Source organism: Micrasema longulum, unplaced genomic scaffold (genome assembly GCF_059751315.1).
Source record: "Micrasema longulum isolate JH-2025_06_02 unplaced genomic scaffold, ASM5975131v1 h1tg000083l, whole genome shotgun sequence".
In the NCBI taxonomy this organism is placed as follows: domain Eukaryota; kingdom Metazoa; phylum Arthropoda; class Insecta; order Trichoptera; family Brachycentridae; genus Micrasema; species Micrasema longulum.
The window spans coordinates 690,188-762,276 of record NW_028277289.1 but is presented as its reverse complement, the minus strand read 5'-3'; the positions used below and the strand labels follow the sequence as shown (position 1 = coordinate 762,276).

The window sequence follows — 72,089 nt, the reverse complement described above, 5'->3', positions numbered from 1 at the left end:
ATCAGGTTATCTAAGATTAAACTCAGTTTACCACACAGGGACTCGAGAGAGTTTTTTCACACAGTATGTTGAAGGTTTATTTTGAACATTCAAACGCACTAGACATTACCATTTTAACATAATTTTTTCGAATTTGTAATTAAAATGAATATCATTTTACTTCGTAGAGAACCATGATTCTATGAGCATAGAAAAAAAGACATCAGACAATTCAAACATTTCTAGGGTATGTGTGTACTTACTCTTTATTTAGTTTACGTGCAAGATGAAAAATTATTGATTTATTTCAAAATTAAAATAAACTTGTATAAAATTGAAAAATAATGAATAAACATAATCAGTCTGCCAGCAATACTAGTAAAATAAAGAATGAAGATTGAAATAATTTACATTGTAGACGTAAAATGTCAGTACCTATTGCAAAATTGATCAATGTCTTTCTCTTGTTTGAGTTATAGAATGACTTTAGAGTATGCAAAATTCAATAAATTAAATGGCATTGTTTTTGTATCTTACCAAAATATTTATTGATGTCGGTCGTGCGAATATGTGAAATAATAAAGTGTATCCTTTTCGATTGTCCCGGTATCCATTAGCATAATCATGAAATGATCTTATTGCCAAACTAATACTTTATTATAATTTAATGTTGTCCCACAGATCTCCATTTGTTTATTTCCAGTTGCCTAATTTTAATATTGTTACTGCGTCATTTACTTTTTGATACAGTCTATGTATCTATTTTTAAATTAATAAACTAAATACTAATATGAAATAATAATTAATGTAATAAAAAGATAATTACAACAGTTTCTATTTCCGAATACTTGCTCAAGACAAATACAGACATTTTTGATGGTAGAAGATAGCGAAAATTATACATATTATATTACAACAGAGATGAAAAACATTTAAGAGAAGGTAATATAGAAGTCCAGGCATCTACAGGGCTTATGACCTGTCAATGGCTGGTTTAAGTGGCCACTTTACACACTGTGTAAGATTTCAAAGGTTTCAGCTCTTTAACTTCACAAACATCAACATATGAAAGAACTGAAGGAATATAGATGTTCAAATATAGGCAGAATGGTGAATGTTACACAGTGTGTAAAGTGGCCACTTAAACTAGCCATTGACAGATCATAAGCCCTGTAGATGCCTGGACTTCTATATTACCTTCTCTTAAATGTTCTTCATCTCTATTGTAATATGTTAATATAAACAGCTCTCCAGGGAGTTGAATCCAGTCCTTGTCTACAAAAATTTGGACAAACTCAAAATATTGTTGATAAATTACCTGGTCCATGAAGAAGTAAAGAAATTGAAAAAAATATATTTTCAGGCTTTGCCTAGTATGTAGGTGAACTAATTCAATTTGATGAATCTCACCCGCATAAATAAAGGTTTCAGCTCTTTAACTTCACAAACATATGAAAGAACTGAAGGAATATAGATGTTCAAATATAGGCAGAATGGTGAATGTTACACAGTGTGTAAAGTAGCCACTTAAACCAGCCAATGACAGGTCATAAGCCCTGTAAATGCCTAGACTTCCATATTCCCTTCTCAGAATTTTTTTCCTTCTCTGTTGAAATAAATTTAAATATGAACAACTCCCTACAGAGGAAATCCAGCCAGTCTGCAAGCATTTGGACACAATCAAACATTGTTATAAATGTAATTTTCCTAAAAACAGACTGGCTTTTGTGCTTGTAGAGTGACTTACGCTGTTATAGTAATTAAGTGATTTGGAGTTATAGGATTTCGAATAAACATGAAAAAAAATCTAAATAAAAAGAAAAACAGAAAATCATTATTCAGTAATACTAATTAAATAAGAATGCTGTTTTTACTCGGGTTCAAAATTTTAATTTTCTTGGAATTTCTTTAGTGATTTATTAGTTTGAATAGTTTTTAGTTTATTGGGGTGAATATTACATTTTTTTATTCCTTTGAAAAAAAAACTATTTTAACTGTGACTTGCGTGGAATTTAGAAATTTAGATATTATTTTAGCGTTTGAGTGAATTATTCATCTCAATTAGTTTATTTTTCTTCTTTGTAAATTTGTGTAATACAATTTATTTCGTAAATAGTGTCTACCGTATGAACTTTAAATAATTTAAATAGATTTTTCTTAAATAATGTTGAGGATTTCTTTAAAATTCATCATCATTCCCTTTTTTAAATATATATTTGGACCCTTGTATTTAGTAACCTTACGTGTCATGTACAAGGCTAAGGTACTCGGAAAAAATAGTTTTTGTTTGTCTTTGAAATGGGGTATCGCTGGGATCGCTGATTTTGGTTTATTACCTTTATGAGTCCAATCACCATTGTTGCAAAGTTCAAGAACAATGGCGCGTGATAACTACTTTTAACTACAGTGTGGATATCTGTTAAGGATATTCCATCTTTCCTGCATTTTGCTTCAAGATTATGGCGTTGTAAACTGAAAAATGGGCACTGAAATAACAGATGTTCGATACTCTGTGAAGAAATATCATCGCATGGACGATAATCATCATTTCCTTTCCGCACTTGATGGTGCATAGGGCACTGCATTCCTACACCAATCGCAACCATTTCACAAATCATTTTTTGTCACATGGAGGTAAGATGATCAGTCTTACGCTTTGGGTACCAGTCCAGGTAGGTACTATGAAATATTATATATAGGTACTATGAAATATAAACCATGTCGGGAATCGAACCCAAGACCTCTTGCATGGTAGGCTAACGCGCTGACCATTACACTACGAGGCCGACTTATCTGAGACGTACAAAATATATTCTTAAAAGTTTGTTTAAAACTATTAAGTAAGAATTTACTTGTTGGAGACCAACATATTGATCCGTACAAAGGTAAATTATCAAAGTAATTTTAAAGAAACCCTCTCCATGGATCTTCATTTGGTTTTTTTATATCTTTAGAAATCCCATCGAATGATAAAATGACAACACTCAATGTAATTTTCTCCAAAATAGTAAAAACTGACTTATGTCACTTTTCGAATCGCATATCAATAAAATTACCTCCAAAGCATTGAGCATGTTAGGTTTCATAATTCGAACGAGTAAACACTTTGATAATCCAAAGGCCCTGATTTCATTATATTATACGTTTGTCAGAAGCCATTTGGAATACGCATCTCAGATATGGAATCCCCAGTATGTCATATATTTGTATATAACAAGAATAGAAAATATTCAACACAAATTTATAAAGGACCTAAAATACATAACCGGTATTTCTTATGTATCAATTCTCACTGCCTCCACATACCATGGAATCACTTCTCTACAATACCGCGGAGTATGTGCGGACTGACTACTGCTTCACAAAATTATGACAGAAATAGTTGACTATACAGAACAACTTAGTTTAATAACAATACATGTGCCAGCCATGATTCGTAGACGGTACCACCTGTTTCATGTAACATCGTATGTTCAAAATGCTTTTTTTCGTAGGACTTTTTCAGTGTACAATACAAAATTTAAAGATGTAGATTACACAAACATCACTCTGTCAGATTTAAAATTTACACTAAAAATGCATTATGTAACTTAGTAGACATTCTAGTTATAAAAATGTAAATCTCCCTTCCCCTCCTTATCCTCTCTTCAAGCATCCTTGTCCTAATCCCACCCAATTTACAATAACTGTTCTAAAAAAAAAAAAAATTCTTTGATTTTTGAAAAATCTTTACGAGTACACGAGAATAACATCTTTATATGTATTTATTGAATTTGTAATATATTTTCTTTACTAACTTTGTATACTTTGTGGAAATCTATTATTAGTTCTGAGTTTATACACTATATTTTTTTGTTTACTTTAAATATGTCGGCCTCGTATTGTAATAGTCAGCGCGTTAGCCTGCCATGCAAAAGGTCTCGGGTTCGATTCCCGATATGGTTGATGTGAAATATTTATTTGAAAGGGTGTTTTCACACTAGAATATTTCATTGTCCCTGGACTGGTACCTGAAGCGTAAGACTGATCATCTTACCTTCATGTAACAAAAAAAAATGATCAAGATACGCTGCGATTGGTCTACCAATGCAGTGTCCTATGCACTATTAGGTGCAGAAAGGGAACGATAATGATGATGATGATAAATATGCATGTAGAACTGTTGATTTCCCAAATAAAAAAAAAAAAAAAAAAAAAATATGAATAATGAATAAAGTTTTCGTGATTATTAAAAACATTTCAAAGGCGATAATATATTTGAGGATTTTCTAAAATATGTGCATCTAAATATGCCCGTAATATTTTTATCATCCACTCTAGCAAGCGGTATCTATCTATGTATACGGAGTACATTTACCTACGATATTATAATGATGTAAGGACCCCACAGAGATATAATGAACCCATCCCAAACGTTCCCATAATTCATTACCAATATTCCCGATAGTCCGTTTTATTGAAATAACATGTGTAAGCTATAAATAAAAATTATTAAGACTGTAGATAACATCATCTTTTCACTTATTATGTTATAATTTAGATATTAGGTACAACAAGATAAACTAGCATTTATTGGTTTTTAGGCTAACTTTTATAAATATTTATGATAGTTTAATTTGCAATAAAATAAAAATGTAATTGATAACTTTAGCATGTAATATAATATTATAATTAACTCTAATTTTGTTTACTCTATGAAATTGTATTGTATGTTTCCCGAATAAAATAAATAAATAAAAAATATGAAGGAGGAATATATAATACGGTATTTAAACAATATAAATCCAACAAAGTATATAATATTATCTGGTCTCCATATTATGATGTTTACATCGAGAATATTGAATCAGTTCAACATCGATTTTTAAGAAAGATAGGCTGGAGGTTGGGCTTATCCAGAGACCTATATACGTATAATGAGTCAGAAACTACCTTGAATATATCTTCTCTTCTAGACCGTCGAAATAAATCCGACCTTCTAGTCTTATTTAAAATTCTCAACTCACTCCTGAACTAATGAACTCAATAAAATTAAATATCCCAACTAGAAACCTCAGACAAAACTTACTCTTTCATACCGATAACCATAGAACCAACTATGGTTTTCATTTCCCTATGCCCAGAATTCTTAGGTCTGCCAACTAGTCATGATTTTTTTAATAACAAGTTATCTTTTTTCAAACGATCACTGAATCAAATTCAATTACAATCACCTCTCTCCTGCTTCCACTCCCACAAAGTCTACTATAAACCATTGAGTCTTTCTAATTTTGTTATAATAATTTCTTGTCTCGATGTCCCTTACGTTTGTCAATGCTTCTTTCTTTTTTATTTAAATGTTTTAAACTATTATTTTATTGTAATATTTAAACCTTATAAATTGTATACATGGACAATGTCCGTTAATAAATAAATAAATAAATAAATGTATAAATGTGTCTATAAAAATGGCCAATGGGCGTATATATAAATAAATAATAGGTTGATACGTAATTTTAATTTATTCCTGTACAATTATTGTATTGGCACACATTTATAGCCAAATAAATGCACATTTACAGTTATTTGCACAAATTCCATTTATTGGTTTCAAAAAGTTTTGTGGTGAAAATGAATATTATTGTAGCAACAAAAACATTCGATCCAAAAAAATTCGATATGCCTCCAACGAAATATTTTGTTTATTTTTTGCTCTCGTTTATCAAACCTTCGATGATATTTTAGTAGCAACTAATATCAATCATTCGAACAATATAAATAAATTGTACAAAAACTCCGACCATTTGTATTCTGAACGTGATTAAATATGGCACACAATGAAATCGAAATAGTATAAAAAGTGGACTCGTAAAAAACAAAAAGGTCGAAGAACAAACATCGTTAGTAAATTAGAAATGACACATAAATAACATACCTAACACAGTGGAAGGGTAATGGCGCTGTATATTAATATACACAATGGAGAACACTGCCTAAAGTGACAGAAAACATTCAAATAAACAACAAAAAAATATTATTTTGGTAGAGTCCATTGGTCGTCAAACTTTTGTTAAATTATTTAACAAACAATACACGAAAAACCTTTAGAAATCTATTCTCCGTTTAGCGCAAACTGACATGCATTCCATACAAAAATCTCAAAAGTTAAAAAAATTAAATATCAAAGGTATTCATAATATTAGACACAATTCACATTTACTTATATTGAATCTTCTAAAGGTATACTGTGGTGTGGGCAATACGAATTACACGACATACTTAGAGATGCGCGATATTTCCACAATATTTTTTTACACGATTTATTTATGCATTTCGTTTTTAAGCGGTAGAAAAGGTTTCTGATATGCGCTTCGCGTCACCTATATTGGTCTCCGTTCTCTGTCCAGGTGCGCGTCACCCGATATTGGGGGATCAAGATGTTGCACCCTGGCGCGCGCGGAGCAGCCTCCCGCTATATATAATGAACATTTCCAGAACCTTACTACCTACTGACGCACGCACGCGCTATGCACCACCCAGAAACACATTATTTCACTTCCCTCCCCCGAAAACCGAATGTGAATGGGTTTGGTGCTTTGGAGCATTGATATCTCCCATAAGAAATTGTTTCAAACACACACAGGTACCTATGATTCGAAATACTTTAAAGTGGATATAATATTTTTTTCTTTATGGTTAAAAATACAATTGAAATAATATAAGATTGTATCATTATTATTTAAATAATATGTTTATTTATATAGCCATTTTACAAGTCTAAACGTAAGTTTATTAAATAAGATTAAGTTTTTTTTTTAAATGTATTCGGATTATTAGTTTAGAGAATTTTTTTCAAAGGCAATCATTTCCGTGACTATATGCTGTGAAATTTATAGTTATTTTTTCAACAAAATAAGATTACTTTCAACGATTCAACCATCTTACATGGACGCTCTTTGGGTTCTTCCTTAACGCTAGTCTATAGAGACGGAATATAGATTAAGTTTATTCTAGTTGCTTTATATGTTACAACAAATAACAGCATTATTATTTAACGGTTTTTTTTCAATTTAAACTTTTTTTTAAGACAATAAGTTAAGTAAAAACATAACAAAAAGCCCAGAGCTCAGGGGCGTAGTAGCATTCACTCCTCACACATTTACTTTACAAACTATGTAGGTGAATTCTTTGAAATGCTCTCACCAAACCTGTATATTTTTTAAATGTAAAATATTTCTCACCATTTTCCAAAGGCATGGAACTATTTAATTAAAATCTACGAGTATTAGCATCGCTTTATTATCTGTTAAATATTTGTGCAATATACTAATTTCCTATGGCTTTATCTGCGATATATTACGCGGCAAAAACAAAGCCGGTAAATAAGAGTCATAGTAAATAAGAATCCAGCCAGTCTGCAAACATTTCAACATAGTGAAAATATTGTTGAATCAATTAGCTGGTAAAAGAAGATGTATAAAAATTGGAAAATTGTTTTCATGCGTTGCCTCGAAGGTGAATTGATTTAGCCAGATGACTCTTACCCACATGATAAAGGTTTCAGCTTTTTACTTCACAAAAGTCAACAGACGGTAGAGTTGAGGAAATGTCAATATTTAAACATCGCAGAATGGTGAATGTTACACAGAGTGCAAAGTGGTCACTTACATCAGCCAAAGACAGATCAAAAGCCCTGTGAATTTCTAGACTTCCAAATTCCCTTCTTAAAAATGTTTTTCCTCCATTGCAACAAATTTAAAAGGCATAATTCATCCATAATCATGAATTATTCCTTTTTTGCACCTAATAGTGCATAGGACGCAGCATTGGTACACAAAACCCAGAGTATCTTGATAATTTTTTGAAATATGAAGGTGAGATGATCAGTCTTACGCTTCAGGTGCCAATCCAGGGACTATGAATTATTCTAGTGTAAAAACACATTTTAAAATAAATATTTCATGACAACTATGTCGGGAATCGAACCCGAAACCTCTTGCATGGTAGGCAAACGCGCTAACAACTGCACCACGAGGCCGACAGAGTAAGGTTTATAAAAATCAAACTATTTAGTTATGAATTTTAGCTTATGTTTTAATGCCATAGAAAATTTTAGTTTATTAATTTTGAATGGACTACATATAATTAAATAATAAGACTTCTCATGTTTATTGTCAACTGTATATTTATACAACTAGTAAAATATGTGTTCACATCATTAGACCATCGATGTTTTATTACTAAAAAAAAGAAAAATGTAAAAAGTTGACCCGGACATCCTTTTAATTTCTTTGACTGTGTTATAATATTTCTTCAGCCGAGTATTATTCAAATAGGTATGTAGCAAATGTAATAACATATTTATTACGTTTTTAGATGGATCCCGTAGTCATTAGAAATTATATTACCAAGCGTAAAAAGCAGAAAATCAAGACAATAAGAAAAGCAATTTGACTGAATTCAACTAAATTCATTGGGAACAGACTCTGTTACATCTTGTAGTAACAGCAGCCGATAAAAAGTCTCGGCCAGGTGTTCGTGTATCGGGTTACCGATTATATCATAAAATATGGCAGCCATTACACAAATATATTCATAGTTATTACTCGTTTCGGATACAATATGTCGAATTGTTTTCCTTGTATTAAACTGTCTCCGTTGCGCTAGATGGAATTAAATACAATACACCTGTTGACTCTCCGGTAGAGAACCTATACTGCTACCGTCATGGGAAAAAACCAACACAGCTTTTACTGAGTAAAATAACATACAGTTAATATTTTTTTGACAAGTTTTGCTTTAGCTTTTATTAACAGCCAGATACTACTTTGCATTCGATCAGCTTTTAAACATTGGACTTTCTTTTGTAGATTATATTTATAAAAATAATGTTTTTTTTAAATATTTTTTTATATATAGTTAGACTCCTGTATTTAGTAGCCTTGTGTGTCATGTACAAGGCTAAGGTACTCGAAAAAAATTGTTTTTGTTTGTCTTGGAAATGGGATGTTCGATCACTGATTTTGGTTTATTACCTTTGTGAGCCCAATCACCATTGTTGCAAAGTTCAACAACATTGGCGCGTGATAACTACTTTTAACTACAGTGTGGATATCTGTTAAGGATATTCCATATTTCCTGCATTCTGCTTCAAGATTATGGCGTTGTTAACTGAAAAATGGGCCCTGAAATAACAGATGTTCGATTCTCTAAAGAAATATCATCGCATGGACAATAGTCATCTTTACTAAATATAAACCTTTAAAGATAACTTTTCATAGCTCCGTGTCCGGTAAAAATTTGGGTCGTTTTGAAAGTACTTTGGTGATGATGACGGAAGTTTGCTGCATCAGCCAGCGATGGGAAAAACATTTTAGTGATTTTACCCGTAGAAGAAGCGCGGTAATGATCCTCCTAGCGCTGCTGCGTATTTTGTTTTATACAGCGTTTAGCAAAGCCTTAGGAAAATTCTGAGAAGAAAGGTGCCGCTCTTTTACAAGTTGCAAAAAAATAATATCACAGCGGCATTAAAACAAAAAAAAAGTTTCCATTTGAAGCACTAACTTTGTGGTTATTCATTATAATAAAATAAATAAAACAACTTTGTTTTTAACCACTAATTTTTATTTTTCACCGACCGGTTTCAAAGCAAACAACCTTGTTACGTAAAACTTAGTTACGTAAACCTTGACAAAGAAACTTGTTTGCTTTGAAACCGGTCGGTGAAAAATAAAAATTAGTGGTTAAAAACAAAGTTGTTTTATTTATTTTATTAAGTTGTTTCATTTTTAATTGTCTCCAAATTAATTTACATAATTATGAACTGCTAACGTATAGGTACTCGTATCTAAAACCTTAAATATAGGCCAGATTACTGATGTTTTCTACATATTGACTTAATTGTAAAATTAAATTCGAACAGAAGGATTTTTTAAACTTCTGTAGGGTTAAACGCTGAAATTAGCATAAAAATGTATTTACTGGAGAACATCTGTGTTTCTCAGAGAATAAAAACGAAGCATTTCCAATAAATGTAATTATTTATTTGTCTTACATTTTAAACATGACATCATACAAGGTGTATGAGTCATTTTTTACTTTGTTATATCATTTTATTGTTTATTATTTATTTAAAATACACCAAATCATCTTAAAAGTCACGTATCAGGGTTCCTGTACTGGGTGAGAAAAAATCTAATATAAAAACAAAAAAAGATTAATGCAAATGGCAAAAATATTGACAGTAGATACGATATGTTTATAAGCTAGTTTTAAAGTATGTTAATCTTAATAGATAAGTACTGAATACCTTAAGGGATTTTATAAAAATCATAACAAATAAACGGCATGTTTTCCTTTAAAGTTGTGACTATGTCAATGAATATTTATTTCTTTATATATAAATGCCCTTAGGGCCTTTACATCATAATACAAAAAATGACTATACAAAAAAAAACACAAAAGTAAAAATTTAATTATTCGTTGAATTTGCAATCATTGCTTCTTCTCCAGGACACACGACTTGATCATCAGCGGCGAGGTATAAAATAAATCTATATCTTTACCGTATTGATTTTCTAAACGCTGCATGGCAGTAATTGGAAAATTTTATGAATGATTGCTGCTATTATGAAATATTTGTATATAACCACTTACCGAATTTTCTATGTCTGCCGGTTTCAAGACGTACCCGTCTCTTCGTCAGGACACCAATTAAACTAACATGCAAAACCCACTATACCCCTTCGCCATAGTTGTTGCACAAAAATAAACACGACATGTATTTTAATAAGCACATGCACTGATTAGAACAAACATGAAAATATTATAAATTGTTTGAGAAATAGTTGAAAAAAGTAGAGGGGATGGAGAGAAGGGGTGAGTTTATAGGTTTAATAGGGTGACTATTACAGTGGAACATCGAAAAAAGGACTATATTGAAAGTTTGTTATATTATTGATCGAGCGAACATTATTTTTTTAATTATTATTGTAAAGACACCTCATATGTTCTTTAACACGAATGTCAAAACTTCTTTATTTTTCCAACGTAAACTGAAGGACAACAATAGCATTTTAATTGGTAAACACTTGAATTATTCAGTAAACTATTTTTATCTTTATTATTAAGCAATAATTTACCAATATTGTTATTTTTATTGAAAACAGGTTTGATATTATTTGGTAAATATTTGGGTACATTTGTGGATATTGTATTTACATAAAAAATTCTTCTCCATTCATTATTATTATTATAATTACTGTTGACAGGATATAAAAATTGTTTGATTGATTTTTTATTAAGTTTTCTATTTAAATGGGTATTTATTAAATCAATTGTATTTCCATATTCCCTCCTCAGACATGTTTTCCCTCTCTGTTGAAACAAATTTAAAAATGAACAACTACCTAGGGAGGAAATCTAGCCAGTTTGCAAGCATTTGGACATAATCAAACAATTGTATATCCATTATTAATAGCAATTTTTTATATTTAATTAATTTTCGAAGTTAAGTTTAGAAAGAGGAACATTCATTAAACGATGCAACATTGAATTAAATGCGGAATGTTTTTGGGAAGAAGGGTAATTGGGTGAGTTATCAATGACGATATCCGTGTATTATAGTTTTTGGAAAATGTTAAATTCGGATGTTGAAAATAAAATATTCGAGGTCATCCAAGTTCCGCATTGATATTTCATTAATACAATATAATCTGTGTTTTATTATTTCTTTCAGATTATTATTAACTCGTTTAAATAATAAAATTTACTTTCATTTCTACGTCATTTAACATGTTTGTAAAGTTTTAATAAATTATTTCAAAAACGTTTGAAGAATATTTCTCACACGGTACTTAACGACGCATTGTCTAACAATCGAAGACTATTCTAACATTCGACATCGGTGTAATATCTGCATAAGTATTTATCTACCTAGGCGTCCGTTCGTCTGGTCTGATGATAGGACTTTATACAATTTATGATAATATTTTATTTTATTGGAAATCGTGCTAGTTGTGCCCACGCCTACTCCTAGAACGTCAATGAAAATTATCGAAATGCCAGATTTCTAAATAAATGCAAACGAATTTATTATTAATCTATTCAAACAATTTATCTAATCCGCCTTACCGACAAAGTCAAGAGTATTTTATTTAAAGAATATTATTTCATTATTAGTATTATTTTAGAACTTATTAGAACTCTTATTAGAACTTTTGAATTACTTATATTATAACTTCTTAAACATATTTTTATCAACCTAATTCTTTAACCCCGGTACTCGTATAACTGCTATGTATTTTTGTTTTTTAATTTTATAATGTATTATGTTTTATATAAGCAAATTTGTATTGTAAACTCCCTATGGGCGTTAAATGTGTTAATTTTTTTTTTCTTTGAGCTTTTGACGTCACTGCGACCTGTGTATATCTATTGTGACGGACCTCGTAAATGAATTCTCTCCATTTAAGCCTGGGTCTTTGAATACCCGGGCTATATATTTATTTAACGCTTCCTCTACATACACTTTATATACGAGTATATATATATAAGGGCAAACATATCGATTTAAGGCAATTTCTTTCTACCTATCCAAACCGTTGAGTTTGAGAAAATTAGAAGTAAATGGACATATTATAGGTATTAATACAAAATCTTTTAATGTTATTTAAAAATAAACTAAAAATCTACACTATACTATGAAGAGGGGAAAGAGAATGGGAATGAAAAAAGAAGGAGAAAGGAAAAACTGAAATATTTTAATAGTGACATTTCATTATTGATATAAATGTAAATAAAGAAGAGGCGGAGCGTCTCTGATATTAGTGGGTGGTCTGTTCCACAATCGCGTAGCTACTACTGTGAAAGAGGAGGCAAAAAATTAGAGCGGTGAACATGTATTAAATGAGTTCTCTCGTTACTAGAACGAAAAGATAGTCCATGTTATTAAATTTATTTTTACTTATTTATTGAATTTATTTATTTTTTACATACAATATTACATTTTTATTATTTTTAAAACATTTAATTTTTAATTTTTTTTACAGGACTCACCAAGCCAATTAATATGGCTTGTCGGTAAAGATCCGTTACATTAAAACATATGATAACACTACATAGTTGTATAATAATAATAACTACTAACTTTAATATAAGGAGCGAAGAAAAAGTGCATGTAATTGATGTTTTCAAATAATATTTAGAAATTTTTTTTGAAAGCAAAAAATAAGTAAACTATATCGCAATTATAAGATAAAAAAATAAATACTAACCGTTGTGATATAGGTTCAAAAAACTCTTTTGAATAAACAGGCAAATTAAGCAATTTTTACAAATATTGTGAAGAAGTGATTGTGAATGTTGCTTCTATGACTAATACTGGCTACTGAGTGAGGCGAGAGCTTTCATATATAGGGCTCAATCCGAGTCCTTAAACAATCGGGCTATTAGGTTGGGGGCGAGTGCTCTCACTTCGTCAGGTTCAACCAATAGTCCACCGAGGATGATTTATTACTTATAACAACCTTATTTAAAAATAAGAAAATCACTAAAATGCTAATGATCAAATGTACATTGATTAGTTCATATTTAAATTAAGAAGTTTAACCCTAAAGGAAATTGAATATGAGTTTATTTTATTACATCCGGTAAAAATTAGAGCACTAAATTGTAAAGTTTCTCGAAAATGTAAAAAAAAATATTTTATTAAAAACGAACTATTTTGAATAACTTCACTGGTTCCTATGAATCAATCAATGATTTAAAAAAATATATTTTATGAATTTATTGCAAAAAAATAGTATACACACTTAATAATAGGGAATCTATGTAAAACTGATTAATGTTAAATGAAAACGGAGTGTTCTCTGTTTATGATAGTCTCTATCTAACATGGCTCAGCCTGTTTTAAGATGGAGATTTTTTATCTTTAGAGCATTTAGTCCTATACTAATAAAACAATAACATAAAAAATAAAAACTAAAACTTCTTGATTATAAATGCCTAGCTTATCAAATTTAAGAAACTAAAAAAAGTTATTATGCAAATATAAAGTATATATGTGCCAAAAATACATGTTACTTAAACATAAATACTATAGTACAATATATAATTTTAAAAAAAATATAAAGCAATGGAATTCATAAAAATATAAATAATATGTGTACCAATTATATAAAGTACTAGGTTTTTTTTATTAACATATATTTTTCTAAAAAATCTTTCGCTACACTATGTATATGTGCAGTTATTTTTATTTTAAAATTTGTTTTACATTTCAAGTCTTTAATATTTGGCAATAAATTGTTAAATATTTTTGGAGCAATTACATTATATTGCTTTTTACCAATGGCGGTTGATACAAATGGGAATTATTATTATTATTATTGTGGATAATTTATACAGCATCATTTTTGTGAAAATCATCTTTAGGGTGCTCAACGGCAAATCGACAGAACTGACCAAGAAGGAGGGGAAAAGATTTTGAGACGTCACACGCGGAGTATTCTCAAATATACAAAATTTAAAAAAATCATAACGTTGATATTACGAAACAACAGCTTTTGGCTTAGTTTAATAGTCTATTGAGAGGAATGTAGAGTTATTAATCACTAAAAATAATTGAAAAGTATATTCTCAATAAATTGAAAAACTCACTATTAGGAAATGCATATCAAGTTGTGATAGAGCGAGGTTCGAATCTTGGGCTTACGATCCTCTGACTCGGTTGCGCAATTAAAAATTATTAATTCACTTTTTATTCATATTTTTATAATTTATGAAAAAGACTATTCATTTGCAATGCGTTCCGAAAAATGCATTTTTTAAAAAGAAATCATCATAAATTATGGAATATGAGAAATTGAGAGACATTTGAATTTACCATAGAATTAAGAATAGTCCCGAAGGAGCGAAGAATCATATTTGAATACATCGGACTGTGTCCGTAAATCCCCTCACTATGCCTAAAGCTAGGGTTTCCTAGGACAGCGGTGCCCGTATCTTTACGGCCGTAGTGAACGGTGATGCGTAAACAGCCGTCGTAGTGGTGACTAGAGAGTGGTTTTATTTTTTAACGGTGTTATCAACACCATTTTTATAGGAAACCACTCTTTAGTCACCGTTACGACGGCTGTCAACCGCATTAATGTTCACTACGGCCGTTAAAATACGGGCACCGCTGTCCTAGGAAACCCGAGCTTAACTTTCACCGCGCGCATTCGTGAAGTCACCGCCTAATGTTGCACGACGGGAAAAAAAATAATCATAACACAAATGTAAGGTAAAAAAAAAAATTTGTCAATTTTGTATTGATTGACACAACAGAGTAGATGGTCAAATGGTCATTTAATAAGAGTAATTGAATTAATGAACTTTGAACTTAAAATATAAAACGAATTTTATTTTAAATAAAATTGATATTTTTATATTATGTTAAATAATATTGGATGTTTTGAAGATAATGTCGATCAAATGTCCAGCACGGCGTTGTTTAATCCGAGGTCCAATTTTCATTTGTTCTCTCATTAAATGAGCAAAGTAGGGTGAAAAAATTTACAACCCTGGCAACACAAACGAAATGTCTATTTTGTTTTCTTTGACAATCTGAGAGATAGAAAAATAATTCAATTTTTAAGTAATGCATTTGCTATTTACACAAACATTGGCTAATTACACATGATATGTGATCCCAACTTGTTTCTTTATGATCCTAGAAGTATTTCTACACTTCAAAATGACACAACATGGCATAGTTGAATTCAAATCGGGAGTTGGGTACTGAGCGACGTCTACAAAGAAAATAATGGGTCAAAACGTAAAACTACTCTTTTAAGAGTAGTTTAGTCGCCTTCTGTTTAATGCGCGTATGCGGTTTCTGGACTATTCTTAATTATATGGAATTTACATTACAAAACTTTTTTTAAAAAGGGAAAATAGTTTTACCAATTCACGTCGAATGGTCTGTTTTTTGACTTGTGATCATTTTGCTTCTGCCTACAATAAAAAATATTCAAAATACTGTTTTTATAAAAATCATGTATTTATCCGAACTTAATGGTGCCATGGGGAACTGAATTCGTACTTGATCATCTGCTACATGAAGGCAATGTGATTAGTCTTATGCTTCAAGTTACCAGTCACCTTTAAAAGAAAATATTTCGTTGTTCTTATTATTCATATGTTTTTTATCAATGTGATATAAACCATTACCTAACCTCTAGAACAAAAATCAGCAAGCATATCACGTCTACAATATACATAATTGTTTTCTTACTTTTCTATTTCTGTAACAACAATTCGTAGATCATGCTCGAACTTGCTGTTAGTATGCCAAGCCTGTAAACATTGGTATTATAAATATCCCAAGGTGACATAAATACTGCCTCTATTGCGTATTGTCTTCGAAAACCATTTAATACAAACGTTTTAGACCGATTGCCCGTACTATGGGGCATTAGTAGATATTTGCATACTGAAATTAGCCAATGGCCCATTTCAGAAAATAAAAATCCACACGGCCGATAAAATTACGTGGGGTGGATTAATATTGTTATTAAATTATTCATATAAATTATTTTTAAAATTTCATTTCATTTAATAGCATGCAAATACACCAACCAGTCCACCATGAGGCCGACTAATCTCCACTAGATTTATTTTTGCAAGATTCTTACCAGTGGATATCACTATTCTTCTATTCTTAACCCTAGACAATAAAATATAAAATAACAAAAATCAAATCACTATGGTTTTACTTGCGTATGAGTTTGTACGATTATGACTTATGCGAAATGAGAATAGAGAAAAATAATGAGAAGCGAAAAAGTAGAAAATCGGATAATATTTATTTATATATGCTTATAGTGTTTCTGCATGTTTCTGCTTATATGTTACGTGCAACTACTATGGGGAGCAGGATATCAAAATGACATAAACAGACTACAAAGACTAGAAAATAAAATATTAAAGTTAGAATATTTTTTTTTTTTATTTTTTTTTTTATTTAAATCTTAAAGTAGGGCACACATATCATACATATTGTTATGTGTGTTCTAATAATAACATTGCAAATATATTTAATTTATAAATTGTTTATCACATATGTCTTGACCATTATTTTAAATTTTAATATGTTTTTTTCTTCATAACTATTTTTTTTCCATTTCGTAATACTTTTTAATTGCTTTAAATAAAATTGAATTTTGTGACTTTGCCTTTTTCCTAAATGGAAGTCTAATTTTGTTCTTTTCTCTAGTATTGTGATCGTGTTCATGCTGGTTCCGATCAATTTTTTTCCAAAATTCTGTTTTTTTATTAGAGTTTATAATTTTATGAACAAATATCATTGTATTGTAAAATATTCTTTGTTTATATGTTAATAATTTCATTTCATTTACCATCGACTTTACCCTCGTATATCTGTTTTTTTTCAAAATGATTCTAAAGGCTTTATTTTGTAATACAGTTAGTTTATCTATGTTTTCTTTGTTTGATAAAAATAAAATGCTACTACAGTAGTTAACGTGTGGTTCAATAATTGCTTTGTAAATAGTTTTGCAGGAGTCCTTATCAATAAATCTTCTGATCCTTCCCAAAATTGATATTTTTTTTGCAATCTTATTTATTACCATCTTAGCGTTTTGGTGAAATGTAAGTTTTGAATCCAACATTACACCTAAATATTTAATTTCAGTGATTTCACCAAGTTTTTCATTTTCTATTACAATTGATGGTGTAATTTCTATTCTTTTGTTTCCTATATTCATATATTTAGTTTTGTTAACATTTAATTTTAATGATATTCCCTATTTAACTGCAACTAGAGAACTTTTTAAACAAACTAAGCAATTAAACATAACTGAACTCTTTCAACTAGAATCATTAAAATTTATCCATAAATTAGCCACTAATGTAATTGTAGACGAAGAACTAAAACTAGTAAAAAATTGTAGTCAACATGGACATAATACGAGAATATCAGACAAATACCATATACAACTTTCTAAAACAAGACAAGGACAATCAAGACTAATGAACCAGGGACTGAAATTATACAATAAACTACCAGACAAAACTAAACAAAAGACTCAGACAAACTTTTCAAAAGATGTAAAAAATATTATTTTGAACAACAGAATATAAATGAAAAATGTATATATTATTTTATGTAAAATGAATGTAATAATCCGCAAGGGCTTATAAATAAATTTTCAAATAAAAAAATAAATAAATTTAAAAAAAGATCGAAATATCAAAAAATAATTTGAAAAAATATGTTATTGAAAAATTTAAAAAAATAAATTGTAACGTTATTAAAAGTTTATATTAGTTCTTAAGATGTACTAACTTAATAAAGCATAAATAAATAAATAAAAATCATCTGTATTTATCTACCGAGCGACTACAAAGCCGGTTCCTTTAACGTCTCGATACGTTCACTCCGGAAGATAGTAAAACAGAGAGAAAAAATAAAATAACTCAATTTATTTTTTACATTGGTAACATTTTACGGCTAGATGCTCTTGTATATTAATAGGGCAGCATCTTGTTAGTCTAGCCACTGCATCTAGCCACTCGTTTCTGAAACTGACAGTTATGTCGGAATTGAATTCGACTTCAAAATTTACTTATTTCTCTCTCATATTTTTAATAGACTTTTAAGAAAAAAGTGCCAACCTCAAAACGATTAATAATTGGAGTAAATCGTGATTAAAGGGAAAATTGCTCGGTGGAACAAAAATTTTGTCACTTTTAATGCGTAGATAAATGTATCGATGGGTTTTAGACCCGTCGATACAAACCGATGTACTTATATTAAAACTTGATGAAGGGGGGGGGGGATCGGTAGCTTATAAATCGGTCGGGAGAATTTTATCTTTATCCATGACGTCATACTGATGCTATGTCATTTTAAAGCGTATATTAGTGTCCCGTGACGAACGCTTTCCCTTTTTTCATATGTACCTACCCAAAACTTGAAAGTAGGGGGGTCGGTAGTATTTCTTTGTAATCGCTAGATAGAATTTATCTTCAACTATCCCGTCAAGGTGAAGGTATGACAACTTTATCTTCCCATCGTTATCGAGGCCCTGGGCTACTCTGTTTAAAAAATAACAAAATCGGTTCAGTTTTGAGGTGTGGAAAACGGGACAACGAAACGTATATTTTGTCTATTCTAACAAAAGGTCTGACATGCGGTTATCTTTTTCGCGCAGTATCGGGGAGGCATGTGCAAGACAGTGACAGGAAAACAATATTTTCATACCTATTCATCAAAATTCTATAATTTATGTAAACGGGAACTCAAAAATAATAATGCATACGTGCATATTTAATTTGGACTAAATACAATAATTGATATCCAACTTTCTATTGACTTTTACTTGTGTGTTTATTTAATCTTTATATGAGTATTTACTCAAATCTAGCAATAGCAAAGCATTGCCAGGTTCAGCTGGTATCTTATATAAACCAAGAAATATACATTTTAAAAAATGTTTAAAATAAAGGAAATCATCTAAACATGTTATTTCAATGAAACAAATATTAAAAATCATAAAAAAGAACTGTTAGAATACAAAAAAAATAACATAGAATTGATCAATAAAGCGTATTATTTTTAAAACTACTACATGTATATAGGTACCTGCATTTGATTTTTAAAAAGTAAAAGAATTTAGGGAGGTAGGTACTAAGAACTTATTTAAATGTGACAATAATATTATTTGAATTTCGAAAAAAAAACGAGAAACGTGACGGAATTTTTTTGTTTTTATTTCATAGTCTGTAAAATAGTACTGAGTGCATTCTTAAAACGTAGGAACGGTGATTTGAATTGCTTAGTTACGATTATCTGTTATTGTCCTTCTTTAAAAAAGCTATAACTAAGGTAATCTCTTTTTTTTATATTCACGGTTTCATTTTTAGCATCTTAAGACCTTTTTGTATAGGCATAAATTACATAGTAACATATTTAAAAAAAATGTAGTTTCTAAAGATAGACACAATACAAAGACAAAAGAGGAAAAATAAGAAAAGAAGAACAAACAAATGAATATAAACTAACATCTATAAATAAGATTTTGTTGTCGACAATACAAATATTTGTAGGTTTCCAATATCAAAATTATTTTTCGCTGTGTAATATGACGTTTTCCAATTTGAATATTCTGTAATTTTTTACGTGTAAAAGACTTTCATACGTAAATTCAAAATTACTCCTCAATATTGTTTTAAACATTTTTATTTTTATTCTGTTTCTTGTGCATAATTGTAAAAATAGTAAATGTGTTAATACTTTTTCAATAATCGGGCACTGGGTTTGTAAAGCAAATGCAGCGAATTTAGAGGAAGGTAAAGTGATCGTTCTTTCGCTTCAGGTGCTAGTCCAGGCACAATGAAATATGTCAGTTTGAACAATGTTTCACGTCCACTCTGCTAAGAATTGAACCCGGGACCTCAATATTAAAAGACGAACGCACCAACCACTACACAACGAGTCAAACTTATCTCCAATTGATTTCCGTATTCATAATTATTGCCATCGAATCGAAAACACTCGTCCAGGATTTTTTCACAAACAAAACTGTATTCCTCATCCGCCTGGACACAGTTTTAAATATGATGTTCCAATATTATGTTTGAATTCTTTAAGAATAAATTTCGTATAATCCATACTAATGTTATAAATGTGAAAGTGTGTTTGTTTGTTTGTTCGTTTGTATTTCCTTCACATCTGAACGGAAAGACCGATTGACATTTTTTTTTGCATAGGGATAGCCGGAGAGGTAAAAAGAAAATTAGGAAACTTATTTTCTCTCTCGAATTAAAAAAAAATAATTTAAAAAATGTGTATCAACAATGGGCATCATTATTTTTTGGTGGGTTTTTCTGTTAGTGCCTATTTCAATTTATGTTGGTTTGGATATGTGTTTATTATTACAATTGATATTTTGATGTTATTCTTGTACTTATATTTTTGTTGTCTTTTGATTGTATATTGTATATTTTTATTCCTTTCTGTTTATGGTTTTCTTATGTTTATAAATGTAACTTGTTTTGGCCGATGTTATCAAGTTTTGGTAGTAGGCCCTAATAAAGGAAAAAAAAAAAAAAACTAGCTGACCCGACAGATGTTGTCCAGTCCAAACGTTGGCTTGCCTTGGGAAAATACCTTTTATTGATAAGAAGGTACCTAGGTACTTGTTTGTGATTAAATTCTAAAACTAAAATTAGTTAATATTTAAATATTAAATTTAAGTAGGTACTTGTTAATGGTTGAATTCCAAAACGTAAAATAAATATTTTTTCAAACATAGCATTATTTTTGCAAACGTCAAACTCCGGTCGTCTCACCAACAAATGGGTGTACTTTGTAGGAATACAATTTTTTTAAATGTATTGAAATTAATATTATTGTAGTGTTACCAAAAATCCAATAAAAAGAAATAAATGGGTAGAAATTAAAAGGAATTAAAGGAAAGAATCTGATTGAGGTCCACAAAAAACAAATAATTTTTGTAAACATTCAAAAACAAACTTTAGAGTTGCTTTATTTATGGTTTATTATCTCTAGAATAGTAAACCTATGTCAAATATGTTTTTATTATATATTTTTGTTGTAAAATATGTATTATCAAAGTTTTGGGTGTTTTTTTTAATAACGCATATTATTATTGCGATTTATGTTTTATTTCCAATTGTTATAAATTTAATTTTAAGATCTGTTATGTTCCATGTGCCTATTTTAAAACTGTTAAAGGCTTATCAGTTTTTTCTGTCTTGTCTGTAATATGGTTTTGCTCCCATTTAATATTCGTAACACTGTTTATTTCTGGCTAGTATTACCAAGAATGGTAAAAGCCATAATAAATGAAAAAAAAATCTATGGTTCTGTTTGCTTTTCGTTTTGGTTTTGGAGCAGGATTTAGAGTTTGTGAACAGAATAACGATGCTACGTCACAATAGACTAACGAATCATCGTATTTTTTCATGGTGATATTTGGAAGACCAAGATACTTTTAATCCTGATAAAATATAGCGTTCCATCGGGAAAATTTTTGTTGATAAATAAATACTCTTATTGATAATTTGTACCGGCATTATGATATACTGTTGTACATTGTACCGGCATAATGGATTTCTAGGAGTGGTGCAGTATTAGCATATTGGAAGTGCCAAGTGCCGCCGCCGACCTGATGATGCATCCGAATTGTCTCATCATTCGAGTTAGCAATGCTGAAGCTGCTGACGGAATGCTGATTGTTTAAGGTACGTATAGATTGTTCCAAAGTCCACATTCACGAGAGGGTTTCAGTACTCATACACCTATACAATACTCACGTCTAGACTAGAAGATTGTTTGGTATTTTTTTTCCGATAGAAAAACATGTTTATTTGTAAATTTTGCTCGATACGAGTAAATTTTTTATGAACGTATCCGAATTCATTATTTATTAATATTAAATGCCTATACGTCCGCCTCGGTTTGCACGTTTATCTCCCATGCCAGAGGTATCAGGTTCAATTCCTGATATAGTTGACATGAAATATTCAAAAATTTAATTTTTAAAATGACCTTAGTCGAAAACGATCGTTAAGAAAAAAAAAACGTTATTCGTGTTTTGTCCGTTTTAATCAGAACAAGTGATATTTTTTTTCCAACACGTCGAAGTGATTTTAGACTCGAGTAATGCTATCAAATGAATTTAATACACTTTGGAAAACAGCAATTATCCAAATGCTTATCGAAATAAGGATTTTTGGACACATTTTGAGAAAAAAATGAAATTTTAAAGATCTATGAGACTTCGTTACAGTAAATGAACAAATTTTCTCGCTGGTTGTGCAGCTTATAATAAATTGTGAATACTATCACATTTCTATATAATAATTTATAAATTTTGATTGCGGACGGAAAAATTACTCTTCAACTGGTCCAGTGATGCTTGAGTGCTTGCATTGGCAGATGTAAGAAATAAAATTTTAGAAGAATAACAAAATATAACTATTTGCTTATTTGATTTCACTAGAAGTAATAGGCTTTACGTTTTAGGGGATAAAATACTCGATTCAAATGGGTACCTATGTAAAAAACGCATCTAGTGCATTCTTTAGTTTTATAAAATTGTGCAAATGTGCGTGGTAATATGGCCGACGTAGGGCTAAAGTCATGCTGCATACTACTCGGATAGAATTTGCAGCCGTCAGCGTTAGTGTGCAGTGCGCAGTGCGCAGTGCGCAGTGCGAAGGCGCAGGGACTAAAAGTGATTTGTTCAACCGGTTCTGCGGGCGATGGATCTTCATCCTGCCTCCGGCAAAAAGTGGTCGTGAAGTATCAATCGTCATTCCCGGTGCTTCCTACAGGCCAGGTGTTCCGCGAGGCTGCATGAATAATGCAGATACATACATGTTACCAGTTACCAGTTACCAGTTACTCTTGCTTCTGCTCATTACTTCTCCCTTGATACATGACTTCGTCTTCGCCAGAACCCTCCGCTAACGAAAAATGTTGGTTCATTCTTGTTGCATCCAATTTCGGATATCATTTTTATGAAAATCACATCCATTGCAACATAATTTTTATGACTTCACTCTTTTTATTTATGTATGCCTTTAACTTTTATTAACATTATTTAATTTAATTTATTATGGTTCAATGAATAATCCTTAATAATCCTTGTATCAATGAACGACATTAATACAAGGACAATTTCTTTCGTTTAGATATTGTTCATCAATTATTTATGAACGCAATATATACAAAAAGTAAAACGAAGTTTATAATTATTTTTTTAAATGGACAGGTCTAATTAAATTTTATTAATATTGTGAAGTTATCTACTTGTTACAATAAATTATACTAACAGGTTATTCAATTTTACCTAACTAACATAAGGGTCCATGTGATGTTATAAATTCAGTGCAGTTCTATAATTATTTAATGTATCGTTAAATATATCGATATCAACATTTCTTCCTACAAAACTGTTTCGTTTTAACTTACGTGATAATGCATTAAAGTGCGCCATATTATTATTGAAAATTGGAAGATAAAATATACTGCACGATCTTAATTGCCGACTGGGAACATTTTCTAAACAAAATGTAGAGTCAATACTATTAATTATACTTTAGAGGTGTGTCAATTCTGCAATCTGTCGCCTAACTTCCAACGCGTCCATACCAAAATTTTCTAGGAGCTCATCATGAGGCTGAAGGGTTCTGCCCGGGTTACATTTAAATTTTAGGTTAAGAAGATTTTTTTTCAAAAAGATTCTTTACCTTTACATTTCATATCACAGTTTTTCGAGAACATATTTTTTTAAATGAATGTGTAGATAAGTCAATTCGTCTCACAATTTAAAATTCTTTGGGATTGATCTCTCGGCTTTTCGCAGATCTCTTTGCCACTAACAACACAGTATGAGATAAAGATGGATTGGTATGGGTTAGCTCGAAGTTTTATATGTTGACCGTGTTCTTGAATATATTTTATACCATTATTTCAACAAGGCCATTGTTTGTCTTAACTACATAGATTTATGTTTTTTAAATTATTTTTTTTGTACAAATGTTTCTTCATATAACTATCGTAATTGGCTTAAACCGTATATAAAATAAAATGAAATTTCAATGTTTTCAATTTCTTTTATTTCTTTGAACATTTCATTTTGAAACTCTGTTTTTCTCCTTCATTGGTCAATTTATTTTTTATCTCTAGTATAATTCATATATTCCATACAATAAAGCATTGCTTGTTAAATTTTATTACATTATGCCCTTTCTTTAAAAACATACCTATGGGCAACGCGAATTCGGTCTAAATATGTAAGGAGTTATTTAATATACCTATAGGTAATCTTAAAAATGTACAGTTTCTGATATTATTAGCAATTATAATACCATCCTAAATATTATATAATTTATTAAGCTTTATGTTAGTCTTAAAAACTAAGAAGATTTAATTATTTCACATTTTATGTCAACATTTTTCTGGAACACATTTCAATTCCGATTTTTTTAATTTCCATACTGAATTTACATTGAATTAACGTTTTTAACTTTAACTTATTAAAACAATAACAAGAACTGAGAATATTTGTACAATAGTAAATATAATTCAATGCAAAATTGTTCAATGGCAAAAACATATTATGATGTATTCTGAAATAAAAGCTTTTTATGAAAATCGTAAAGGGTTGTTTGCTAAATGTACTTGAGAAGCCCATTCACGTAATTAAAGCAGCTTTGTTGTGTTTACAAATAAAAATGATGATCAGTAGTTATTCGAGGAATGTTGCAACAGCTTTCATTCACCCATGCGCATGCTACAACTTGAGTTGTTACAGTATCGTATGTCCAATTTACTATTTTTGCATCAAAGATTCGTAATTTATTATTTAGGTACTATACCCATACTTTAATTATATTTGCATATTTTTATCTGTGATTTGTGATTTATGTAAGTTTTCTTGTGTTTTGTGTGGCTCTATAAGCGGTAGAGCGTTATTACTTTGAGCTTTAGCAGGCATCAACACAAGTTTTACTGATAAGATACGAGGTTTGTGTAGTTCTGACTGGGGGTTAGGAAATACTTGTTAAACCTGAATATTTTTTTACCTAAATGATACAGAGAACAGAACAGGTGCACTTCTGATAATATTTACTCATCCTTCCATATTCAGCTGGGAGGATGCACAAACTAGCTCGGTTGGTTTTTTTCATTCATTTTTATACTTGCCATATATCATATGAAAAATGTGATGCACCTATCTCTCAAATGTGTATTTCTTTTCGTAATAATAATTTTAAAAAAATCATTAAGTCTTTCTTCTTCTTCTTTTTATATCCGCTTCTAAGCGGAGCATGTGGAGATCACCAGATGCCTCCAGGAGACCCTATAGCCAGCTAGCTCTCACCTCCTCCCGTGTCAATCTCGAGTCCTTTAGTTTCGCCGAATCAAACCGTGTCATCGACGGCTTTCCAGGACAGCTGGAGCCCGCAGGCGTAAAGAAGAGGCAACATGGGTTTAGGTTCTTCTGAAGTATGCGCAGCACAGTTTTCAATTACATACTTTTTTCTTTAAAACCTAGCCGATTCAAAGATGAGCTCGGATTGTAAAATGTAGGTAAAATAATTTAATCAAAATCTCGTCCGCATCAATAAAGGTTTCGGCTCTTCAACTTCACGAAGATTAACCGATGAAATAATTGAAGGAATGTGATTAATATCGATATTCAAACATAGGCAAAACTATGAATGCAACACGGTGTGTAAAATGGCTACTCAAACCAGCCAATGAAAGATCATTAGCCCTGTAAATGTTTGGACTTATATATTTCCTTCTATAAAATGTTCTCATCTCTGTTGTTGTATATGTATTAATCTTATTTACATATATAAGTATTTGATTACTGTCCTTCATGAATTTTATGTAAAATGCTTGCATAAATACACAGAAACAGATAAATTTAGCTTGTTCTTAAAAATGAGAAGAATTTTTAGAAAAAAATGTGAAAAAATCTAAATCTTGTGAAAAACACAGAAAATTTACATTTACTTTTTGATTCTACTGATTTTTAAACAATAAATCGTATTTAAAAAGAATAATGTTACTATTAGATCATTTATTTGTATTATTATTGTAGTTGAATATTCTCCTGATTGCGGGTGTACAGTACTTGGTTTATAACTTTACACTTTTTACTACTTTAAAAAGTTTTGTGTATGATACACGCAACAGTCCAGTGCAGTGCCTTATACATTATTGGGTGGATGAGTGTCAGAATATACTGTGTATTGATGAATAAATATTTAATATCTTTTTTGCAAACTATTATTCTGCATAATTGTCCCCCTGGGCCTGGGTGCAAAGTAATGTAGCATATTTATCGGGTGATTTTTTTCGTGGTAATCGATAAAAAATTGCTATAAAATGGCGGCTGTTGACAAATCGACTTATGACAGCGCGCTTTAGAAATGTCATTTCAGTACAATTTTTACTGTGGATTTGATTTGAATTTTCACTACACGCCAAAACGACGCTACGAAATTGAAAACTTTTATTTTTAAAATAAGTCTTCAATTATGTTAACGCAACGTGCGTATAGACGTAAGATAACGACTGGCCTTTTTCTGTGGGGATATCTTAAGGGAAAAGTTGCAAAAAATCACCGAAACTCCCATGGCAATGCTCTAAAAAGTTATGGAAAGTGCCGAAAAAGGGGCTAATCTTTGCGTGCCGGCCAAAGGCCGACGACATTGTATACCACAAGTAACAAAAAAAATTAATGTGCTGGACCAAATTAAATCGTTATTTTGTGTGGGTTTTACTCAAATTATAAAAAACAAACGTCGCTTACCACAAAAAAAAATTAACTAGTAATATAGTTGGAGATAATGTTTATCAAGTTTCTACTCGACCCAGAACAAAATTCTCATGGACTTGGGACATACAATACTTTTTTGTATTATTTTTGTTTTTTTTTTGTAAGTAATAAATACATTCCGTTAGAATTATTGTATTTGTGAAATGATATTAGTTGGTTTATAATTGGCAGTTGCATAGTTAGATACCATAAACACTTCATATTCTGTATGTAGTATGTGCCACCTATATAAAATATATGTGGGGAGTCTAACATTGCCAGTAGAAAGGAACCAAAACATTCGTATGTACCAACAAATATAAAAAAAATACAAATCATCACGTTGTTTCCACGTAGATAGATAGTATAGAAAGCCATATCACTCTGTCTTTGAATGGAAACCTCATTTCATCTGCATTCTCTTGACTATCTTTGCCTATCTTTAAATATTTCTTGGATTTGGTTATGCCATGTCTTTCTCGGTCTTCCTCAGTTTTTGCATCTATCAACATTTTGTCAGCCTATCTTACACCTTCCATTCGCTTTTAATGTCCAAACCAACGCAGAACTCCTTTCTTGATTTTGTCTTTGAAGCTTTACACGATGCACGTATCTCCACATTTGTGCACGAATCGCGCATAGTTATACCGCACATTCTCGTAAGAGATCGCATTTTAACAGCATTTATCCTACTTTCATCCTTGCTTTTCCGATTCCATACTTCGCTTCAAACTCCATTGTAAAATGCTACATTCGCCAGCTTATATCCAGAATATATTATCTTAGACAATATTAAATGTATTTGTCGCTTTTAACTGGCTGATTCTCTCTCCAACAATTCAGATTATTAATTAACTCATTTAGGTATGAAATAAAAAAAGTTTTACTTTAAAATCTTTTGTATTCTTATTTCGTACATTTGGGTATACAATATAATATATACAGGCGTAGCGTATGTACAACTCACTAGAGATTTGACATTATTTACATTTTCGTGACAAACAATACTCTATGACTTAAAAAATTTTGTACAATATGCACATAGTATAACATAAAAAATAAATATCCTTAAAACCAGGTACTAATATATTACACTTGTCCTTAAACTAACATAGTAATTGGCTACTGTACATATCGACTCAATAACTATAGTCTATTTAACACACAAATACTTAAACGTCAGATGGTATCAATTCAACGAGCAATGGCGGAATAAAGTGTCATTCTAATACCGTTACTGAGAGCTTCATTATAATTGTATTATATTAGATACCGTATTCTTACATTTTGTGTTTTTCCATCAAACCTTTTAACGATTTTCGGTAACACAAAATAGAATGACAAAACTTAACTAACAGGCAAATAAATCATTCTATTTGTGATTTATTTTAGTTGAGATTTTTTTCAACACTGTTTTTCAACGAATTCAAAAGTGACAATTTTTAATAGTAATTTTTTTTTTTCTGGAGTATAAAACGATCTTTTATTTTTATTTAGAGTAATGAATAAATAAAATACGCATGTGATCAATGGTAATTCTTGGTTGTGTTAAACCAATATAATCTCTTAAAGATAACCAATACTCACTAAGGTTAGTGGCACTTAATCGGCATTGCTGGTTGTTGATTACCAAAAATATGTTTTGAAAATGCACTTTAAAGTTCGCTATAAAACTTCGCGTTGTTTATTTTTCGTGGTTTTAAAATACGTCACGCTTATCCTAAGATTTTTTTCATTTGGCCACTGATATTGAACTAATTTGAACATCAAAACATCTAGTGTCAACATTTTTATTCAAACCAGCCTTAATTCTAAACTATTTAGAGCCTACATATTTTTCCTAGAAATAAAAATACAATGTTATTTTTTCATTTAAGGTTTTGTAATGATTAATAAATTTATTTTACATTGATGAAATTTTAATAAAACTTCATTTTTCAGTCGCCATTTGAAACTTTTCATTAGTGTTATGTTCATTTGAGTTATTTATTTTTTTGTTTTATTTATTATATACTTGTTTGCGAATGCGAATGTTTTATAATTTAATTGATTTTGATTTTACATTAAAAAAAACGAATAATCCCGTAAGCCTCTATTTTAGAGGATTATCACTAGATGGGAAAGAGAGAATATGGAAGGAAGTTATGAAAAGAACGCTACAATACTCGGAACTAATTGAAAAAAAAAATCTTTTTTTTTTCTTGCAACCGGTGGGAATCGAACCCCCGTCAATGAATGTTGATATCTCTCAGGATATACAGTAAATAAGTTTGGTGTTTCAAACACGTTTTATAAATATCATAAACCAATTTATATATTTGTGTCAGAAATAAAATTTTCATTTATTTTTAGGAACTCAAATAATCAGTACGATATCAAATTATTATGTTTTATGTTTTCAACTCATAATAAAAACCTTGTTACTTACAAATAATGCGCTCTTTTTTCAGTTTGAACTATTTATTGACATTTCTTGCTGGTATGTACTTAAATAATTTGGAAATAAGGCTGGTGCACATTTTATCATATATTTTAGTAGGTACACATATATCATGGATAGCCAAAGCGTCGACCACGGTCTATCGGTCTACGTATTCATTCCCAGTTGCCACTATTTTTTTTTATCAACTTTCTTCTGCGAATCTATATTTTCTATAATTAATGCAATCAAAACAAAACATCGCTCCCGTTTGACAGATGACTGTTTGGCAGCATGTTTCCGAATAGCTAGCCATGAACCAAATTATGATAAGCTTGCTGAAAATATGTCATGTTTCTAGCGCTCCGTCTGATCCTATATAAATAGTAAACACGAAATGTGAAATAACAAACACATTGCTTGCGCGAAGAAAACTAAAATAAAATGGGCCTTACTTATAAACCTGGTATGATGTTACGCCGGGAAAAACCATCCTTATTAAAGTAGCGAAACAAGAATGATAATCTCATCTTTATTCCTCCACTATGTCTAGGCGTAACTTTATACCAGGTTTGTAAGTAAGGCCCAATAACATCTTGTTTTATTAACATACTATTTTTATGTTTGTGGGGAGTCATCACAAATTGCTGATTATTAAAATAGCTTGATTTCGGGTCTTACTCCATAAACTTGGTATTGAATTTGTAATGGTATTACCCTTAGTCAATCCTTAGAGTACGCCACCGGCTAAACGTCACCCGCACTGATATAAACTTTTCTATGATTATCAACTACAAAATTAACTACGGTTTACAGCAATACAACGAGCTGTATGTGCTTGGATCGAGAATTGCAAGCGCGAACCAAAACCGTCCGTTCCACGATTGTAATTAAACTTAAAAACCAAACCAAAAATTCTTAACGCTTTTGTTTTATGCAATAGAACTAAAATTCTTCTCTTCAAACGGGAGCGTTTGGGTGTCGGGATAAAACCAATTATTTCTCTAAGGTTATTTCTGTGATACATATAGCTAGGATTACTTTTAATTAAAACTTATTTTTGGCTTCAAATTACAACTTTCAGTGTTAGTAGACCATCGCCAAAACTTTCAAAAGTAAGTCGCCTGCAGTGGTTAAAACTTTGGCCACCCATGACATATATAAATCAATGCTATGACAAAAATCTCCGAAGTTTCTAATAAGCTTTAAATTAAATTATACTCGTACATATAAACAGCTGACTCAATATTTTCGGATATCGATTCCGATAATTATAATTTAGCGATTCCTACAACTATACAAATTTAATATACCATTCAATTAATTTTATTGAGCAAGTACAACTTCGTTACTTTTAAGTGTTTTTTTTAACAGAATTCAACTAAATATATTATTTACTTCAACGAGTATTTTTTAAATGCCTTTTTATTATTCTCTAGTTATGGATATATGTACACTTCGTTGAAAGTTTTTTCACCAAAATTATTTTTAATTATGTAACCAAATAATACTTTCTGAAAAAATGGATATCAAAAATTATATATTTTGGATGGAAATCCAATATTTCTCTTACCAATGTACATAGGTATTTTTTTAAAAATGAATTATTGTCATTAGTATCGCTTGAGGTGATGTATTAAAAACAGTCACAAAATACATAAATTAAGGTAAAATTATAAATTCTTTAACTGAATGTAACAAGGGTAACATTTTAATAAATATAAAATACGAGTATGTGTACGTGTCTACATATTTCTGTGTTTGTGTGTATGTGTTTATGTTTATTGAATTTGGTTCCCTTTGTAAAGGGACATGCACATTATTTTCCAATGTCATCCGAACTATGCGAACTGACAAAATGGGATGATTTACAGAAACGGATGAGATCCTTACGGTCAGATTATTATCAACTTTTTTCAATAAAGCCGATTGAAATCTCTTTACCAGGCGGTTAGTAAGAAATAACGCGATTCTTACGACATTTTTGGGAAAATTGTATTTCTAAGCGATGTTTACTCTCAAAAAAAATCAATTACAGTTTTAACGTATAAAAGATTGGTATTTAAAAAAATATCCCAACTTTAAACTGACGCGCAATTGATGTAAAATTTCAGGATCGTTCGAAATGAGTTACTCTCGGAAATGCCACCACCATTGGTGTGCCACTGTACAGTGTACACGTAACGCGTGACGGGGGCGCGGCGGTCCAGTACAAATACATAACTTAGTCTTCTTAAATCACAGCGCTTTGCGGAGTTCACCGGCAACCGCAGCCCACCACAGCCATGTCCTGGTAATTCTTCAGTACCACCTTATTTTCCTCGTCCAGGTAAAGCATGGATATCGAGGATAGCGCCGTTGGCACGCAACACGCGCGCGGTACAGCCGCTGGATTCACCGAATTAACTAAAGTTTGCACAATAGCGTGATTCGTAGAGTTGAGGTGTTCAGCCAGCGGGAATGGACAGTCTCCGTGGCAATAGTAGGCATCATACCCGCTGGGGGCGACGATCCAATCCGACCAGCCCACGTCCGCAAAATCTACGAAAAGAGTTCTTCGCTGACACGTCTCGCGGTGGTCTTTGCGACGATGGCCGCGGCGGGCGGCACGCGTGCTGCGCGAGGGCGCAGGCTCTGCGGGCGCGGGCTCGGGGGGCGGCAGCAGGCGCGCGCGGCCGTCGTCCGTGTAGGCCAGCAGGGCGGGCTGGCGCGCGCGCCACGCGCCGCGCCGCTCGCCCGCCGCCCTGCGCAGGCGCACGTGCCGGTGCTGGCGCGCCTCCGGGGCGGCGAGGACCGTGACTAGCAGGCCGTAGTTCTCGCGAGGCCTCCACAGCCAGCGCTCCACGGCCGACGTGACATCGAGCTTCACGTCCCCCGCTTGCGCGAGTCTCACCCACTTAGAGTCCGCGAGGCGCAGGTCGGGCGGCTTGTGCCCCTTGACCCCCGGTTTCACTATATCGTACACTAGCACTTTGTGTCTATGTCCTGCGTCACTGCCGGGTGCGAAGTTCACTCTGTCTCTAGCTAACACTACTTCGGCCGCAGTAAGCGATTCTCCATCAGGGACAGTTACATTGAATGCTAACCGGAACCTGTGTTCTTCTTTGAATCTCTTATCAATGTCGCTTGCTGAAAAGTAACAATAAATAAATAAGTTTAAGATTTTACAATATGACAATACCAATATTTTCTATATAATTGTAAAGATTCGTCAAGTTTTCATATTTGAAATATGCTAGTTTAGGGCCTTTTTTTATTTGTCTCTTTTACTTTAAAAAAAAACATTAATATTCGAATTGATTTTCAAAAGTTTTTCCACTAAAATATCAATTCCCGTTCAGAAAAAATGTTTTTAGGGGTTTCGTTAATTCGTATTTTGAAAATGTAATAAGCCTGCAATTTCGAATTAATTTTAAATCTGTTTTTTTTTTGTAATGATGTTGTTTTCTAAAAATAAATAAACAAATAAAAGTATTAAAATAGAAATAATAACAATTTTTAAAAAAATAAAGTAAAATGAAATGAATGAAAATTTAATGAAAGAAAATGAATTTAAATAAAATAAATGAAATAAGATAAAACGAAATAAAATAAAATAAAATAAAAAAATAAAAAAAATAAAAAAAATATATTTATATATATATTTTTTTTAATTATTAAAAAGTAATAATAACAATTTTAAAAAATAAAAGTAAAATGAAATAAAAGAAAATGAAATGAAAGAAAATGAATTGAAATGAAATGAAATGAAAACTAAGCTAAAATACATTTTATTAATTATTATACAAATGTCAAATGTATTGTTTATAATTTGTGAATCATAATAATAAATAAAAAAATAAATGAAATGAAATAAAAATAATTTTAAAAAGTGGTAATATTGATCGGTACCTTCGTGCGTGAAGCTCCTGACAGTGTTGGCGGTACGCGCGTGAAGGGGGCCGCGCGGCGACAGGAAGGCGGGAGGCAGGAGCGGCTCGGGCGCGCTGAGCTGCGCGTACAGCGCGCGCATGGGCTCGGGCACGTGCGGGCGGCGCGCGCGCTGCGCAGGGCGGCGGGCGGCGCGCTCCAGGAAGGCGGCCAGGCTGGGCGGCGCGGAGGGCGGCCCGCCCGCGCCGGCCGCGGCGGCGAGCGCGAGGGCCGCCAGCGCCGCGCGCCACCACTGCATGCTCCTCACCACTCTACAAAAACACAATCACTCGTCAACACAACTATTCGAAAAATCAGAATAAATACGTTTTTCATTCGACCCAGTCAGGAATCCATTAAATTGATCGTTTATTTATCAAAACTTAAGCAACACACCGAAACCTCTTTTTACACGGGGATACGTTTCTTTAAAAACCATGTAAAAAATACTTTTCAAATAAACGATGCCATGGGTTTCTTGTATAAAAATTATTTCGCCATTTTCATTAATATTCTTGTTGTTTTTCTGTTATTGTAAACCACATTTTAATTTTTCAAAAATATCTTTTTTTCTTTAACTATTTTTAAACAAGTTTCTGTAGCTTTCATATTTTTTTATATTATTAAATTATTGTTTGTCACGTGTTGTGAACAAAATGATATATAGGGTTACGGATCTAGCAGTATCTGTAATATGTAATTTCCCCACAGATTTATTATAATTTTTATTTTAACGTATGTATGTCCTAAATTAAATAAAATAAAAACAATTTATAAAACCACAATACTTAATTATTGTGGTTTAATATTTTATATAACATTACGGGAATTTTTCTATATTTAATATTTTATTTAATTCATACAAATACATACATATTACTAATAATGATTGAGCGTTTTGACTAATTTTGTTTGGAAAATGAAAAAGCCCATATTTATGCCAAATTATAGGGTAATATTTAAGTAAAAAAAAGTTACGCACATTCAGCTCGTGCATAGTTTATGTAAGTTGCTCCTTAACGTATGCAATATGTTGAACATTTAAAAAGCACTTCGCCTCAAATTTTGTTCTAAAAAAATATTTTGTTCCGCTGTAGGTAAAAATCATGGTTAAGTGTCAGCATTTTGTAAAGTAAACTTCTGATTAGGAAAAGTTGCACGTGATAATTTTAACTTTGATAAAGAAATAATTTAGATAATGTGAGCATTTGTAATTCTGTAATTACCCAATACTTTTTACAGTCCGGTACAAAGTCTAGTGCTAACAAAGATAAACAATTCGAGAATTTTCTCGTTAAAACTGAGTTTTCTTGTCACTTTAATGTTTTAATTGTTTGGGCTGAATTTAAGCTTTTCTTGAGTAATGACTTTTATTCACTTGGTTTACAAACAATGAAAAATAATATAAAAACTGAAATATTCACACGATAAAAGACATTTTATTAATTTCAAATTTCAAAAATGCAAAGAAAAAAAAATATAACTAATGTCACGTGATTGTGTTGAATAAACCATTTTTTTAAAAATATAATTATTAAAATAAATTTTTGATTAAAATTATTATGTAAGTATGAAAATATATCATCTTAAGCCTAAATGTACAACTTTACGTAATAATTATTATAAATATTATTTGTATTCTCATGTATTATATTACTTTATAATTGTTTTTTTATTATATTTTACTATGTTTTTTTATGTTGAAGTAACATTTTATATTCTAAGCACAAACATGTTTATACATTATATTTATATAACAATGATGATTAAATTATTGTATTAGTTAGCTTTGCCTTTATAATTAAGTAGTTTTAGTATATTTTTGTTATTGTTATATTAGCTTAAAACTACTTATATTTTATAACATAAAAAATCTACATCTCAGAACAGGCTGAACCACGTTAGATGGAAACTATTCTAACAAAGGTACACTGCTTATTAATTTTCTTATTCGCTGGTAGATTCTCTGATATTAAATATGTAAACTTATATATGCAGTAAATTTATAAAATAAAATAAACAATCCACCGTCAAAGATGATAATATCCATTTTAATACTGTTGTATAATAATCTGTACATTTTTGAGATCACTTTTTAAAACTATACAATATTATTTAACAGATAATATATAATGTTTGAAAAGCTTTCGGATTTCAAACGTTATGGCCACTAGAAACGCTTGTTCTAATACTGTTCAAACAGTACGAGCTTTCTGAGACTATGATTCTAACCATAAAATACTAATTATCTTTTAAATATAATTATGTAAATTGTAAATGAGTCTCAATATAAAATTGTTAGTAACTTGCTACTTTAATTTTTATTTCAAAGGAAAAAGCAGCTTCTTTTATACCAATAATTTTTTTTTTTAAGATAATATAAAAATCTTGTAGATAATATGCATAATTGTATTCCACATCGCAAATTATGGTGTAATAATAATAATTCCATCGTTAAAATTCTAGGTCCTGAATCACAAGAAATATTTTAAGTAGTTATATCTGAATATAAAATTTAATCGGTCCTTTGTCGCATTAGTAGTATAAAATGTCTATAAAATATGTAAATACTAAATAGAACAAGAATTTATTGCGTACATTCCACCTGTTGGTTTTACTTTCAAACCGGTCGCGGTCTGCTGAATGTCAACAGTTTATCTGTATATTCTCCAATTTATTCCATTATTATTTACACAATTTTATTTGTCCACTTCTGACTTTGTGGGGACACATATTTTTTTTACTATGCATACCTTTTACACGCTTAATATCCCATTGATTAAATTTTTTTTTTGCTAGGTCAGTAAAAAGTAAAGACATTTTACTAACCTAAAAAAATTAGTATCATTATATTCAATAAAATATATTTAAATAAAAATTACTAGTTACTAGCGCAAAGAAAATTTAATTTCAATTCGTGAGTCATCCGTACCTTCCATTTTCTTCCCGGATTCATCGTAATCAGACGTGGTGCTTTGCCGGAATATGCCAAAATGTGTGATAAAAAAAAATAAAATATTTCATTCGTAAATACAATCCAATTTATGGAATATATTATGGACAAGTGTATTTTTAGCTTCATATTTCAATAATTTGATAGTTGCCAGCTTGTGTCGTGGTAATGAGTTACACAGAAATAAAAATGAACAGAGAAAATATGGTCATTTTTTTCTCTCACAAATGTTTGCATAGGCATTGCGATTTGCTGTCTCTTTATTTTGAATGAGAAAATTGGAAATAAAAAATGATTTCTTACGCGCGGTAAAAAATGTAGATTTAATTGAAGCGCAAACTTTCTCGAAAATTTATGAATAAAAATCAAAATAAATCAACCAATGATAAGAGAGTTGCGAACGATTTGCGGTTTACGGTATGTCAGTAACAGACCCATCGGTAGAACTGACCAAGAAGAAGTGGACGAAAAATTGAGACGTCACACACGGAGTAATTTCAGAAATACGAAGTTTTAAAAAATCATATCGCTGATAATACGATACGTAATGTATTTTTTTTATTTAGCTAAGATTAATAGTATGTTAACAAATAAAAAAAAACACTGAGCCTCCTCATTGTCGAAGGCTACGCAATATTTGATCGAAATGCGAATAATTTACTATGGGTAATGTGTCTTTTTATTATACGCCAGTGATTTAAGATAGGTAAACTATTTTAAATCATCGTCATTTTATTATTCCCTTATCTGCACCCCCCGATGCAGGATATATTGAGCATTTTTGTTTTGAAGGTAAGTTAATAAACCTCGCGCCAAAAATAGCAGTCTAGAAACTATGAAATAGTTCCGTGTAAAGCTTTTAAAATAAATTATTCATGCCAACTATGGCAATAATCGAAAACCTAATGGAATTTAATTCACTTCCAACACAAAGTTGGTGGAATCTGTATGATTTTTTTCGTTTACATTGTTATTAAAGCCATTTTATGACATTTAACTTGATGCACTATAGACGTAAATAATCTACCTTTGTAAAATCAATAGAAAATAATTATCGAATTTCAATTGACCTGTGGAATAGTTGCAAATAATACTAAAATACGAATGTAAACTGTTAATCAGAACACAATTACCATCATTTCTCTTTCTACGTTATTTCCACATACTGGTGTATAATAACTACCAAAAAAAGTGAATCAACTTATCTCTTAACTTTTATTAAGATTTTTTTCAAGCTTTATACAATATTTTAATTGTTTATTGAGAGTATTTTAGTAATTAAATCACTAGGATCTGAAAGTTAATTATGAAACAGTGGTCGACATCACAAGACCAAAGTCACTATACCATATCAAAACATATCAAGTGTTAGCTTGTATTATATTTCACTAGCCACATTATTCTAAGTGCAGATATTATCCTAAGAATAAGAATATTATGTGATTGTTAATATGTTTACTGGGTTTAAAATAATTACTTAAATCTACGAGTAAGTGACCGTTTACTTTAAACATAATCATGGTCGTGGCTACTGATTTTTTTATAAACTTTGAAATAAAATAAATCCAATAATATGTTATATTTGTATTTTTTTGCACCACAACAGACCAGGAGGTCCAATTACAGTGCTGAATTACAGCACAAAACACCCAGGATTTTGTACTCGGGAATCGAATCCTGAATCTTCCGTGCGTCAGTCAAATCAAATCAGACAAATCAGTGATAAAATAGATCCAGTAACGCATTGATAGTAATATTAATGCATTGCCCTTTGTACCACTTGGTTCGAATAAAGAAAATGACGAAATATTCCAAACATTTAATACTTTTCGCATTTCCATTAGCTATGTATATATTTTTTTTCTAAAAAAGCTTTTTTTTATATTTAGCTACCTGTTTATTAAATTTCTCAGTTATGATGTTTGTATTAAAGCATACATACATAAAAATTTAACAGATAATAAAAAATTGCTGTATTATTTAAATATAATTTAAAGCAATAATTTTGTGATCAAATATTTGCATAAATGTTAGTAAATATTTGTATATAGCCATGTTTAGTGGAATTTGCATGTAGTTTAATAAGTGTTCTGACCAAGAGACAGGTACGTTTCGAAGCCGGTGGACATAAAAAAAATATTAGCTACATACAAATATTTACTAACATTGATTAAAATTGTTCGAATAAATATTTTTTTTAAAACGCAAAGCAACCATACTCATGGGATCGATTTTGAAATTGTTATTTGGGTACCTGGATTTAAGAAATGAGAGGTGGGCCCGATTACAATAGGAAATTGACAGAGGTATCTTAGACTATCTATAAAGAAAAACCTACATTTGTGTACGAAAACGAGTTTATTTGCATTAACATTTAAATATCTTTAAGTATCTTCGTCGGTAACCAATAATTGAACATATTTAGAAGAAAAAAATGTATGCATATTCCGCTTTTCATACAGAAAACTTTATCTTACTTTGTAGATAAATTTTAACTTTCCATTGTAATCGGGGCCGTGGTTGTATTTTTACGAAGTTAGAGTAAAAAAAAATTTCAAAACGCCATTTGGGTCAGTAATGGAACTATTAGAACTTTTTTTTTTGACGGAATACTAATTGAATTTAAATATGTACCTACCCAAGTAGTTACTTGTGTAAGGTGCTAAATTATTGTTCAGTTAAGTTTACACATAAGAACGTGAACATTTTTCGCTTTTATAACATAGCACGAGAGGTGAAATTACTGGCAGCATTCTTAAGTCCGAAGTACCGTTTCCTAAGTGACTAAAATGTACAATCCGGTAATGAAAACGGACCGAATCATCTTGAACAGGATAACCGTGTTTTCAATAATTCAAAATATTTTTAAAAAATTATATGTATTATCAATCTCCACTTGTATCTAAGCTTCATGTTTTAGCTAACGTTTATGCAGAAGGTGCATACCAAGAATAATGATAAAGGTTTTGTATCCAGTTAAAAGGCTAATCGTTTGCAACCAATTTTACTATTTAACGCAAACAAAAAAAATGGAACTAAAATATTACATAAGAATTCAATAAATAAAATAAAAAACTGTTCGTCAAAAATAACAATCAAAATGAGTAAAAATTAACAAATGGTAAGGACAGAAAAAAAGTCGAATACATTTGCTTAATTTATTGTTTTTTTCGTGTAATACTATTGCTTTTGTCCTGATAATAAGATTATTCTAGTTGTGTTTAGGAAACTATCTAAAGCATTTGAAATTTGACCAAACGAAGATTTTTTTCCTATCCGCACTTATTCGTGCATAGGGCACTGCATTGCCACTGAAATTGCAATGTATCAAAATTATTTTTGTTACATAATCGATAATATCAGTTTAACGCTTTAAATTCCAGTTTAGAAGCAATAAACTATTGTGATGTAGAACCACCTTGATAACCAATATTTTACGTTCACCCTGCTAGGAATCGAACCTACAGCCTTAATAACGCGTTTACCAGTACAGAACGAGAAGGACTTATCACAATAAGATTTCCTTCTTCAGGATTCGAGCCTGCCATCGAGTCAAAAATACTCCCCAGGGTTCTGGTTCTATTTCACACTTCGAACTATATTCTTCACCCGTCTGGGTACAAACATACTTGACCACTGTGATAGCATAAATTTATGTTAATGGCAACACTACTGATAAAAAAGTTCTTCAGTGTATTTTTCATAGAACTGTTGGTAAAACACTAAATAAATTACATCATCATTCCCTTTCTGCACCCTAATGATGCATAGGGCACTGCATTGGTACACCATTCGCAACGTATCTCGATAATTTTTTTTAGATGAATGTAAATTGATCAGTATTTTGCTTCTGGTGCCAGTTAAGGGACTAAGAAATATTCTAGAGTAAAAGCAACTTTGAAAATAAATATTTACTAACATTAATTAAAATGCTTGACTAAAAAGTTAATTCTTTGAATATGAATAATATAAATATTGTTTGTCAACCATGTTAGGAATTGAACCCGAGTCCTCTAGCATGGTAGGCAAACGTACTGATCACTTCACCACGAGGTTAAATAATTCAAATTAACTGACACTTTAAAACATGTATAGGTACATTAGAAATTTGGATAAACAAATAGTTTTTTTCTATATTTTAAGAAAAAAGCCATCACACCTTAATTTATTCGAATTTTATAAAAATGAAAAATAGTTCAAAGAAAACAAGCTATGGTCCTAAGTTCTTTAAGTTTTTGTTTTATTTATATATATTTTTATATGAAAATATGGCTTTTATATATACATATATATATATACATTTACAATGGTCATTCAAATCCAGGTGAAAACATAAAAAATATATGTGAATATTCTCAACCCCAAAATAAAAACAATTTGTCTATTTAAATAAATTAGTATTCCTAGTACCCACGAAGTTTTTTTTCATTACTAAGCGTATTATTGTCTATGGCAGGGTTTCCCAAGGTTTTTTAGTGACGGAAAACTTTTTTTAGGTTAAGTATTTTATAATAGTAAAAACAAAAATAAAAAATGTATTAAAACATTTATTGTTTAGATATTATTTCAAACAATTCACACATAAATATGACTAAATAAATCTCTCGGTGTAATTAAAGTAATTAAACCAGATCAGGTCAAAAAAGGAATTGTGTGTTAGAAATACCACATTGTTAAACGAAGCTAGCACAGAGATATGCATATTTTATGGTCCCAAAATTTTTAATTCTTTTTTTACTGATTACATTTCATTGATTCCAAACTTTCAAAATTTTCCCAATTTTAAAAAAACACGCACTATCCTAGATTCAAACTAAAGATATTAACTCTTTTTTTCTATGATATATTTTGTTGCTCTTTAATAACAAGGAATATTTTTATGTTTTTTTACAGTTTTTTATTTCCTTTGTTAATCACTATAAAATAAAAAAGTTCCTTCTAATCTTTTACAGAATATTTTCTTTTCTATTTCTTATATTACACAAACATATTATACCTGTCTTTTTATTATAGGAGCAATAAATTCATAAACTTTTCTTGTAAACCCATGAACAGGCCATGCCTTTGTGGGATTTTTTTTGTTTACTATTTTTACTGTTAATATGCAAATCATTGCCATGTAATTATTTTTTATTTTTATACTCTGTTTTACTTCTTATGCATAGGTATTGTAAAAAAAAAAACAAAAAAAATAAGGTGACAAATAAAAAAAATCTAATAAATGTCTCGAGTGATTTTGAGTTCTTGAATCGCAAATCTTTTTGGTATCAGTCGCTTGGCGAGTTAAATTCTTCCATATTATAACTGTTGTATCATTGAGCCTACTTCAGCATTATAAAATCCTACTTTGCGTAAATCAGTAAAATAAATAAGTTAAAACAATGACATATTGGTGTATTCTTTTAACAAACTTGTCCTGAAATCATTTGAACGTAGTTATACATGTAACTGAGATAATAGCACTTTTGTGAAATGTTTGAGTTATCAAATCTACCTAACAGTTGGAATGCTTTGACTTCAACAAATGATAAACAATGAATACATAAGTTTTTTTTACATACTACAAATAAGAATCATGTAATGTATTTGACCAGTTTTAATGATTTTTAAATAAAAATAAAAATTTTATATTGAGAAATACCTTTTTTGTGATCGACGCCATTTTCAGAAGGTAATCAATACAGTTTTTTGTCCGAAAGCGGTCTAGCTGTTTTTAGCAGAACATAGAATTGACCTCACTGAACCCGATTACATCAAAATCGCATTGTTTTCAAAATTGTGGACTGGCTACTTTCTGCATAACTACGTTCATTTAATCTTTGTACTTTTGTTTCAAATCATTCACTGATTAAATCAATTAGTTTTTCATAATTATTTGCGGTAAGTTTACTTTATCTGTCACGGGAAATGGAGTCTGAACCCATTAATCGTCCTTAATAGGTTTGGGAAAATATTGCGATGCAGTTGTTTGCGTCTAAAATAAATTAATTTTTTTGCAGAACACTTATTTAGGCTCCGTGGAATACTGGTATTCCGCAAAACATAGTTTGGGAAATCCTGGTCTACGGAATGTAAGCCATACTGCTGTTGTTGTGGATAAACCGAATTTAAAAGCGACGCAATATTATTTTTTGTACCGCCTTACCTAATAATATTCAGACTAATGTAACATTTTTTTACTTCCTTTGAAACATCATCATCATTTATAATTTCCCTATCAGCACCCAGTGGTGCATATGAAGGCAAGGTGATCAGTCTTACAATGCAGGTGCCAGTCCAGGAAAATTGAAATATTTCTTTGAAGAACCATATTCGAAATCAATATTTATAATTCAGCTCGATTTAAGCCTGGTAGGCGAACGCGCCAAACACTACTCTACGCTGCTGTCATAAGAAAGAAGGACGTTTCTACGTAAAATAAAAAAACAGAGAAAATAAACATTTTGTAATTCGGAGATTAGAAAATTTTATGTGTGAAAAATACTACAAACATTAAGTATATGACTATGCGACAGTATGTATTATGGTTTGCCCTAACGGAATATATGTATTAATTTTAATAAATTTTACACTACATATATATTTAAAAATTAACATTTTCATCTTCTTTTAAGTAAAAAAAAATACAAAAATACATTTTATACTTCAATGAAAAGACGTTTCTACCTAGAAACGCCTTTTTTATTTAGTAATTAAGTAAACGTCTTTCTTTTTTATTGTTAATATGTCAATTGATTCTACTCAACTAAATAAAATAGACGTTACTGGCCATTTACTGTTTTCCAAACTAGTAACGCCGACCTAATAATCAATGAACTTCAAAATTACCAGCAGATCTTAAATTTAATTGAAATCAAGTAGGTTCATTCATTTTAGATGTTTTTAAAAACGAAATAGAAGAAAAAATAAGTATTTTAATCAGTCTTTAATAATTATATAAGTCAGAACAGCCTTTCATATTTAGTAATCTTCAAGACGTTTTGCAGTTTGGTCTAATTAATTAGTCAAAATAATAGGGTTATGGTTATTTTAGGAAAATAGATGTATTTTTAGTAGATGCGTATTTTTTTCCTGAGTCCAAATATGTATTTGACTCATTTTTGAAAAAAATGTTAGATGCGTCCTTTTGTCTTATGACGGCAGTACAAAGCTGAGTCAAAAAACATTCGTTCAAGGTTCTGCACGCACAGACTTGTATCCTTTATCCGCCTAGATACAGAATTCGAAAAAAGAATTCATATTCATCATTATTCCCTTTCCGCACCTAAAAGTGCATAGGCCAGTGCATTGGTAGACCAATAGTAGCGTATCTCGATCATTTTGTTACATGGAGGTAAGATGATCAGTCTTATGCTTCAGGTGCCAGCCAGGGACTATTCAAGAGTAAAAACAACTTTTCAAAATAATATTTCATGTCAACCATTTTGGGAATCGAATCCGAGACCTCTTGCATGGTGGGTAAACGCGCTGACCACTACGCCGAGACGCCGACATGTTCGGTCTCTTGTAAAATAATATCAGGTTTGGCGACCCTAACACAAACACAGAGACACGTGTAGACGTAGACGGAACTCAACACACACGAGTTCTTGTGTTGAAATTCAAAGGTATTTATTATTATTTGATGTGGAATTCAGTCTAATTACATCTTCAGAAACTGTTCGTTTTTTTCCCGCCACAAAAAAACGATTATTTTCATAACCAATATGTTTTGAAACGCGGAGGAATGTGAAGCAACGCTTCAACCAACTGTGATTCTAAGTGGGGATCATGCCACTTGCGCATGCGCATTGCGCATTCCTATTGGCAGACACTGCCTCTATCTAAAAACGGTTGGAAATCCACACTCCAATTTTTATTTTTATTTATTTGCCTGACTTTAATTAAATTTTCTCGTATCGTTCGTAAAATTAACAAAACAAGTTCATATAAAAAAAACATTTGCTCAATTATTTGGCTACACCAAATTATTATGATAATATCGTTTATTATAATCCTAACATTCAAAGTAATCATTAAAGAAATCCCAGAATCGATTTCCGGATCAATCAACATGTACTTAATAAACTTTAAATCGATTCTGTAGTACTCGAAGCGTATGGGCTCAGAATTATTTATTATTATTTTCATGTATCTGAGACAAACGAATATTTCAATTAAGTACTCTATGCACCCTCTGTAAATTACGTGTACAGTCTACAGGGACTTACTAAAAAAATGTATCAATTTATAACAGCATGCGCCAATTACCTTATAAATATCGCGATACTTCATATTTCTATTATTTAATTGGCAAAGAATGACATTCCCGCGAGAATACCAACCCGGATGCGATAAAAATACAACCTATAAAATAATATTCATATTAACATAGCACTGTATGCACAGCAATAACAATAAATAAATAACCGCTTGGAAAATAAATAAATACCAACAATCTTGAATATATAAAATAATTTGTGCGACTACTATGGGGAAGGTGTATAGTGGGATTTGGATGTTAATGTAATTAGTGTCCTACGTCTCGAAACCGGTAGACATAGAAAACTCGGTAGGTGGATCTTGAAGTTTTTGACCACAACGTTGATGCTTTAAATATTAATCATGTATTCTACCAAGTTACGCTGCAATATTGTGACTTGTGACGGGAATACTTTGCTGTGGTAATATCAAATTCAACAACAAATGATAAAATAGAGTAAATAAATAAATAAAAATATTCAGGTATATGAACTGATAGAAGTTTGTTACTATTTTTTATTTTAAAATAAATAAATACCAGTTTGTGGAGGCTGTGGTGTGAATAAATCAATTTAATAATGTGTCTCTTGATTTACGATTCAAGTCGTTAGCTGAAGATTTATTGTTTATATCGAAGTGACTGAGTAAACACTGAATATCATTTGCTTAAATTAAAGTATATTTGGAACTTATTTACAGCAGTAACTGATGCTTATTTGCATAAAGCCACGGGGTTTCCCATTAATTGATTAGGTACAGGTACATTTCTTATTCATACCCTTATAAAATATTTAAAAGATGCTACATTTATACGATTTATAGTTATAAAATAATATTTTTAATGCCATTTCACATTAAAATAAGAATTTTAATTAATAGCGAATTCAGAAATATACGTCTATAAATATTCAAAAATATTGATCATTTATTAACTTCCGTCATTTGCAGAGTGTATAATAAGCATTTTTTATTGACTTATTTTGACACAAACTCATATCATAGAACAAGTAAGTTATTTATTACAGTTATCAAGTCTGTTATTCTTAGTTTTGTAGATCTCGGGCAACATATTTGATTAATATTAAGTATTTGAGAAATAAACTGTAACTATATACATTACTTTTTGTAAGTTATTATGTCTGTATAAAACATACGATTTAAAATTTATAATATAATTTAAATAACTATAAAATATTAAAAAATAAAAACTTTTCAAAAAACACAACTTCTTTTTATCACTAGTCAATGGGAGGAGCGCTCGTTATTTGAATATCAGAAACTTAAATGTGTTTAACTCATACAAATGTTTTTATTGTAAAATAGTTCATCATGAAGTGTTACCAAGTGCTAAACCTAACGAAATATAAAGCCTCAAAATATTTTGTACATATGTGAAATAGGTAAAAACTTCATTTTTCTTTATGTTTTGGTATCTAATTTTTAAAATACTAGCAAAATCAATAATGTTATAACTATCGTCTTCTTGTGAAATTACCTATTTTGTAGCAAACAATTTTCTCGTCACGGCATTAGCTTATCAATTGCAGTGTATCCAAATTTTTAACTTACTAAAACTCTTGATGAAGTCCATGGCAACATTAAAATTTCCAGCTGTAAAATCAGTTTACTTCAGACCATGATAGGAATGTTCGAATCAATAAAATAGTATTCAAAGTTATGTCAAATACTTTTTTTTAACATAATACTAACATAATTTCTATTTTTATGTAGCCAATTATGTTTTATTCATACTTTAATGGCTATTGCACTGTTGACTGAAAAAACATGAAATTTTAAGAACAAGCGACAATGTATTACAAACATGAGTTCTTATAATTTAATTTCACACGAACTTAACATGAACTAAATGATATTAATTGATTACACTCTTATCAAGCATATTTGTTTTTGTTTCACCAAAAATATATAAACAAAATTGGAGCAGTGGATCTGAGTTATCTTCAATCGTGTTATGTAATAAGCAACTTAAAACAATTTCCCCCATATCAAAATTAAAAAGAGCTAAGTATGATAACGGTTCTCGGAAATATATCTGATATTGTCATTTATTCTTGAGAGTAAATAATTACCTCGAGACTAAAACATCATACTAAAAGAAACATAAATAACGTTGAATTTATATTTTATCATATATATATTTGATTTTAAATGGCTCGTTTTATGAAAATTGTGCTTTGTCAATCATCCAACAACATTTTTATGCTATATTTATTAAGGAAACATTCTAATATTTCATGAGTTGTATCGATCTTAAATAGAACTTTTAAAAATTACCTTCTATTTTACCAAAATATGGCATTTGTTGAGCTTATAATTGAAAAAATGTCATGCTTTGATTGTGTTTAGCTAGAAAACAAATTGATTTTTTATGAAAAGGCAGGTTTCTGATGAAAATCTCGTAACGCGGTCGAATAAAAAATGTTTTGTGTAATCAAGATATCAAAAAATGATAAATGATAAAAAACGCATTAGGTTTTAGAAAATCTAATGTAAATGTGACATACGCAAAAAATGTGATGCATTCAAAATGTTAGGTTTTGTCACTAGAGTCACTTTACGATTTAAAGATATAAATACCCTGAAAATTTTGTATCATGCATTTGCTAGAAGTCGGCTGGAACATGCAACATTAATCTGGTCCCCATACTAAAAAAGCTACAAACATAAAATATAAAAAGTTAAAAATAATTTATTGAAATGTCCATCGTGCTGAATCAATTACTAATTCAATAATTACGATGAAGTGAGAATACATTTTAAGATATACTCCTTAGATAATAGACAATAGATAGCTTACTTAATGTTTTTAACTAACTAACTAACTAACCATCACGCCATTTCCCCAGAGGGGTAGGCAGAGAGGATAGAACGCCACACCACTCTGTCCTGGCACACTTCCTTTGCTTCCTTCACATTCATACATCTTCTCATGCACGCACGTCGATTATTCCGACTTTTCACATGACCACTTTCAAGAATTTGTTGTACTTGATCATGCCATGTCTTTCTCGGCCTTCCTCGACTTCTACAACCAGACACATTCGCATCATAAATCTTTTTAGCCGTTCTTTCATCATTCATTCGCTCCACATGACCGAACCATCGCAAAAGACCTTTCTTAATTTTGTCGATAATGCTTAACTCAGCCTTGCATTCTGCTCTAATTTCGATATTAGGGCACCTATCATACATTGTTTTTCCGCACATTCGCCTGAGGGATCGCATTTCAACAGCATTCAGTCTACTTTCGTCCCTTTTTTTCCAACTCCATGCTTCGCTTCCATACATTAGGGTTGGTACCAGAACTCCATTATGAACTGACTGCCCTAATTTACTTAGTATAATTAATTTTCACGTACCCTTTAAACGTACCCGTCACACCAACTGTGCCGACGCAAATACTAATGCAACAAAAAATCATGCACACATATAATTTGCAATCTGTTTAATAACATTATTGGAGCCAATGCGAGCGATATATTCGACTTGAATATTAATAAATTCAAAAAGGAAATTAGCGACAGCATTCAGGCATTATCGTTGTAGGTAATTTATGATAGGTTAATGCAATACGTTTTTTTTAATTTACAAAGGCAAACATATTATGCACAAAGATTTATTTTATGGTTTTTCAATTTCGGTTCTCCTGTAATATAACTTATGACTAATATAACTTAATTATAAGTTTGAAATAATGTGTAGTCTAGTATTAAGTATTTTTTATATTTAAACTGCATCGTTGTGTATATGACAGTAGATTGAAATAAATTAAAAATATGAAAGTATGAATAATAATAAATAAATAACGAATAATAATGTTTTAGTAAAAACTCTAATAACATTCATTTCACGAGTAATAATTACAGGACTACCTAGTACACGAAATAATTTAAAAGCTCACCTGAGCGACAAAGTTTTCGGATCTTTCAATATCAACAATTAGAATAATAATCGAAATATAGCTATTCAAACTATGTCAGAATAATAAATGTTTAACAGTATGTAAAGTGATCAGTGAAATCAGCTAATGCTATTATTCTTGTTAATATTAGGGCTTTTATATTCCCTTTTCAAATAGGATGTATGAAACATAAAACATATAAAAATCCATGAATTATTGAAAAATAAATAAATAAAATATTGCGCTTGAACCTGAAATTAGATCTACATATAAAATATATGAATTACGAAATGCTCCGATTCGCTGTGTGTAGAATATAATATACTTACAATAAAATAAATACAAGTAAATTCAATTTGGATATATTTTTTCAATGCAATAAAAATGCATTTTCAGACAGTTTTGGATAGATTCGTTTATTCACAAGTATAAATACATATTTTTTATTAATGTAACAAAAAAAGCAATAAAACCCGGATAATATTTACTAACAAACCAAATAACTTTTGATTGTATTTAATATTATTCTACTTAAGAAGTAACATTTACTATGTTAAGTACCTATTTATAATTCGCTATTCGGGACTTTCAGGAAACGGGAATTCCCGGTTATCAACCGAGTCGTGCCACCAGCCACAAGCGTGCTCACCAATCTAGCTGGACTGGACTGAACTGTAGCGTTCAGCGTGTAGCCTGCAGCCTGCAGAACAGTAGGTAGTCGTATGGTGTAGAGTGTGTAGAGTGTACAGTGTACACACCGTACACTCTCGTAAATCCGCGGCTGTAAATATTTGGCTGCCCCACTAAATATTACTCTCCTTGACCTGGCCTTGGTGGCACCTCCCGACACCTGTGTCTAGTCTCTTTCACGCGCGTTTTAAATCATTACGAATCGGTAACTCTGTCTTTCTCTCGCGTTATGAATCATTACGGATTGGTAGTTCTGGTCGTTTCGCGGCCATCGCGATAGCTTTAACTGAGAATACCGAGCACGTGTAGTAAGCTGATCAAATGTAAAAAAAAAAGAAAACACATTCTAAAGTAGCAGTTCTCCATTTCTCGGTTATCTTGCCTCACTTCTTCACCGAGTGGTGTATGCAATGTTGTTTGACGCGAATAATAATACGCCTCCGCAAAGCACCTAGAAGCGCATTATGAACGCAAACCATTAGTTCTCATACAAGGAATAATACCGTATTAAAGTTATTTCAGTCCCGAAACTTTCGCAATTTATTTCGCACGAATGCACCATGTAACTTTTTTAGTAGTTTTGAGAAGTCTCATTTGTAAGTGATCGAGGAAGGCTAGAACCCCAGCAATATCACATTGCCCTCTGTGACTTACTTCGTTGCTGTACTGAATAAAAACGTTAAGTGTCAAGCTTTTTACGTCGTGATGTATGAATAATATAAAACAATGCAAATATTAAATAGTTTCGCTAGTAATGAAGTTTCCACGTACCAAGTTCATGAATCCACTTAGTGAAACATCATTCATACAGACTTATCGGCTGGGTCCTGACCTGTGACACATAAATACGAGATAAAGCATTATTATACGCCAGTTCTATTCCCCGACTGATTCCGCAAACAATGTACAACATTATGCAGCAACTGCAAATGCGCAACTTTACACTGCTCACTACTTGGAATAATGCGAACGCCTCGGTTTATTTACTACCGAAGTAGAAACAAAGATTTCCTTTCAATCATCACTGTTAACCGTTTGTGTGATTCAAGAAGTAATGCCGAGTATGGAAAACCTAGCTTTGACAATTTGCAGTCTGCATTTCAACGAATCGTTTCCAAAAGTAGTAATGTCGGTTATCATATCTAAATCATAAAGCTTTTCCGGTGCAAAATACAAATCCATTCACAAGTCACCTGATTGATTTCAGGTAAAAATATTCTGTCGGTTAATTTTGAGTAATTTTATGACGGTTCCACTTGTCGCTCTTAACTATACCGGGGGTTTATGGTTCTTCTCCCTCTGTGACATTGTAAACTAAATGGAATTTGACATAAAAACTTGGCGCCAGTAACAATAATGAAAACATTATACCGACAGTGCCTGAAGCTATGTATGTGTGAAAAAACTGGAGTAAAAAATATATGTACGTACGTAGGTCTGGTATTATCCAAATGGGCGCAAGCCAAATTCTTTACCACAAACAATAATATAACTGTAAGCAGTATTGAAAAAGTACAATTTTGCCATTAACCCACGATGAATTTTTATTTTAAAATAATCAACAAAGACTAACTCTGCATTGTATTGATTATATTTTATTACAGGTGTTTAATTTGTTTTTATTAAAATTAAACTTAAAATACAATTAAATATTAAAATAAAATGGTAACTAAAGATGGTATGTGCATAAAGTAAAGTTAACTTAAAACAAATATCGTCAAAGCGACAAAACGATGGTTTTCAATTGTTAAAAATAATTTTTAATCTTTTGTTTGCTCTATGAGTATTATTACCCGCTAAAAAGTACGATTCATGCCTTAAAATGGAACAGGAAAAATTATTGGTCAACTTGAGGCTTATTAAAAAAAAAAGGACGAATGAAAACTAAATACGGCGGATGACATTCTGATCCGGAATTTTTATAAGTATGTTTTCCATAGTTTTGGTGATTTATGATGGTTATACTTGTATGTCAAATTATTATCTGAAGAAGGAGACTTCAAGTAAAAATTTATGTTTTTAAATTTTTATACTTCATAATTTACATTGAAAGACTATCTAATAGAGTTTATCAACTTTACCCATTCGTGTCATTGCATAGCACTGATTAGATTTAAAAGGTCAATTAATTTGAGGTTCCTTAAAATGTGCCAAATATTGAAAAATCTTAATCCCGTGTTTCAATACAGGAAATTGGATTATGTAGGATCCAATGTAATAATATTACTAACTATGAATTCAGATTTTTAGTGAAAGACTGCTTTTTACCCAGTGAATGTGTAAATCAGTAAAATTCTCAGAAGTCATTAAACCGCGTTCAAAGTTTATCTTGCATAATGAACCAAATAAGGGGTAATTAAAAAGATATTGGCAACGCGGAACATGTTTCATATTAGTACATAATAACATTATAATGGCTCACTTCTCACTAGTTATGTATTTGACTTTAAATTTTACTATACTTTTTTTTAGAAATACATTTTTTATAAGTACATGGGTGTTTTTTTTGTCTTGTACGTATTGTATTAACACTGTTAAACTCGATTTAGCAAGTAAAGTGCGAGTAAAGTAGAACTAAAAACAACGAAGAAATACGTTTATTAATTTATACTTGGTAAACACATAAAGGTATACATAAAAACGAGAATTTTAATGATTGATTTCATAGAAATCTTATTACTCAGCCTTACAAAGACTGTCAATGGGTATTCTTCTTCTTGAGGTGCCTTGTCAGGTCCCCTCGACGTAAGCGATCACTACAGCGAAATCATCTCGGTCCTGCACTACTCCGCAGCCAGGACAACTGCTTATTGGATGTGTTCGCCATAGTGATTCCTGGGAAAAGATGACCAGAGTAGTTTCCCGTTGCCTTCTCAGGTGGATTTTTCTGTAGGGGTTACCTTCCCTTAACTGGTTGGTTTTGGTTTGGAGGCGCCAGAAACTCACCATTCACCCTCTCGTTATCTGCTGTGATCACACCGTTATGAGTGTGATCCCATTGCCCGGGATCTGCGACGTGTACGCTGACGAGTAGGACTGGTCAGTAGTGATGCCAGTGGAATGCAACTGGGCGTTTGCAGCATTTTATAGAATCACACCTTCCAGCAAGATGTGACTCACTGTGATCCTACTGACGGTTTGAACCCCCAATGGGTATACTCGTGTAATAATGCTAGGTTTTTCACAAAATTTGCTTTTCTTATAAATATCCCTAAAACATTACCTGGCCAGCTAGGGTACAAACCCCGTTCGTTATCGCTATATTTTAGGTACATAAGTAGGTACAAACTATAAATAGGCATGCATTGTTTTGTATAACGCAGTTTAAATTCTAATTCAATTAATAAATGTATATTCTCTAACCAATTTTTGCCACTCCGTGAATAAAAAATGTACTGAACATGGAAAAATAATATTTTCAAATTGATCACTTCAGTGTATCACAAAACAACGCATATTATAATTATTTACTATTATAAAGACGGCTTTAAAAAAACAAGGGGATAGATTTTTGGAAATTATACTTTTTGAATAGTTTTGTACGTAGATTTCACAAATATATTTTTTTTAGTAGGTTACAAAAAACTCTACTTACTCTACTTATAAATGGATTCTAACAAGAAGTTGAGTGAGTTTTCTTAAAAAAATATATATTATTCTAAGTTAATAAAGATAAGGAAATATAGCAGGGAAAACCACGGTTCTTAATAAATGTTTCGAGTCGATTGTATCGCGAATCGAACCCAAGATATAATGCATGCTTAGAAATAAAAAACGCGTTATCTACTATGCAATGAGCCGGACAAATTTATGGTAAAATATGATTTTGTATTTTAAAGTCCGCGTTACTTTAGTCAGAACTTTACTCACAATTACAGTACACCTATCCAATTGTATTTCATTTAAATATTTATGGCATTTACATAGTTAAATATCAGCACCTTTTTAAATTACCTTTAGCATTCGAATGAAAGTTAGATGATGATTCTTACGCTTGAGGCACCAGTCCAGGAACTAGGTTTCTTGTTTAAATGAAAAACTTTGTTGTTTTCTTTTAAATCCTATTTATATTTAAATGAAATACAATTCAATATTTAATATTTCAAAATTCAGTCCAGTAATTTAATTCAATGTACAATAGACATATTTTGTTATAGTTACGTAACGATGATAAAGTAGCTAAATTCACTAGCACTGTTTAATTCTTTTCCATGATCAAATTCAATCACAGTTAGTACCTAGTGTACTTAAACTCATTGTTGTAAATTGCGCATAGTTTTTAAAATTGAAAGAAAAAAATATGAAAGTTTTTTAATACACGTAATTGTATTTTTTTAAGTTTTTAAAGCGTAATCACTTATGAACATGTAATTCTTAAATGTAAATCTTCTCTATTTTTTTTGTTTTTATAAATCGTTAAGCATTTTACGGATAAACGAGTTTTAAATTCATCTAGATACCCAAGTGTTAATTTAAATTACAGAATTATTATTTTCCGAAAATGTAAATAAGCTAACAGGCTCTCATATAGAAATGAAAACATGCTCGTTCTAGGAAGCCTGCTGTACAATCTTATGAAACGCGTCGGGATAATTTACTCAATATTACTTTGTACGAGTATATTTACAATGTTTGCGTTTTTCATTTCATTATTGTATATCTTTGCATTTTTTGTTTACATGCTTACTGTTTTTTGTGTTTACCTTTATTTAACTTTTTATCATATGTTTTATAATTTCATATCTTTTTTTTCTTCATTTACTTATTTGAATTTTTGTTTTTTACTTTTAAGTACGTTAGCATGTATGTTTTAAAAAAATGTCCAATACATTTACCATACAAAAAACACAACATACATTTTTTTTCCTCTCAATTACAGCGAGAATTTCAGCTCAAAATACGAGAAAAGTAAAAATAAAATTTTCGAGTTCTCACCGGAAATCGAACCAGGAATCTTTCGTTAGTGAGCCAAGCGTCTTAACCAAGGAGGCCACCTAGCTATAGTGTTCATGTAGATATTCCGTCTAAGAATTTGAGCAACAAAAAAAGGGTTTCTGAGGACCGTGATAAATGGTGAAGGAGATGAATGTATTTGCTTCTAATCAGTCTCCGGAATTGAAACTCGAGAATTGTTGATTCATTTATCCATTAAAAAGTACATTTATACCAAATAATACACAAATAAAGTCACGCATATTCTGACAATGAGAATATGAAGGAAACAACTGAAAAGAACAAACACGTTTTTCCAGGCTCTGTGGGGTGGATGCATTTAGTTCCACACATTTAATACGAAATGTTTGAATGACTATGAGATATTTTGAGATGAAAAATACTTTTGTATTTATTTACTATGCATGTTTTTTTATTTTGTTGGTAAAATTTTTCTTTTACTTATGATTTTTCTGAACGTTTATAAAAAATAAAAGAATACATTGTAAAATTTGTATTGTTGCCACTTAATCATTTTACTAAAGTAAAACATACAAAACATTCCTTTATTTGTTCTGTAATTAAATAAAACAACGTTTATTTATGAAATGATTGAAATATAAATATAATATTTTGTCATTTACACAGTTTTTTTTATTTATTTATTCGTCTAGAGCTTTTGCCGTGAACCGTGTGGAGTCGAGAAATCATATACAATCTTAAATAATAAAAAAAAAATGTTTACGAGAATGTTATAAATTGTATTAAAATGCTAATTTGTCTAATTATATTGTTATCAATATGAAAAAAAAACTATTTATGCTTTAAATTTATGTTCAGCACAAATACTTGCCTCAATAGATAAACCTGTTTTGAAACAGCGATTTCACTATGCTTTTGAAATAAACGACCAAATATCAAATGTATACCATCTACGTTATATTATTACGTATTAAAAATATTATATTTATTATCTCCTGTATAGTGTCGTGAATTTTTCATAGGAGGTCCGCAGTTTACCACTCCGTGTATCTTATTAATTTGATTCATATTTTCTTAAAATATTTCTCTTCTGTGTTTAACTATACTTTTTTTATTAAATAAACTTATTTGGTTCTGGCGTACAATTTTTATTTTCTACCCATTTGGTAATTTTATCAGAATCAGGTGTTTCTCAGCGTTAATATATATTTTTATGGCCTGAAGAATTTAGTCAATAGTCAAACCTACAACCACGCGCTTAGATTGTATGTACAGTAATAGCTTTTATTTATAGAATGTAATAACAAATATTATGTTATATAACGCCTCTATTCGTGTCGTCAGCACTGTATAACTTAATATACGAGAAAGGAGTTCTAATAAACACGATTTACTATACACAAAGCGACATATACATGTATATTTATTGTATTAATAACAATTCTCACCTCTTTCACTTTTTTACACATTGTAAATTTTCAGTTTTTTAGCGTACTCTCAAAATATTCCCCGTATTTTACACGTGAAAAATTGTTTCTGTAAATAAATTATTAATTTACATTACTTAATTTTAAAAATAACCTTTTTTGCTTGTGTTCGGGCGGATGAAGAATACAGTTATTTGTGCGAAATAGAACCAGAACCCTGGACGAATGTTTAGACTTCGGTTACTCTTAAGAAACAATCCTGAAAAATAAAATCGCGTGGACAGTCCACCTCGTAGTTAAGTGGTTGACGCGTTCTCCTACCATGCTTCTCAGCAGGGTAAGCATGAAATATTGGCTAATTAGTAACGGGAAGTTTGAGTGAAATTGATCGAATTCTTCACGAAAATAAATTCATTAACAATTTCCTGCAAGTGAATATCGGAGACTCTCTTAAGAGATTTAAATCTACTACTCCACTATCTCAGATTACCACCAGCTAACTCGATACTCAGAATATGAGATTTTACATTAGCTCTAATTAAGACGAAAATAATACAGACAACATAGAAGCATGGACATTTTAATATAATAAAAGAAAAAATTATCAATTCAGTAAGTAATAAAATATTATTAAATTAGAAGTTAATAAAACCTTAATAAATTAGCAGGGTGAACGTGAAATATTTTAAAACAATAATTTTTTTATTGGGTTACGTAGTTGTTCATAACGTAAGAAGACATTTAATTCCGCCAAATTAAATAAAAATTTATCGAGAACGTGTTTTGAAAAATTAATTTAAAATATTGAAGGCATTATATTGCTTTATTTTTTTAGACTTCTCATTGAAAAATTCCAAGCTTTTGTGCAATTCTTTCTTTTTAGTTTTGAGACTCTGATCTATTTGTATCTTTGGTTTCAGGTATTTATTAATATATTTAATTATTTGTTTATTTTTTCAGTTTATTTTGTTTCACTCCTAAAACTATCCCAATGTTATTTTATCTACAGTGATGCAAAGAACTTACGACCAGACTCGGTGCAAAAAAAAACTTCATTATTTCAAAATAGTTTATTGTAGATAAATGTGAATATTATTTTTTAATTTTTAATATCAAATCTTGAAGTAGGGCACACATAAACATATTATTATGTGTACTCTAACGACTATGTATAGTATATCAAGTTAACTACTACCAAACCACGGCGCAACGGGCGGCGCAGCGTGGCGTGGCAGGGTATCGTAGCAGCACCGGCAAATGACATATGTAGGTAACTGGTGGTGGATTGGTTATCATTTACCATAGAAAACTGTCAGTTTAGTACTATTCGTAACGTTACATACTGATCGCTTCTTCAACGTTTCATAAATATCTACTAAGGTGCATGAATAACATTTTTAAAATAAGGCGAGGAATTAAGTTGTCGTTAATTTTGATTTATTTAAATACTTAAAACTGGTATTTGACAGTAAAAAAAAATGGCAATGTTTCAAACGAATGATATTAAATAATACACTTTTATGCATAATTTACACCATATACAATTGAATTAATAAAAATAAAATTAAAAAAATGTACATTGACATGTTTTACCATTGTTTCCTCATTCATTCGTTCTATATGACCAAACCATCTCAGAGACCCTTTCTAAATCTTATCAACCATACCTGACTCAAATTTACACTCTCGCCTGATTTTGCCATTCGTAACCCTGTCGTCTTACGTTGGTTTCCACAGATTTGACTAAAAGATCGCATTTCGACCGCGCTCACTCTGCTTTCATCTTTCCTCTGCCAGTTCCATGTTTCACTCCCATCCACAAGTGTTGGGACTGAAAAAACTTGGTTTACAACCTCTGTTTATTTCATATGAGCGTTAAAAATAAATAAATAAACACGACAACTCTAAATATTACACTCTTCTCGATAGTTTTAAGCTCTTTGTTTGCTGTAGAATATAGTGCTTTTAATAAGCAAACTGATAACAACGTGCGATGACTTCCTTTTTATGTTGCCGTCTGAAGAGCAGCTGTCTCGTTGTTAAGCTACTCGTTGTTTAGCTATCTCGAAAAGGACTACTTTAAACCATTTATTATAAAGGCAAATTCAATTAATATTACAATCTTTAACGTTTCTGAAATGATTTACAATAACTAGTGCGTGAATCCAGTATTTTGTATTTTTCTCTATTTAAATATTATATAAAACGTAGTGACGCCAAAAAGAATTTGAAAAAAAGTTTTCAAATTCTACAATGTTTAATCTTATATTAACATTTGAACATTTTAGATAAGGTAATATAGAATTCTAGGCATCTACAGGGCTTATGACCTGTCATTGGCTGGTTTAAGTGGCCACTTTACACGCTGTGTAACATTCACCATTCTGCCCATATTTGAACATCTATATTCCCTTAATTCTTTCATCTGTTGATGTTTGTGAAGTTAAAGAGCTGAAACCTTTATTTATGCGGGTGAGATTCATCTAATTGAATTATTTCACGTACATACTAGGCAACGCCTGAAAATGATATTTTTTCAATGTTTATACTTTTTCATGAACCAGGTAGATTTATCAACTCTTGTAATTTACTGCCTTTTCAGTAATAATTTTTTTTTTTGCTCTGTAAGATTTTCATGGTATTTAAGTATATGTGAACATCATACGCTCCAACTAGGGAGTAGAGGAATATAATATATGTGGAGGGAGTGTATGTGCACTACCCGAAAACCGTTTTCAAGACCAGGGCTCTTGCTATCGGTTTCGTTAAGACTAAAAATTCGGTTTTCATTTTCAAGAATCAAGTAATTAAAAAAAATCAGGGTCATAAACTGTGATTTTAATTGAATTTAACCCTACTGCTTTCATTGCCCCATTCACTGTGAATTTGAAAAATTGCTTAGGCTTATGTAGGATACTGTTATTCTTCTTTATGACCGAATTACAATTACACGTACAAATAAATTAAGAAGCATTTGTAGATGGATTTTGATATTTAGGTTGGTTGAAATATAAACTAACTGAAAACTGTCAACTGTACACTGTTTAAATTAGTTCTTAAGATGTATGAGCTAACTTAATAAATCACAAATAAATAAATACACGGGTACTTATAGGTATGTATATACAGAAATAAAAAATCGTACTTTGTAACACGTTAGGCACCCTTCCTAAGAGACCTTACATAATTGTGTGATGATATTTGAAAATTTGTATATAAATAGCTAAATACATACATAGATGTGAGAATGTTGATAATTAAAACGAAGAATTTTAAATAGAAAATAAAAAAGATTGGAGGCAAAATGTTTTAAGAAAATAACGAAAAACGCCTATCGAAATCTTAAAACAAAAAATAATTTACTAATTATAAAATTAACTACCTACTAACTTTAATATTCGATCCGTACTGTAAAAAATAGTGATAATAAAACATACAAGTATCTTCTGCATAATTATGTAGCGTTGTTTTATGCATATTATATAAATGACTGTTTTATTTAAATATTCGGTTTCCAGGATATTGAAAGCAACTTAATAAAATGCGCTCTATCAAAACCTGATTGTTTATATTTTAAATATGTGTACATCTGCATTCAATTATTCTTATATTATGTGTTTTAAGTCATTGGATTTTAGTAAAATAATAATTAAAATAGATACAAATATGCTCAATCGTGATTTGCTACTCAAAATCAATCTTGACAAGTCGCAATGTAGGTACGACTAAACACAAAACTTTTTTATACTGAATCATTTATCTGGAATCTGGATTCAAGACCCACTTTCATCGTTGCACTCATCAGGTATACATTCCTATATGTTCGAAATAACGAATAATCGCCTGATTAATTTAACAAAAATAACTACAATTTTTTTTTGTCGAGTGTTTTTTTTAAGAAATGTGCTTTAATGTTTTGAAATTTTATGCTTTTGGAAACAAAGTTCTGTTTTTTTTACAAAAACACGGATATATATAACGGAATATATATAAAAATATTTCATTACATTTTTCCATTTGACCAAATTACAGTGCAAAATATAACAATAAAAAAAGACACGTAATTTTTAGTGGAGAGAATTGAACCCGGAACTTGACACGAGAACAATCTGGAAAAGTAATTTCGCATTTATAGTTTTACGAGTGTTACCGGGTACAAGGGGTATTACGAATAGTACGCATTATGAACTGGTTTAGTCAGACAGTTATACTGCAGTCGGTGCTGGTAGCCGCCAGCCGAGAGCCGCCACTCGGATGGAGAAAGAAAATCTCACAGCTGGGATGCAGCGGAGAGAAGCACTTTACGCCGAACCGTAACAGCCGTCTCGCGTTGTCCCCAGATTCGAGTTGTCAAACATCGAGCGAAAGCTCCCGAATAGTACGCTTTACGAACTGGTTTAGTCCGACGGTTATACTGCAGTCGGTGCTGGTAGCCGCCAGCCGCCAGAAGAGAGCCGCCACTCGGGTGAAGGAAGAAAATCTCCCAGCTGAGATGCAGCGGAGTGTAGCACTTTACGCCAAACTGTAACAACCGTCGCCGTTGTTCTCAGACTTGGGTCATCAAACATCGAGCAAAAGCTCTAGAATAGTACGCTTTGTGAATTGGTTTATTCAGACGATTATACACCAGCCGGTGCTAGAAGCCACCAGCCGAGAGCCGCCACTCGGGTGGAGAAAGAAAATCTCCCAGCTGAGATGCAGCGGAGAGAAGCACTTTAGGCCGAACAATAACAACCGTCGCGCGTTGTCCCCAGACTCGAGCCGTCAAGCATCGAGCGAAAGCTCCCGATTTGCGTGTAAATATAGTTTTTAAATACCTTGAATAAAAATCTCGTCATCCGTTAGAAAAGTCCTCAATTGTCTGCGCACAAACAGTAATGATAACATCTCACGAAAACTTCAATATAATAAACGTTTTCACAACATAAGTCATCACCATTTGTATTTTTTATCACCATAACAATTTTCTTCGCGGGCACAAGCACTCACATGTCACTCGATGGCACAATTCACAGTCGGATATTAATGATCGTGCTTGAGCGGAAAGTATTTGTTTCGGGTCGGAAGCGATAGATGTTCGCGAACGTGCGTCGTGCGAGAAGCACCCAGACAAACTGGCAACTGGTCGAGTCTCGAGTCGCAGCGGCGGCGGCGTCGGCCACGGCGGCGCGGCGGTGGCGGCGCTGCGCCGTGCCGGCCGCGGCTTTACCGGCTACCGGCTACCGGCGACCGGCGACCAATGGGAGAGCGGCGCGCCGAGAGGGAGGTTGCCTCTCCGGGGAAATAGACCACAGCCTAACTCTGGACGTGGAACCTACCCCGCGCTCACATGACGCCCCCCGCGACGGAGAGGGAAGAGCTGGAAAATTACCCCCACCCTACCGTGGCTGCGAGTATAATTTCTTTCTCGCCGGTTAATATTTATGTATAATTTAGCTACATATTAAAACATTTTTTTTAAAAATGCTCAGAAGTTAAAAATATATGGACCTAATTTTTTTTTTCTTCATTTTTATGTTGTGTTTTACATCCAAAAAATATTGTATGAATTCCATATATTTAAAGTGTAAAACACACGCGCATAAAATTATTTTATGTAATTTCTTTTCCTAACTTCAGTTGATTTTCACAATTGCTTCTTGGTAGACAACTTTATTGGTTATATTTCACGCTTAAATGCAATGTTTAATACGTTTTACACATATTTTATTGCTTTTGTTTTCCAATAAACAAAATAAAATAAAATCTACCTACCTGCCTAGTAATATATTTTAATATCTTACCGTTATTTTGTTAAATTTACAAATTAAAGTAGAATATTATTCAAAATTTGTTGCAACAGAGGGAAGACTTTTTTTTAAGGGAATATGGAAGTCAGGCATCTAAAGGCCTTTGACCTTTCATTAGCTGGTTTAAGTGGCCACTTTAAACACTGTGTAACATTCACCATTCTGCCTATGTTTAAACATCTACATTTCCTTAACTCTTCCATCTATTGACTTTTGTGTAATAAAGGCGCTGAAACCTTTATATATATTAAATAACTCCATAGGGAGGAAATCCAGCCAGTCTGCAAACATTTGTACACATTTAAAACATTGCCAAAATATGATTATTTATTGACCGTGGCTGCTTCACTGGTATTTTAAAAATCAAAAGGTAACTACAAAAAAATAATAGTTACCATACTTACAAAACTGAATAACCTAATATATTTTTAGTTACTAATAAATTATTGAACAACGACCGTCGCTCATACAAACAGCAGAAAATGTAAAAATATGTCTAAATGTTTGCAGACTGGTTGGATTTCCTGCCTAGGAGTTATTTAGATCTAAATTGCTTGCAACAGAGAGGGAAAACATTTTTGAGAAGGGAATGTAGATGTCTGGGCATTTACAAGGCTTAAGATCTGTCGTTGGCTGGTTTACGTGACCACTGTACACACTGTGTAGCATTCACCATTCTGCCTATGTTAAACCATTCGCATTTCCACAACTCCTGCATCTGTTGACTTTTGTGAACTATTGTAAGTGTCTATACATTTATATTCCCTTCTCTGTTGCGAAAAATTAAGATCTCAATAACTCCCTAGGTAGGAAATTTAGCCAGTCTGAAAACATTTGAACATACTCAAAACATTGTTGAATTAACTAACTGGTAAATAAAAATTGGAAAATTGTTTTCAGGCGTTGCGTAGTAGGTGAATTGGTTTAGCCGGATGAATCTTACCCACATGATAAAGGTTTTTAGATCTTTTTTATTTCACAAAAGTCAACGGATGGAAGAATGAAGGAAATGTGGATGTTTGAACATAGGCAGAATGGTGAATGTTACACAGTGTGTAAAGTGGCCACTTAAATCAGCCAACGACAAGTCATTAGTCTTGTTAATTCCTAGACATCCATATTCCCTTCTCAAAAAATGTTTTTCCCTCTCCGTCGCAACAAATTTATAAAATGTTTAAATTCACTAATATAAAATTTAATTGGAACTAATTTAATAAAGCGTTAGCATAAAAATCAATAAATGTTTCTTTATATTAGTTATTGAGCATTCATTACAAGTGAACTCGGAAGTGTGCGATTGTATTTAATTATCTATAACTGTTAACAACTATCTTACATAGATATATCATTTTAAATCACTAGGTTAGATATTTAAACCGTATCACAATTTGTTTCCCATTTTTTTAGCACGGTACTGTACGACTTAAAATAAATTGATAAAAATTTAAATATTTGGGTCAGTCAAAAGAACCGCGTATTTTTCTCAAAAAATTCTTTTGTGCAATACAGAGTTGATTTTAAACTTAATCAAAATGGAAAAAAATGATAACAATTTAACCGGAGTTGATTTCATATATCTAACGTGCAGTTGAAATGAATTAAAATAGTATTGTGTGCTTATAAATAACTAATGTAGTCAATAGAATTAAAATAGCGACAGGGATACTTGTTACATGCAAGTTTATTTGATATTACCAAAGATGATTCTGGTTAATATTTAAATAGTACCAATATTTGAATTTTGATTTACAAGTGATCCTTAATACCTAAAAAATAAATACCAAATATGTTTTTAACAAAACAATTTTACATTTTAAAAGGAATATTTTGGCTTAGGGCAAAGTATAGAGATACACTTAATGACCCTTTCAATTACTTAAGGTTCACATTACTGTTATTTACCTTGTAAATAAATAATATTTATTTAAAAAGCTCTTGAGAAGTAAGATATAACAATAAGTTCTACCTCAGAGGGGATAATTGCTTATATACCTTTCTTTGTGCTCGCATAGATTTATAGTACATTCATAATATCTACCTGAAATCATCTACCTGAACTAACTACCCAAATAAATACTAAAAAATATTTGTTTGATACCCTAAGCACCTACGTATTTCAAAATTAATTATGTAAAAATAACGAAAAAAGAATCAAAACTAATGACTTAAAAATACTCCCTTCATGAAGATTTTTAAAACGTGATAAAAGCGATATAAATTAAATAAATGATGTGTCATCTGAATATACGTATCATAGATCTTAAACAAAAAAGATGTATTTATTTTTAATTTAATTCATACTTCATATTTCTCTACAGATATTTGATTATGATTTCAGTTGTTATTTAGAATTTACTATCATCATCGTCCCTTTTCCGCACCCAATGATGCATTGTGCACTACAATTGTAAAACAACTGCAGTGTATCTTGATAATGTTTGTAATATGAATGCAAGATAATCAGTCTAACGCTTCCAGTGCCAGTCTAGGGACTTTGAAATATTCCAGAGTAAAAACACCTTTTATAATCAATACTTTATGTCAACCATATTGGGAATTGAACCGGAGACCTCTTGCGCGGTGGGTAAACGCGCTGACCATAAGACCACGAGGCGGACAAAGGATAAAGTTTATAAATATCAATTTTATATTTGAAGCACTAACTTTGTGACTATTTATTATAATAAAATAAATAAAACAACTTTGTTTTAAACCACTTTTTTTTTTTAAACTGACCGGTTTCAAAGCAAATAAGCTTCTTCGTCAGGGTTTACATAACTAATGAATTCTTTACTAATTTATTTTTTCCATGTTTACTAAATACTACACGTGGGGCCAATAGATCAAGTCTTTTTTTCCCTTAAAGGGTGGTAATTTGATATGAATATTTTCGAAGCTAGACAGGAGTGGACTAAAAAAAATATCGTTTATTAGCTTATTATTTATTTTTTTCTTATTATGAATCATTTTTTTAAATTTCTAAGATTTCTAAGTTGTCTAATTGTGATATTTTATTTTCAACATTAAGTACTTTTATTCCAGTGTCTTTATTGAAGTATTGATTATTTTATATCAGATGGTTTGTAAATTCAGACAAATTATTATTATTTAAGAACCTTAAGTGTTCTTTTATTCTAATCCTAAGTTTCTTTTAGTTTTTCAATGTTGACTGAATCGCAATCATTTCAATTTAATTGGTATATGCCGGATTTATTATATTTATAGATTTTGTGATTTTTTAAAAATGTTCCCATATTATTATTTGTAAAGAATGCAGGTTTATGTTTGATGATAGGGAATTACATAATTGTTTGGAAAATATGTCATTTATAAAAATAATCCGCCTTTAGGTTGGGTTTGCAAAAATAATAACAATTTGCTTTCCCCAATAAAAATATAATGTATCTAATCAACAAAGTACGTCCAAATGTTTGTAGACAGACTGGATTTCCTCCCTAGAAAGTTATTATGATCTAAATTTTTACAAAAGGAACGAAAACACTTTTGAGAAGGGGATATGGAAGTCTAGACATTTATAGGGCTTATGACCTGTCATTAGCTGGTTTAAGTGGTTACATTACACATCGGGTAACATTTATTATTTAACGCACACCACACAAAAGTCAACAGATAGAAGAGTTGAGGAAATGTGGATGGTTAAATTAAGGCAGAATAGTGAATATGACCGAGTGTGTAGTGGCCACTTAAACCAGCCAATGATAGATCATAAGCCCTGTAAATGCCTAGACTTCCACATCCCCATCTTAAAAATGTTTTCCACTCTGTTGCAAAAATTTAGATAAAATGTGCCTATTAAAAAATTAAATATGGTAGTAAAGGTCAACTTCCATTTTTCCAGCACAACTTATTTACGACTTTTAGGAAATGGGCTGAACATTTAAATATTGGAGTAAATAGTAAGAACACGAGTATTTCTCTTTTTTCTTAAAAAAAAAAAAAAGGCAGTTGCATACATTTTTTAGATACTTAATTATCATGTTTATTGTACGACTGTATCATACATAATATTAAACTAAAATACGTTTGTAAAAATATTATTATTTTTTTATATTTCAAATCTTAGGGTTAAATCCAGTTAGTATCTTCAAAGATTTTGATAAATTAAAAACATCATTTTAAAAACTTAAATTTTAAGAAGGTATGTAAGATCCTTAAATAAATATTCCGTATATGTTGTACCCTAATCCTACCTGCCATTTCCTGCCGCTTATTCTTTCTAATAGTAGGCACTATAGAGATCTGGGGGATTAAAACATACCGTAGAGAGAAAGTACGGATATCCGCGCCATACCAATCCAAGCTAAAAATACAAAACTATTTTATAGACATTGTGTAATATAAAGCACATTTTTTCCGTTACTCGGATGCAAAATTTACAGATTTTGCAGACCATGTCAATATTTGGAATATGTTCCTTCCTAAGTATAAAGAGATAAAAATCGCAAGTTTTCTGGCTAATGCATAATACCCTGTTTTATATCTAAAATGTATACCCTTATTTGGATAAATACCTACGAGTATATATTTTTTTTTGAATGAGATAATAAATCAAATTAGTTTGATACTCCTGAAACATTACATTACTTACAAGCAATCATACTTACTATCTCTACTGGTTCAACATACTTCAATAACCAATGAACCAAAAATTAATCTGTTTATAAATATTTAAAAATTAATTTATTTATACTAACGTTTACAGAATGCATAATTTCCTAATGTGTACATCACATTGTGTATGTAAGATTTATTAACTGAATTATTATTTACTTATTATTTTACTGAGTTTTAAAATGTTTTTAAATATATATTTAAATATTTTTAATGTTTTTTACTATGTTTTCACTACATTTATTACTTTATTTTTATTATGTTTTTGCTTCGTTTTTTTACTACGTTTTTACTATATTTTTACTAAATTTTTACTATTTTTTTACTAGATTTTTACCATGTTTTTACTCCATTTTTTACTTTGTTTTTCACTTTGTCCTCTATCTTTATAACTGTTTCTTTATATTGATTGCTGTTTTTTATATTTTTGACTGTCTTAGAACGGGGTAAATAACCCTAGATAAGAAGTCAAAGCAACTTTGTTTGAATTATAATTTTGTGTATGTAATGTAATGATAATAAATAAATAAATAAAATAATTTATTACTTTTTAACTATGTTATACTTTTTGTACAAATTGTCTACGGTGGTTAGTAAATAAATAAAAATGTTGGAATCCTGTGTGGTAGCCAACACATCGTCTTCCCGCTCGGGTTTTAAACCAGCCAATAACAGATAATAAGCCCAGTGGATGCCTCGACTTCTATATTCCCTTTTGTAAAATGTTCTTCATGTCTGTTGTTATATCTTAATTATAGCCTTGTCATATCAATCTAATGAATAGTTTTTTCTGAGTTTCACCAAGGACTATAAAATCATTTTACTCAATAAATATATTGATATAAGCCATTGAATTGTAGTTTCTCGAGGTTTAATTATGTATGTGTTATTGTTTCTTCTATTCCAGGAATAAACGCACTATCTATATAATTTTAATTTATTGCATTACGCACACAACATAAATGATAAGAAGGCTTCCTTATATTGTTTTTTTCAAAACAATATACATCCATTAACTCTACTTTAAAAACGCATTTAATATATGTTATACAAACTCAATATTTAAATTATTTATTCCACTTTACTTTACCAACTCTAATTTTCGAAGATTTTTCTTTTGCCTTGTTTGTCATACCTACTCGTACGACAGAATTGATGACGGACTTTTCTAAAAAGTCTTGTTGCGAATTTATCATAAAAAAAATAACATAAATATTTTTTTTGTAACTTTAAATAATAAATAAAATATAGATTTACTTATATCGTTGTTAAATCTGATTTTAAAATTGTAATTAAAAACTGTGATTCTTTTGTGAAAATATGAAAAAGTGCTTAAGGTTTTTTGAAATACGTTTTGTATGTAAACTAGTTTTATCACTAGATAATAATCTTTTGGTTTGTATGTAATAATGTGCCCCGACTTAACACGAATTTTCTAGCAAGTTGGGAGACATTCACAGGCATAATTCGTTCTTTGTTGTGTCACTATAATTGTAATTAATAAGTCAATTAATAAGTAATAGTCTCTCAATAATTGTGTGTTTTTAAAAAAAAATATTGAAAAAAAAAACTCAAATATTTATAATATTTCAAACTGATTGTGGTTCCCTGAGTAGTGTCGTGGACTCCAGATCAGGAGGTCCGATGTTTTAATTCCGTTCTAACACAACTGTTTTTCCATTTTCTAACACAGTTTTTTACTATTAAAAGAAAATAGTTTCAAAATTGATGTATTTGGGTAAATAAAAAAATACGAATATACATTTAGTGCCAGAAGTAGGTTCCTCTTTGAAAAATAATACTAAGTTTTAGTTTTTTAGCTCCAGAATCACCGATTATTATTTATAAATTAAGTTTCAGTCGCATAAGTATATTTTTTTAAGATGTTTTATTAAGTCTTTTGTTTCATTGTCCGCAAAAAGTCATTTCTGTGTCACTAACTCGCCAACGTAAAATATGAATCAAATAATTGTCGGATTGGATTGGTCAAAAGCACAATGTACCTAAATTGAGTGTTTTAATTCTCACAAAAATATTCGTAAACATAACTTTTAGCAAGAATTTTAGTGACACGCTCAAGAATGGTTCATTTCCTGTTGAACGATTAGAGATTAATCACAAATGATTTTAAATTGGTTGATTTGTTTGACGACGAACAAAGTACCTATAATTTACATAAATTCTTTTGTGATTTTTATTGAACAATTTGTGACGTTTACCTATAAAGTTCGGAAAGATTTTTGAAAACAAGATCGATAACATTTTGGTTTCTAAGGTCATATTATTATTGTGCACAGAAAACTGAACTCGTTATCACTTTATTTTAGAGTTGAAATTTAACTAAAAAATAATAGGTTTTACTTTCCTCTGAAAAAAAATTGTTGGGATTTACTCCTTCAGTCGACACGTGATCAGTATAAATGGTGTTCACACTCATCTCCATTAGAGATCTCACCATACCGGAAAACTGACACTGACCGGTTTGAGTCACTTCTCGTTAAAAACGAGTATTATTTGCTTCAATTCTTTGTCACAATTCGCAATAAAGAGCGTTGTTTCCCAAAATACAAATGACTGGTAGTAACTTCGCAGCAGGATGGCGATAAAAATCAGAGATTTGAAGTTCGTTCCCCGCTTAGCTAATTGGTTTTTATTTTCACCAAATTTAAGAGATCTTGAATATTTTTGAAATATGCTAGTATAATATTCTAAAAAACGTTAATGTATAAAATATATCTGTTCCTCATAGGCAGACCGTATGCAAATTCAAACGTCAAATGTTAAAAAAAAACCTAAAGAATCTACTTTTTCTAAGTGATTTCATATAATTTATAGCCATAGAATTAAGAATAGGCCAGAAACCGCATACGAGCATCAAACAAAAGGCGACTAAACAACTTATAAATGAGTAGTTTTACATTTTGACCCATTAGTTTCTTTGTAGACGTCGCTCAGTACGCAACTCCTGATTTGAATTCAACTATGCCGTAGTGTGTCCTTTTAAAGTGTAGAAATACTGCTAGGATCCTAAAGAAACAGGATGGGATCACATTTCATGGTGATTAGCAAATGAATGTGTCAGTAGCAAATACATTACATAAAAATTGAATTATTTTTCCATCTGTCAGATTGTCGAAGAAAAGGAAATGAACATTTCGTTAGTGTTGCCAGGGAAGTAATTTTTTTGACCAAACTTTGCTCATCTAATGAGAGAACTGAAAATTGGACCTCGGATTAAACAACTATGTGGTGTTTAATCCTAGGTTAAATATTTGACCGACATTATCTTTAAAACATCAAGTATAATTAAACATGATATAAAAATATCCGTTTTATGTAAAAATAAAAATTGTTTTATATTTTAAGTTCAAAGTTCATTAATTCAATTACCCTTATTTAATGACCCTTTGCTTATCTACTCTGTTATGTCAATTAATATTTCCGCGTGCACAATAAAATTTTAGAGAAATTAAAAATTGATTTTTTTGACCTTACATTTGTGTTATGATTGTATTTTTTCCTATCGTGCAACATTACGCAGTGACATCACGAATCCGAGTGGCGAAAGGGGGGCATAGTAGGGGGAATTTTGGACACAGTCCGATGTATTGAAATATGATTCTATGCTCCTTCTGGACTATTCTTAATTCTATGTTTATAGCATTAATTTGTATTTTCAGTAGATTAGTACATTGTTCTTTCATTTAAAGAGTTACATTTCTTCAAAATCAATGGACATGATCATAAACTGGATATGAATATCGAAATGTCATTTCATCAAATTCTGGATTCAAATCAAATTTTATCAAATTCTGGATGCATCCGTTTGCCTCTGAAGTACACATGTATGAACTACCTTTATTTAATTACTATTTTGGAAGCGAGAAGGTGTACAAAACATTGAAATTATGTGGAATGTAGGAAAATACGTATGACAATTATTAACCTCAGAATGCTTTTTTCCTTTAAATTTGATTTATGCTATTATTGACTTACGTAGTGTCCAAAAATGTTTTACGTTTCAAGGTGTTTCAGAACAATAAAACTATAAACATTCAATAAAAGTGAAAGATCGTAAAATATTTGTCGTACATTCAACGTACATTATACCTTGCACACAGCGCACGGTGTCCATTCATTACTTCCACTTTAGCGACTCAGTGGCGACATTTTTTTACTATCTTACCTATTTCCGCAACAATAAAATAAACTGAAATATTAGAAACAATACCGACAAAATTCCACGGCGGTGCTGAAATTTTTCCAGGAAAATTTAAAACCATGAATGAAGGCGTTTCAATACTGCCCGGCGCCAGGTGATAACATAAAACTCACACCGCCTACTACGCACCTATTATCATCAACATTAGTAACAGTATATCACATCTGAAGGGTAGTAGGACATGGGAAGGTGCCTTGCTGGTTCCAGTTCACAATTATTACTCAGACAATGACGATAAGAACAAGAAAAAACTTATGAGTATCTAAAAGATTGTCAAAAATGCCCAATGCAGTGATAAATATGGTGGGCTTTTTGTCAATTTCAGCAATACTAATTGTACACTTCAGCGTGGTAAATTTATGCATATAATCATTTTTAACTATCGACTTCACCTCTGAATTATTATTTTTGTCTTCGGGTTTTGTGTCGAGATCCATCTTTGGGATGAGTAATTAATTTATAATAGTAATATTTTTAAATAATGTGATTTCAAATATCAACATGAGAAAAATAATACACAACAATTCGGTATGAATTTGGAATGAAACGTGTTTTAATTAATTACATTAAAAAATATATATTGTTTGTACAATTACAAGAATTGCATTTTGAATTCTGTGCAGTGTACAATTGAAGGTTGTTATGCAGAAAGCAGCAAGCCACAGAAAAGTGAAACTGAGTTAATATCATATTTTCGAATAGAATGAATAATCAAATCTATAAAACAGTTGGAATGTTTTTGACTTTAACAAATGATAAATAACGAATGCATTTTTTTCTTTTTTAATATTTCAAACAAGAATCTAATTATGTATTTGACCAGTTTAAATGATTTTAAAAGTACCGTAAGATTTTCCTGGGGGTGTTTTTTGTTTGTTTTTTTGATCGGCACTTTCAGAAGGCGATTATTACAGTTTTTTCTATGAAAGCGGTATGGTTGTTTTAAGCAAAACATAGAATTGACTTTACTGCACCCGATAACATCAAAAAGTATTTTTTTAATCTGTGGATTGGCTGCTTTCCGCATAACTACGTTTAATTAGAAAACGGTTATTATTTTTCAAACTTTTATTTCATGTGTCGGTCGATCTAAAACCAGGTCCTATACCGACTAATAATATCGTGGTTAAAATAAAGAAGGGACATTATACAAAAAAAATGTACGGATTATAGAGTATTTTTTCAGTAATGTTTTAGTATTTTAAAAGCTTGGGTTCTTAGATTTCCTGGAAACATTTAACAAAGGTTATTATCAATAATTATTATTTTTGTCCTTCTAAAGTTTGGAAAATGGAGTGATCTTCCTACGTGTTGAGTTAATAAGGAACTGTTGACCAGGGGGGCCGACCGCGTGGTCTAGGAGGGGGAAGGGGGGGGCTAAGGAGGACCCCGGGGTAGGAGTCAAGGAAGTCACCAATCACAGCACACGGGCAACATCATGATTGAGGAAATTACAAATTTGATTAAAATCTTGGAAACCTATGGATGTGTAGTTAGATTTGATTTTACGGAATAAAATAAATATTTGTTTACTTACCCTGGACCAGGAACAAGGAATACGAGACAAGAAATAATATGATAGATAGAATGCGCTATCGACGCTGGATCGGTAAGTTGCCAACCCTATGATTACGGATCAACC

At 30.9% G+C, this 72,089-nt stretch overlaps 1 protein-coding gene across 1 annotated transcript; it reads right to left on the bottom strand.

The window, feature by feature from the left end:
• Positions 1-28,210: 28,210 nt before the first annotated feature.
• dpp (decapentaplegic morphogen) lies at positions 28,211-60,900 on the bottom strand. Its single transcript, XM_088234036.1, has 3 exons — positions 60,622-60,900; positions 33,640-33,929; positions 28,211-32,877 (listed from the first exon to the last, which is right to left on the bottom strand). The coding sequence occupies exons 2-3, from the start codon at positions 33,914-33,916 to the stop codon at positions 32,006-32,008; spliced, it is 1,149 nt and encodes a 382-aa protein (XP_088090162.1). The 5' UTR covers positions 33,917-33,929; positions 60,622-60,900; the 3' UTR covers positions 28,211-32,005.
• Between the last annotated feature and the right edge of the window lie 11,189 nt (positions 60,901-72,089).

What these genes read in the sequence shown, in the direction of transcription:
- dpp (XM_088234036.1), bottom strand. Translation starts at nt 33,916, where the DNA reads ATGCAGTGGTGGCGCGCGGCGCTGGCGGCCCTCGCGCTCGCCGCCGCG. An exon ending in CAGGAGCTTCACGCACGAAG is followed by an intron (nt 32,878 to 33,639) that starts GTACCGATCAAT and finishes GTTACTTTTCAG; the next exon opens with CAAGCGACATTGATAAGAGA.